This window comes from Myxine glutinosa, chromosome 11 (assembly GCF_964187855.1).
Source record: "Myxine glutinosa chromosome 11, kmMyxGlut1.1, whole genome shotgun sequence".
Lineage (NCBI taxonomy): Eukaryota > Metazoa > Chordata > Myxini > Myxiniformes > Myxinidae > Myxine > Myxine glutinosa.
The window spans coordinates 49,920,198-49,992,286 of record NC_136271.1 but is presented as its reverse complement, the minus strand read 5'-3'; the positions used below and the strand labels follow the sequence as shown (position 1 = coordinate 49,992,286).

The 72,089-nt window shown below is 49.9% G+C and overlaps 1 protein-coding gene across 1 annotated transcript; it reads right to left on the bottom strand.

The window, feature by feature from the left end:
* Nucleotides 1–32,405: 32,405 nt before the first annotated feature.
* LOC144894272 (uncharacterized) lies at nt 32,406–41,380 on the bottom strand. Its single transcript, XM_078786658.1, has 5 exons — nt 39,636–41,380; nt 35,700–35,736; nt 33,441–33,626; nt 32,868–33,056; nt 32,406–32,661 (listed from the first exon to the last, which is right to left on the bottom strand). Exons 1-5 carry the CDS (start codon nt 39,761–39,763, stop codon nt 32,434–32,436), a joined length of 768 nt encoding a protein of 255 aa, XP_078642784.1. The 5' UTR covers nt 39,764–41,380; the 3' UTR covers nt 32,406–32,433.
* Nucleotides 41,381–72,089: the final 30,709 nt, after the last annotated feature.

The following is a 72,089-nucleotide window of genomic DNA, read 5'->3' as shown; positions in this document are numbered from 1 at the left end:
TTCTGGACTTGGTTATGACAAACTTCCCTGCAAATGTCTGCTGCTCTTCTGTTACTGTTACTTCCTCTGTAACACTCACCACAGGCGTGCATTCTCCCTTACTCTTGACAGCGCACTTTCCTCCTGCACCCATCCGTTACACACCTTTCTCGCGCACACTCTTGCGCACACTCTCCCGTTACACCCTCTGTAACACTCACCACAGGCGTGCATTCTCCCTCACTCTTGACAGCGCACCCTTTCCCCATGCACACGTCCGTTACACACCTTTCTCACGCATCCTCTTGCGCACACTCTTTCGTTACTTCCTCCGTAACACTCACCACACCGCGCTTCCATGTGCTCCCTCGCACACGCGCTACGACCGACTCACTCTCGACAGCACACTCACTCCTTGGCGCGCACTTTTTCCTCACACACCCCAGAGTCGGACATTCTCGCACACCTCCTCCTTCGCACACCGTACCTGTCGCACACTTCACCAACGGCCTCTCACGAACACCTGGGTCCACATCAACCCCCAAGCCGACTGAAGCTCCCCTCACATCATGTACATTTCTGAATATATCGCCACTCACATTGGCACCTCGTCTCCGCACCTCCTTCGCCACCTGCAAACTCTTTATTTGGTTAGCGAGCACATCATTATGAGTTGAGCACCGACCTTGTACATATTCCATCACCTCCTCCTGTATTTCTCTCTTAGTTTCTGTCCGTCCCTTCTTAATTTCACTCACCTCTTCTTCCACTTCCTCTAATTTTTGCTTCACCTCTTTTATTTCCCGGTGCGTCTCCTCAAGTTCGTCCTCTAAGGCTATTTTGACCGTTTCTATGTGCGTCCTCACCTGCCGGTCCTTCGTCTCCATTACCTCTGTCACCTCGTCCAACCTCATTGTCAGTCCCTCACGTACCATCTGACATTGCCTCTGTGTCGCTATTAAGTCGTCCTTGATGTCTCTTTGTGTCGCTTTCAACCCTCCTAATACCGCAGTGTTCCTTTGAACCTGCTCCGTTAGTTCTTTTTGTCCCTCCGTCAGCTGTTCCACCTCCTCCGTCAGATCTTCTATTCCCCCTTGTAACCTAGCCGTTCCATTTCTCACCTCTTTCTCTATACGCTTTTCGCCTCGCTTTACCTCCTCGCGTACCCCCGAGACCTCCTCACTTACACCTCGTCGGATCTCCTCTTTCATCTCCTCCATCTCTTTTGTAGATGCCACCCTCATCTGTCCCAATTCATCCCTCTGAGCATCCAATTTACTTTCTAACCCGATTTTCACCTCCTCTATCTGGATCCCCATCTGTTCGATTTCCCGGGCGGATTGCTCCCCTATTTCCCGCAATTTGTCTTCCATCCTATTTTCCACCCCCGTTAACCCATGTTTCACCCCTTCTATCCCATTGTCTAACCCCTCAAATTTCTTGTCTTATCCCTTAAAATTATTGTCTAGCCCCTCAAATTTAGCTTCTAGCCGTTCCCCCATTTCTCCCATTTTGCCCCCCATTTCGCCCCCCAATCGCTCACTATCAGCCCTCGCTCCGTCCTTCATTACCCCCAATTGCTCACTCTGAGCCCTCATTTGCTCACTCTGAGCATCCATCCGGTTCCCCATTTCATTCCTCAGGTCTTCACTTGTCTGGACCATGAGCGCCTTTATTTGTATCATAAAGAGGTCCCAATTCACCGGTGCTGCTACGGTCACGGGCGCCGCCAGATTTGGTGCCGCTGTAACCGCGTGCGCAAAGGCGCCATTTTGCGCGCCCGTAACCTCGTGCGCGAGAGCGCCATTTTGCGCGTCTGAAACCTCCGCAACCACATTACCAATGTTCTCCTCCTGGCTCCCCTCCATTTGGTCCTGGGTTACTCCTAACCCCTCTTCTAGCTCATCCACCGGCATCCGATGGCCTGACCAGCCATGGCGCGATTTCAAAATTCGGGTTTTGCTTTAAAACACAATTTTCCAGCAGCTCGTAATTTTGAGCGCGTTAAGCGCGCTTCGGGCCTCGTATCTCACTCCCAGACACCAATTTGTTGCTGCCAATACACAATTGGTGTTCCAAAATTTGGGCTAAATAAATTTAGTCCCAGGTTCGAATCCCACTCCTGACACTAATTTGTTACGGTCCGCGGATTAGGATGTTATTTTACCGAGCGGAGGTATAACCGCGGCCGAACAGTTGTTCCCCACTAAACCCGATTCACCCAACGTATCACGTCACAGCTACTCAATCTGGAAAACTCTAAAGCGACCGAATGCAAAGAGGAAGAAGACGTACAGAAGAGTAACGGGATTTATTATTATTTACACACATAAGCAAAAAGAGCAGTCACGATTATTTACAGGGGACATAAGACGCAGGTGACACAGTGAAAATACTAGCTTATACAGACTTAGTTACTACCCAGGACAGAACAAACAAAGACACTGACTCACGCGGGGAATTGCAGAGTGGATTGGCTGGAAGGAGGTGTGTGGCTGGAGGGGGAGGACGGCACGGAGCTGGCTGGAGCTTGATCCCGCACGGGACGTCGGGCTGGACCTCGACGGCCGCTGATGCCACCGATCCTGTCGTGTGCGCGGGATCACGGGATCACGGGTCGGATCACGGGTTGGATCACGGGTCGGATCACGGGTTGGATCACGGTCGGAGCCGACGCGCTGGTGGGGGGTCTGGCGTGACAGGTTCTCTCCTCTCTCTTTCTTGGTCCAACCACTCTTTCTCCACCGACAACTCAACGCAACCAACGCAACCACTCAACGCAACCACTGACCACCCCTGATGACCAACTCAGCTCTTGTCATGGACCTTTCTTTTCAGACTTATCTCCCTCTCTCAGTAAAAGCGCATCTCTTTTGGGAACGCCCCCGCTGCGGGTTATATAGGCCCCGCCCCTCAACCTTTGCGAACCTCCCCCAAACATTCTCTCTCTGCCCTCTCAAGCCAAACCCCCTTGTTCATGGTTGGTCGAGTGGGGCTGGCTCACTCCTCCCCTCTCTGACGAGGTGGGGACCCGCCTTTCTTCCCCAACCCTGCCTCGTGGCCAATGGTGGTTGAAGAAAACCGCCCAAAATGCAGTTGGCCATTGAAATGAAATGAAAGGGGGATCTACTCTTATTTCACTTGGTGCAATGGAGTATTTAAATTAATGGGAGACACAGCCTTACCCTAAGACACATAATAAGGAAATAAACTACTGAACAGGGGTATTCTATGATTGGCTGACGTGTATGCTTTTGGACTAATTACCGAGACGCCCTTTTTACCTTTACACTACGGAGGTATTTACAAGGATCATGACATTTACAAAGGGTGATCTTTACAACAATTTACACTACAACAACAACAAAACAAAAAAACATTCTCATATCCACAACAGTATTTTAATTACTAATGAGAGGTTTCATTAGATTATGAATCAAAGAACGACGGGTGAAACAAACTCCTATTGAACTTTTTCGCAATTGTTTTATGCAAACTTCCGCATCCGGTCGATGGCGCCCATCATTGAGCGCTTTCATTTTAGAAATATTTTTGCAAATGCTCGACTCTCATTGGGTCCGGTGTTTGGTGACGCGTTTTGTTGAAGATAACCAGGCCCGTGCGGGCCGATGTTGGTCTTAAATTATTTTATTAATACATCGGAGGTGCATAAGATTGTGAATCAAACGACAACGGGTGAAAGAAACTCCTAATGAACGGTTTAAATTTGTTATGCATACTTCCGCCCACGCAAGATGGCTGCGCCCACTGCGCTTCGGATTATCGAGCCAAGGCATAATCAGGTTTTCAACATAATACGTACTCGTTTATTGACAACACCGGCTTCGCCGGCTATTACTAGTACCGACTGCAAAGCCGCAATGAGCCGGCGAAGCCAAAACCTCTTGCCACTATTTTACCCATCACCATGGCATCAGTAGGTTAGGTAGTTGGTAGTAGGTAGGTAGGTAGTTGGTAGTAGGTAGGTAGGTAGTTGGTAGTAGGTAGGTGTAGTAGGTACCGTACCTGGTAAGACTTGGTAAAAGAGAACAGCAGACAGTCCTCCCCAATACCTGCATACCTCTTGCCACTATTTTACCCATCACCATGGCATCAGTAGGTTAGGTAGTTGGTAGTAGGTAGGTAGGTAGTTGGTAGTAGGTAGGTGTAGTAGGTACCGTACATGGTAAGACTTGGTAAAAGAGAAGAGCAGACAGTCCTCCTCAATGGCAATACCTGCATACAATACAATAAATGTCACAAGAAGCTTAAGGAAGTAACTATACGATGTGCTAGCTTAAGGCCTATTTTTAACTGGGCTTAACATACGTTTTCACAGTAAGTGTGTAGTCTTCTAACTTCAGTCGCTGTCAGGCGCCAGGGCTAGTTCTCTGACTCTCCGGGCACGGCAGGTTCGTCCACCAGAAGACGTTAGCTTGCAGTGATTAATTCGGTGAATTCCATCTCAACTTCGGATATTTCCGAATATTTGACGCCGTTTTCACCGTCCGAAACGCGTAATAATAATTGGTTCTGGTGTTTGATGACGATTTTCGTTGAAGATAACGAGGTTGGTCTTAACGTATTTTAATTACTAATGAGAGGTTTCATGAGATTAGGAATCAAAGAACGACGGGTGAAACAAGCTCCTATTGAACTTTTTCGCAATTGTTTTATGCAAACTGAGAGATCTCGCGAGATCTCGGAGACGGTGGGAGGGATTTTCGAAGCTCCACACGGTCTCCACGTTTTTCGAAGTTAAGTCTGTTCACAATTGTATTTTGTCGAAACTGTATTTATCTTTCGGTGTGTGAAGTTATTGTGTGCAACTTTGGTTGTTTCTCGGTGTTTATCTTTCATAAATTGATCGTCTGTTTGCCGTGTCGTGTCTTGAGGCCTTGTACAGTGTGCACTGTACAACCTTGAGGCTTTGTTTTTCTCTCAGCGGTCCGTCGTTTGTGATCCAATAACTTTCGTTCTCTGTATTCCCAGGCTTTTCACCCATAGCCTACTTCCTTGTGTAAATCTCAACTCAAAAAAAAAAAAAAAAAAAAAAAAAAAAAAACATTTCCTTCTCTGTTCTCATTCGTTTATTCATTCTTATTCGTTCGTTCGTTCTTCGACCACGTGTTTCTCCCCCATTTCCCCAGATAGTTTTCACTCATTAACCTTCAATGTTTACACTTTCCCCTCAAGTTATGTATTCCGTCATATTTTATAACACCTTTTTCTTCTTCTTCTTTAAAAGGCTGCTTTCGACTTGCTCACCAAATCAATTCATCCCAAAAAAAATATCCATCTCCTATAGTGCCTTTTTTCTACATTCCCTAAACTCTCCTGCACTCCATCCTCCATCCAGCGTCCTTAAACGTATTTTTGACTCGAAGGTCACAAGAAACTCATTTTGCAATAAATGTTCGTTTCCCATAAATCGTACACTTTCAAAAATCCAATCTCACCCCTCCCCTCCAAATCTTCCCCATTACCCCTCCCCTCCAAATCTTCCCCATCACCCATCCCTTTCAAATCTCCCCCCATGCCCCCTCCCTCCTAAACTACCCCATCACCCCTCCCCGCCAAGACGCCCCCTCGCCCCTCCCCTCCTAGACTCCTGCCTCACCCCTCCCCTCCAAATCTCCCCCATATCCCATCCCTTTCAAATCCCTCCCCTTGTCCCTTCCCTCCCAAACTCCCCCCTCACCCCTCCCCTTCAAATCTCCCCACCCTCATTGCTTCTCAATTTCCCCCCTCTCACTCCCCCTCCTCAAAGCGTCCTCCCCGCTTCTTCCCCCTTCAAACTCTCACCTCCATCTCCCCCAACCTTCTGCCTCGCTCTTCCCCCTCCTCAAATAACACCTCATTGTGGCTCACCCAATCACCATCAAACCTTTTGTCCGCCCCATCCTTCCCTTTCTCCGAGCTATTCTGAAATCTCTGACACACCTTCAACAGCTCTCCCTATCTCTTCCACCTCTTCCACATCTTACCCTACCCCTCCTCCCCCTTGTTCTGTATCTGATGCTCCCCCTTCCTCTTCATTAACGGTATGGACCTCAAACATCCGGGGCCTTCGTTCAAACTTAACTGATCTCTCCATACAGGTTGCTTCTGTCAAACCACACGTGATCTGCTTAACAGAAACTTTCCTCCTTTATAATGTCTCTGATTCCATAGTATCTCTCCCGGGCTACTCCCTCCTCCGGTATGATAGACCTGAGCCTCGTCCTGGAGGCGGGGTTGCTATCTTTATCAAAAACTCTCTTCCTCACTCGCCCTGCACTGCACTCTCTCCACCTCACCCCCAGGAATACCTCTGGCTACGGCTTCCCCTTCGCTCCCACCTCTTGTTCATATGTGTGTTGTACCGTCCACCAAACAGTGATGACTCCATCTACATCTCGCTGTCTGATGATATGGACCAACTTCTATCTACTCATCCCAACTCTCTCTTCCTCATATGTGGTGATTTCAATTGTCACCATGCCAGTTGGCTGGGTGTGGGTACCTCTCTCACCAGCCATGGCTCTTCAGCAAAGGACTTCTGTGACTCACTGGGACTGACACAATCTGTCAATTTCCCGACCCGGATCTCAGTCAACGGAGCATCTTCTCTTCTGGACGTGGTTATGACTAACTTCCCTGAAAATGTCTGCTGCTCTTCTTCTGCTCCGATCGGATCATCTGATCATGTCCTTGTTAAAGTGGACATCTCTCTGACCATCCTCAGGGAGCCTGCTCAGCGTCGACGAGTCTGGCATTTCACTCAGGCCAACTGGCACGGTCTTCAAGCAGCCATCAATCATCTGGACTGGTCTCCCATCTCTACCACCTCTGACATCAACTCATCCTGGGAATTCTTCCAAAGTAAATTGCTCTCTCTCATGCACAGATTTATCCCATCTCGTCTTCAGTTGTCATACCCTTCCTCCCGTCCATGGTACACGGAATCTTGTGGTGAGGCTGTTGCCCAGAAACAACTTGCCTTCGTCTCCTGGAAAGCAAATCCAACGGAAGGAAATCTCATTTCCTTTCACAAAGCCCGAAACAAGTGTGTGTCCACCCTCAGGAGAGCCAGGAAACAATATCTCTCCGTTCTCAAGACCGAACTCTCTTATCTGTCTCCCTCTTCCAAATCCTGGTGGCATCTGGTCAAATCCGTTTCTGGTGTTTGTTCCCCCTCCATCCCCTCCCTTACCTCAAACGGCTACACAGCTGACTCCGCACGTGAAAAAGCTGAATGCCTCAACTCTGTGTTTGCCTCTAAATCTTGTGTCCCAAACCCATCCCTCTCTGTACCCACCATACCCAGTCGTACCCTGCTGCTCCTGGAGTCCGTGTCCTTTCCTCCTGACAAGGTGGAAAAGTTTCTGTCAACCCTCGACTCTGATTCTGCAACTGGACCCGACGGCATCAGCCCACGGGTCCTAAAATCCTGCTCTGCCGCTCTATCTCACCCTCTCTCTGTTCTCTTCACCCTCTCTTTTGCTCAAGGTCAACTGCCATCTGCTTGGAAATCAGCCAACATCACCGCTTTGCACAAAAAAGGTGCAAAAACAGATCCTAGCAACTACAGACCAATCAGCCTTCTCCCAATTATCAGCAAAGTCATGGAATCCATCATTGCTTCGGATATGAAATCTTTCCTCTTCTCCAATGGCTTGATCTCTGATCATCAATTTGGTTTCAGACCAGGTCACTCTACTCTGGACATGCTGCTTCTGCTGTCTCAACAATGGATGGAGGTCCTCAATGCCAAACAGGAAATTAGAGCTGTCTCCCTCGACATATCACGTGCCTTCGACACGGTCTGGCACCCCGCTCTGCTCACCAAACTCTCCTCCTTTGGTATCCATGGAAATCTCCACACATGGCTGGCGGACTTCCTCTCTAGTCGTCGTCAACGTGTGGCCCTGAATGGGTTTCTCTCATCTCCTCTTCCTGTTCAGGCTGGAGTTCCCCAAGGCAGTGTTCTGGGCCCCGTGCTTTTTCTGGTCTTCATCAATGATCTCTCTGACTCTCTCGAAAATCCTCTCTATCTCTTTGCTGATGACTCCACTCTCTGCCGCTCCATTCCTCTTCCCTCAGATCGGCAGTCTGCTGCCTCCTCACTCTCTGAAGACCTGGACAAAATCACAGACTGGTCAAACAAGTGGAACATGTCTTTCAATCCTGACAAATCTCACACTCTTACTATGTCTCTCCGAAAAGATCGACTGGACAACCCTCCCATCTACTTTCTCAACAATCCTCTCCAAGAAGTTCTGTCGCTCAAGATTTTGGGTCTCACTATCTGCCATGATCTTTCTTGGGAAAACCACATTTCCAAGCTGGCCTCCAAAGCCAGTCGCCGACTGGGCATCCTCCGTCGTGCGAAGTCCTTCCTCGGCACACCTGAGCTCCTCACCACATACAAGGCTTTCATCCGCAGCTCAATGGAATACTGTTCTCCCCTATGGGCCGGTGCTCCTGCCTCACACCTAGCTCAGCTTCACGCTGTTGAAACCAAAGCTTTCAGAATTATTGGAATCTCCCGTGATGAAGCTATCTCTGAGGGCCTTTCACTCACTCACCGCAGGCAGGTAGGTGGTCTTTCTGTCTTCTACCGACTCCTCTCCGGCCTTGCACCCCCAGCTCTCTCTGTGCTCTGTCCCCCAAATATTCCTACAGGTCGCACAAGATCTGCCAGCAACCCTCTGATGGTTAAACTGCCGAAATCTCGGCTCTCTGCTCACCTTCACTCTTTCAATCCTCTTTTCTCCCGCCTCTGGAACAAACTCCCTCACTCCCTTCAATCCCACTCCTCCCTCCAGGTCTTTAAAACAGCTGTTCACCACCATCTCTTATCTTCCCCCATCCAAAACCTTGATCTTTTCTACCCCCGCTAATTCACCCCAGATCCACCTTGTTTGAAATTCCAACTTCTTTCCTGGAAGTCCTGGCAGTGTCCATATGTTTTATACCTCTCCCACCGCCCCCTTCCCATGCCCCCCCCCCCCAAAGCCCTCGCCCTCTCTCAGATCTCTCGATGTCTCCATGTCTCTCGGTCCCTGCTCTCAAATGTTGTGTTTGTGTCCTTCCCCCTCTCTCCCCATCTTGTCTACCGCTCCCGATGTTATATGTTTTATGTGTCGGTTTGTCTTTCTGTGTGATTCATGTTCGCTCTTTCACGAGCCTCGATCTTGCATACAAAAAAAACCAAAAAAAAAAAAACTTCCGCATCCGGTCGATGGCTGTCTCCAGCACTCCATCCAGTAGGCGTTTATACGCAGTTGAAGTACGAGAATCTGGTACAAGAATCTGGTGGTCTGACACATATATTGTCCTCACACAACTGTCCTCACACACATATATTAATTATACAAACACATGTATTAATATATGACTGCCCTCACATACATACATTAATTATACGAACACATGTATTAATATATGACTGTGTGGCAGGCACAAGGGGCAATAATTCCGCGCACCAGTGGGTGGCGCGAGCGTCCAGGCGGGGAACGAGAGCACATGCCCCGCCTTTCGACCGATCGGCCACGCCCGGGGACTAGGTGTGGCCTCGACACATATATGCGGGCTCTAAGATCGAGCCCGCCCAGTGCTGAAGTACGAGCTTTGAATAAAGACTCTTTGTACCTACGCGTTGTGGCCTTCCTCTCTGGCAATCGAGTTGTGTGTGTGCAGCACCACACTACACTGGTGACCCCGTTTGGGTTCAGCCGTTGCTGACCCCCGAACGCACCATGGCTACCAACGCCGTAGCAATCAAACTCCCGGAGTCTTGGCAGGCGCGAGCCGACGTTTGGTTTGTGCAGGCCGAAGCTCAATTTCAGCTCCGAGGCATAACGGCGGACGAGACCCGGTACGACCACGTGGTCGCCGCCCTCGGGCCCGGCACTGCCACCCGAGTCGTGTCCATCCTTCGGCGCCCGCCGGGCGACAACAAGTACGAGGCGCTCAAACGTCTCCTCATCGCCACGTTTGGGCTCACGGAGATCGAACGGGCCGACCGCCTCCTGGACCTTCCCGAACTCGGCGACACACGACCATCCGTGCGGATGGATTGTATGCTGCCGCTGCTTGGAGACCAGCCCCCGGATTTCTTATTCCGGGCACTTTTCCTACGCCAGCTACCTCTACAGGTACGCCTCGCGCTGGCCGGTTCCAAAATAAAGGAACCCCGTGCCCTGGCCGTAGAGGCCGATAAGTTTTTCGCGGCCTGCGACACGCGGTCGGGTTACGGTGCTGCCGTCGTGGATCCCGGGGCAGAGGCTTCAGCACCCCCGGCTTCCCTCGTGGCCGCTGCTGCGCCCCGCCCACCACCGCCGCCGCCACCACCACCACGGCCGCCGCCGCCGCAAACCTGGTGCTACTACCACGCCAGGTTCAGCCGCAAGGCTAAAACGTGTCGCCCGCCGTGCTCTTTTGACAGGTCGGGAAACGACCGGGCCGGCGCTCATTAGCGGCCCTGAGCGTCGGCCATTTCGGCAGCCTCCTGTTCATCACGGACACCTTGTCCGGGCGCCGTTTTCTTTGCGACACAGGAGCACAGGTAAGCGTCCTCCCCGCCTCCACGTCCGACAAGCAAACCGCGGGCCGGGGCCCCGCTTTGCTTGCCGCCAACGGTACACCCATCCGCACATTCGGGAAGCGTTACCTCTCACTGCGGTTCGGAGGGCAGCGTTTTCAATGGCCGTTCGTGACCGCCAGCGTGCCAATGGCACTGCTCGGTGCGGACTTCCTATGTGCGAATGGGCTGTTGGTCAACGTGAAGCGCAGACGGCTCGTCCAGGCCGAAACCTTCAGCTAGCTCGCTTGTTCGCTGAGCGGCTTATTGAGCGGCTTGCCAAGCGGCTTGCTGGAAGGTTCCGTCCGGCAAGTTTAGTTTGCACGCTTCCGGCAGCGGACGACTTCACCCGCCTCCTCGCCAGTTTCCTGGCTCTCACGCGGCCCACCTTCTCAGCGGTGGCCGTTAAACACAGGGTGGAGCACCATATACCCACGGTCGGGCCGCCGGTCTATGCCCGGGCACGCCAACTCGAGCCCACGAAGCTTGCCGTGGCGAAAGCGGAGTTCGCCATGCTGGAGCGGCTGGGGATTGTACGGCGCTCCAACAGCGCTTGGGCTTCTCCTCTGCACATTGTGCCGAAGCCCGGCGGAGGATGGCGGCCGTATGGGGACTACCGCCGGCTCAATGATGCCACCACCCCCGACCGCTACCCGGTCCCGCATATCCAGGACTTTGCTGTCCGGTTGGCAAACACGACCGTGTTTTCCAAGGTGGACCTCATCCGGGGCTACCACCAGGTCCCCGTCCAACCGGACGATGTCCCGAAGATGGCCGTCATCACCCCTTTCGGCCTCCTCGAGTTCCTGAGAATGCCCTTCGGGTTGAAGAATGCGGCCCAGGCGTTCCAACGGCTTATGGACAGCGTCTTGCGCGACTTACCTTTCCTTTTTGTCTACCTGGACGACATCCTAGAAGCGAGCGCGTCCCAGGAGGAGCACCTGCTCCACCTCCGCACGCTTTTCGAACGCCTGGGCCAGCATGGCCTAATCATCAACCCCGCCAAGTGCCGTTTTGGCGTCGCCACCATCGACTCCTTGGGGCACCGCATCACCAGGCACGGGGCCGTCCCTTTACCGGCCAAGGTGGAGGCGGTCAGGGATTTCCCGCGGCCCCGCACGATCAAGGGGCTCCAGGAGTTCCTGGGCATGGTAAATTTTTACCACCGCTTCATGCCCCACGTCGCCCAGCTCCTCCGCCCCTTGCACGAGGCCCTCCGGGGCAAGCCGGGCAAAGGTGACATCGCCTGGTCGGAGCCGATGGCCGCGGCGTTTGTGGGCGCAAAGCTGGCCCTGGCCGACGCCACCATGCTGGCGCACCCGGCGCCCGATGCACCGATCGCCGTCACCACCGACGCGTCGGACTACGCGGTGGGCGCGGTGCACGAGCATTGGGTGCGTGGTGCTTGGCAACTGCTGGCGTTTTTTAGCCGGCAGCTTCGCCCGCACGAACGCCGCTATAGCACCTTCGACCGCGAGCTGCTCGGGCTCCACCTGGCGGTCCGACACTTCCGCCATCTACTGGAGGGCCGCCCGTTCACGGCTTTCGTCGACCACAAGCCCCTTGTGTTCGCGATGGCCAAGGTCGCCGAGCCATGGTCGGCACGGCAGCAGCGTCACCTCTCTGCCGTGTCCGAGTACACGACGGACATCCGTCACGTGGCGGGTAAAGACAACCCGGTGGTGGATTGCCTTTCCCGGTCCGTCGTGCACACGGTCCACCTCGGGGTCGACTATGCCCGGATGGCGGAGGACCAGACCGCCGACCCCGGCGTCCAGGCCTTGCGGACCGCCGTCACGGGCCTCCGCGTCACCGAGGTGCCGTTCGACGCCACGGGCGCGGCCCTCCTATGCGACGTCTCCCTCGGCCGGCCTCGCCCCATCGTGCCCGCTGGCTGGCGGCGCCCAGTTTTCGACGCCATCCACGGCCTGTCCCACCCGGGCACGAAGGCATCCCAGAAGCTCGTCGTGGCGAAGTTCGTCTGGCATGGCCTCCGGAAGGACGTCCGCGACTGGGCCTGGACATGCCTCGCGTGCCAGCACGCAAAGGCCCACCGCCACACCCAGGCCCCGTTGGCCCCGTTTGCGGTGCCCGAGCGCCGGTTCGACCACGTGCACGTCGACTTGGTGGGACCTCTGCCCCCCTCGCGGGGGTTCACCCACCTCCTCACCATGGTGGACCGCACCACACGGTGGCCGGAGGCCGTCCCATTGGCGGCAACGTCTGCGGCTGATGTGGCGCAAGCCTTCACCGCCACTTGGGTTGCCCGGTTCGGTGCCCCCTCGGACATCTCGTCCGACCGCGGCCCCCAGTTCACCTCAGAGCTCTGGGCCGCGGTGGCGCGAGGGCTCGGGGTGAAACTACACCGCACCACGGCCCACCACCCCCAGGCCAATGGCCTGTGCGAGCGCTTTCATCGCTCAATGAAGGCCGCGCTCCGGGCCAACCTCCGCGACGGCGGCTAGGTCGACAGACTCCCCTGGGTCCTGCTGGGCCTCAGGACGGCGCCCAAGGACGTCCTGCGCTCGTCCTCGGCGGAGCTGGTTTTCGGGCAACCACTGCGGGTACCAGGTGAATTTATCCCTGACTCCACGGCTCCTTGGTCCGCGGCGCAACAGCGCTCCACCCTTCAGGAGACCGCCCGGAGGTTCGCCCCGGTGCCGACGGCACACCACGGTTGCCCGCCTTCCCATGTCGCCCCGGAGCTTCGCACGGCAAAGTACGTCTTCATCCGGCACAACGCCCACCTGGCACCGCTACGGCCCCCGTACGACGGGCCCTTCCGCGTGCTGGAGACCGGGGACAAATTTTTCACCATCGACATCGGCGGTGCCCCGGATCGCATCTCCGTAGACCGCCTCAAGCCGGCCCACCTCGATCCGGACCACCCCCCGCAAGCAGCTCTGCCTCCGCGTCGAGGCCGCCCCCCGGCGGTCGGACCCCCGGCACACCCCAGCCCCGCCGTCCCGCTACCCCCCAGCCCTGCACCCATCGCCAGGGGGCGTTTCGGCCGGGTCATCCGGCTTCCCCGCAAACTCACCCTTCAGGTGCGCGGGAATTCTGGGGGGGCGCGTGTGGCGGGCACAAGGGGCAATAATTCCACGCACCAGTGGGTGGCGCGAGCGTCCAGGCGGGGAGCGAGAGCACATGCCCCGCCTTTCGACCGATCGGCCACGCCCGGGGATTAGGCATGGCCTCGGCACATATATGCGGGCTCTACGCTCGAGCCCGCCCAGTGCTGAAGTACGAGCTTTGAATAAAGACTCTTTGTACCTACGCGTTGTGGCCTTCCTCTCTGGCAATCGAGTTGAGTGTGTGCAGCACCACACTACAACTGTCCTCACATACATATATTAATTATACGAACACATGTATTAATATATGACTGTCCTCATATACATATATTAATTATACAAACATATATTAATATATGACTGTCCTCATATACATATATTAATTATACAAACACATGTATTAATATATGACTGTCCTCATGGCTATTATTGTCGATATTTCTTCTGATCTGAGGTTTAAAAAAACCCTTTTAAAGCATTATACGTATCAAGGGATACATATTATGAAACAGGGAAACCTCATACACACTTTGGCGGTTTTAAAATTTAATAAAATGACTTTATTAAAAAAATAAAATAAAATAAAAATAAGGAACATTGAAGCAAACGCTGCAAAAGATACACCGCCCGAACGAACAACCACGACTTTTAACTACATTTACAACAAAAGTTGAAAAGATTTTCACATCACAATGTTAACAAGAACATTGGCAACGGAGAACTTATAACCATATGTCTCGATATGCGATATTTACGATGTCGATGTGTACGTAATATTGGCTCAAAAAATGCATTGAATCACGCAGTGGAGTTCACTGCTCTGTTTGTAAAATTCAAAATACGCAAAAATGGTTTCCCGAAGCCATAGAAAATTAAAATTCCGTTTCTTGGTTAATTTGGGGTTGTTTTTTTCGCTTTTGTCCTACGTCCTTTCGTTTAGCCGCATATGGCGTTTGAAAATGCACAAACCGCATGCTTTGTTTAACTCTCATTGCGTCAATTTACATGTAATGGCAATAAAAAAATACATTTCCGTACTTACACCAATGTCCTTTACAAAATGATGTGTTTCATTTGAAAAAGTTTTTAAAAAGTTTTTTCGTGTAAAACAAGTTCATCCATTCCATGCACATGTGGACATCACAGGTCAATTCTGAATACATTTTCGGATTCAGCGTTGAATTTCATACGAGGAAATGTATTTGCAAGTATGTGCGACTCAAAATAACAATTTGACACACGAAAACCATGTCACATCCACACACCTGAAAATAGTCATTTTTGACAATGTTGCAACGCCTATATCTCAGGACATTGTGGTGGAAAAAAGATGTAATTTGACAGGTACACTACACTAATAGTGTAGTATAACATATATGAAAGGTTTGTCGATATGTCTTTCGCATGTGAAATTACACAGCCTCACTAATGGTCAATTTCACATGATTCAGGAAGGTGAAAATCGGGTTGTTGCCGCCATTTTCTAGGCCGGTGTAGATCACAGGTCAATTTCCCTTACATTTTCGGATTCATTGTTCAATTCTCTACAAGTGAGTGATTTTTTATGTATGTGTGTCTTCAAATAACATTTTTACACATGAAAAACGTTCGTTTAATAACTTCTGATACAACATGTAAAAGTGGTCCAAAACGTCCAAGTGAAACTCGCTCAATTCAACTCGCACAAGCTAATGTGACCACTCATTCTTCTGGGAAATACCCCGTGCACATGCTGGTCACACTTAGAAATCATGTAAGTCTTTCTAAGTTCATCAAATACTGACATCGCGATCGACAGAATCTGAGGTAAATATCGATGTTTCTTCTGAGGTAAAAAAAAAATCCGTTTTAAAGCATTATACGTATCAAACCATACATTTTAAGAAACGGGGAAACCTCATACACACTTTGGTAGTTTTAAAATTACATATGTCGTCATCAGAAAAAAAGAACATTGAAGCAGACGCTGCAAAATATACACCGCCCGAACGTATAACTACGAGTTTAAACGACAGTTAGAACAAAAGTTAAAACTATTTTCACATCACAATGTTACCAAGAACATTGTCAACATAGCACTTCAAATGGATTTTTAATCGACAAAACCGAGTTGTTCGTGTGCAAGTGCCGTAAATTGGCAAAAAGTGACGTAAAGTGGAACAAACAACAACAGGCATTTTCAGGTCATTTTCCCTGCAAGAGCAGGGGTTAGCCTTGCGGTCCCCATGACTAAAGCCGTAAAGTGCCAAAACAATAAATACTCACAAGTGCCACAATGTGCCGTATATGGTCATAAAGTGCCGTAAATGCGCATAAAGTGCCTTAAATGGACATAAATGCCATAAAGTGTCGTAAAATGCAACAAGCGTTACGCCTCGGTCCCCCGTCGGTGAAGTGATGCGAGTTGACAAAGTGGAAGACGCAAGACGAGGAGAAATGGCGACACGCAGACACACATCTCTCTTTAATATAGAGTTGATCCCTGTGAGTCTTATACAGTGCATCTCTCTTATATGAGGCTTCGCTGCGCCCTCCCAGACTGAAACCAAGCCCTGCATTATAATTTAAGAAGGGCGATGTTTACAGAAAATGATAGTTTCAAAAATGTATTGGTGTACACATAAAATGTATTGGTGTACACATAAAATGTATTGGTGTACACATAAAATGTATTGGTGTACACATAAAATGTATTAGTGTAAAGCGCGGCGTTACGCGCGCTGCTTGTGAGCAAGGAGGAAGCGGACAAGCGGTAACATATAAACGTCTTTATTGTAAGACTACACTGTAACACTGTACTCCTCCGGGCTGGTCGCCCGGGGTATATCATGAGGCCACGCCTACCCCTCGGGCGTGGCCACCGCCCACTTGGTGCGTGGAATGATGTCACCACGCCAGTGGGCTTTTGTGTCCGCCACACGCGCCCCCCCAGAATTCCCGCGCACCTGGAGGGCCAGTTTGCGGGGCAGACGAATGACCCGGCCGAAGCGCCCCCTGGCGATCGGCGGCGTCCGGGGTGCAGGGATGCCAGGTGGGATGCCCCTGGCTGCTCCTGGGATGGGTGCAGGACCGGGGGGCGGCGTGGCGGCGGGGCTGGGCGGTGCCGGGGGTCCGCCCGCAGGAGGGCGGCCCCGACGTGGGGGTCGGGCCACTGGCGGTGGATGGTCCACATCGAGGTGGGCCGGCTTGAGGCGGTCTACCGAAACGCGGTCAGGAGTACCGCCGATGTCCAGGGTGAAGTGCTTTGCCCCGGTCTCCAGCACGCGGAAAGGCCCGTCGTACGGGGGCCGCAGTGGTGTCCGATGGGCATCGTGGCGGACGAAGACGTACTCCGCCGTGCGAAGCTCCGGGGCGACGTGCGTCGGTGGGTGCCCGTGGCATGCCTTTGGCACCGGGGCGAACCTCTGGGCGGTCTCTTGCAGAGCGGAGCGCTGCTGTGCCGCGGACCATGGTGCCGTGGAGTCGGGGAGGAACTCGCCCGGCACCCGCAGCGGTTGCCCGAAGACCAACTCCGCCGCGGATGCGCGCAGGTCCTCCTTGGGCGCCGTCCGGAGGCCCAGCAGGACCCAGGGGAGCCTGTCGACCCAGCCGCCGTCGCGGAGGGTGGCCCGGAGCGCGGCCTTCAATGAGCGGTGAAATCGCTCACACAGGCCGTTAGCCTGGGGGTGGTAGGCCGTGGTTCGGTGCAGCCGGACCCCGAGCCCCTGCGCAACCGCCCCCCAGAGCTCCGAGGTGAACTGGGGGCCGCGGTCGGATGAGATGTCTGAGGGGGCGCCGAACCGGGCGACCCAGGTGGCGATGAAAGCCTGCGCGACATCGGCCGCCGTTGTCGACGCCAAGGGCACGGCCTCCGGCCACCGGGTGGTGCGGTCCACCATGGTGAGGACGTGGGTGAAACCCCGCGAGGGGGGCAGAGGTCCCACCAGGTCCACGTGGACGTGGTCAAACCGGCGTTCCGGCACCGTGAACGGGGCCAACGGGGCCTGGGTGTGCCGGTGCACCTTGGCGCGCTGGCACGCGAGGCATGTCCTGGCCCAGCCGCGGACGGCCTTCCGGAGGCCATGCCAGACGAACTTGTCGGCGATCAGCCTTTGGGAGGCCCTCGCGCCCGGGTGGGACAGGCCGTGGATGGCGTCAAACACCTGGCGCTGCCAGCCCGCGGGCACAATGGGGCGAGGACGCCCGAGGGAGACGTCGCACAAGAGGGCCGCGCCCGCGCCGTCGAACGGCACCTCGGTGACGCGGAGGCCCGTGACGGCGGTCCGCAAGGCCTGGACGTCGGGGTCAGCGGCCTGGTCCGCTGCCATCCGGGCATAGTCGATGCCGAGGTGGACTGCGTGGGCGACGGCCCGGGAAAGGCAATCCGCCACCGGGTTGTCCTTCCCCGCGACGTGCTGGATGTTCGTCGTGTACTCGGACACGGCCGAGAGGTGACGCTGCTGCCGGGCCGACCACGGCTCGGTGACCTTGCCCATCGCGAAGATCAGCGGCTTGTGGTCGACGAAGGCAGTGAACGCCCGGCCCTCGAGCAGATGGCGGAAGTGCCTGACCGCCAAGTGAAGTCCGAGCAACTCGCGGTCGAAGGTACTGTAACGGCGTTCGGGCGGGCGAAGCTGCCGGCTAAAGAACGCCAGCGGTTGCCAAGCTCCACGCACCCATTGCTCGTGCACCGCGCCCACCGCGTAGTCCGAGGCATCGGTGGTGAGGGCGATCGGTGCATCAGGCGCCGGGTGCGCGAGCATGGTGGCGTTAGCCAGGGCGAGCTTCGCGCCCGTGAACGCCGTGTCCATCTGCTCGGTCCAGGTAACGTCGCCTTTGCCCGGCTTACCTCGGAGAGCTTCGTGCAGGGGGCGCAGGAGCTGGGCGATACGGGGCAGGAACCGATGGTAAAAGTTCACCATGCCCAGGAACTCCTGCAGCCCTCTGATCGTGCGGGGGCGCGGAAACCCCTTCACCGCCTCCACCTTGGCCGGCAGGGGGACGGCTCCGTGCCTGGTGACACGGTGCCCCAGAAAATCGATTGTGGCGGCGCCGAACCGGCACTTTGCGGGGTTCACAATCAGGCCATGCTGGCCCAGGCGTTCGAAGAGCGTGCGGAGGTGGCGTAGGTGCTCTTCGCGGGACGCGCTGGCGACGAGGATATCGTCCAGGTAGACGTAGACAAAATCCAAGTCGCGCAGGACGCTGTCCATCAGTCGCTGGAACGCCTGAGCCGCATTCTTCAGACCGAAGGGCATGCGCAGGAACTCGAAGAATCCGAATGGCGTGATGACCGCCGTCTTCGGGACGTCCTCCGGCCTGACGGGGACCTGATGGTAGCCGCGTATGAGGTCCACCTTCGAGAAGAAGGACCTGCCCGCCAAACGGGCGGAAAAGTCCTGAATGTGGGGGACGGGGTAGCGGTCGGGAGTCGTGGCGTCATTGAGACGGCGATAGTCCCCGCACGGTCGCCATCCCCCGCCGGGCTTCGGCACGATGTGCAGCGGCGACGCCCAAGCGCTCTCTGAGCGCCGAACGATGCCGAGTCGCTCCAGGGTAGCGAACTCCGCTTTTGCCACCGCCAGCTTCGTCGGCTCGAGGCGGCGTGCCCGGGCGTAGACCGGTGGCCCGACGGTGGGGATGTGATGGGCCACCCCGTGCTTGACGGCCCCCGCCGAGAAGGTGGGCCGCGTGAGGGCCGGGAAGCCGGCGAGGAGGCGGGTGAATGCGTCCGCTGCCGGAAGCGTACAGACCAACGTGGCCGGAACCGAATCGTTCGGCAAGCCGCTTGGCAAGCCGCTCGTTGAGCTGGGCAACGCACATGCGAGCGAGCTGAACGTCTCGGCCTGGACAAGCCGTCTGCGCTTGACGTCGACCAGGAGCCCATTAGCGCACAGGAAGTCCGCGCCAAGCAGTGCCATGGGCACGTCGGCGGTGACGAACGTCCATCGGAAAACCTGCCCTCCAAACCGCAGAGAGAGGCAGCGTTTTCCGCACGTACGGATGGGCGTCCCGTTCGCGGCAAGCAGCGCGGGGCCCCCACCCGCGGCGTGCTTGTCTGACGTGCCGGCGGGAATGACACTCACCTGTGCTCCCGTGTCGCACAGGTAACGGCGCCCGGAGAAGGTGTCCGTTATGAACAGCAGGCTGCTCGAACGGCCGGCGCTCATCGCCACAATTGAGCGCCGGCCCGGGCGTTTCCCGACCCGTTGAAGGAGCACGGCGGATGACACCGCCGAGCTTCGTGGCCGAACTTGGCGTGGAACCAGCACCAGGTGGTGGAGCTGGAGGAGCGCGGCTGGCTCCGCCAGGCCGCTGGAGTCGACGGGTTTCCCCGCGGTGGCGGTTTTCGCCGCGGCGGTGGGCGGGGCGTGGCGGCGTTCACGAGGTGCGTATCAGCATGCTGCTGAAACTCAGCGTGCTGTAGAAGATGATGCTGTGGAACAGCAGTGTCGAAGGCCGTGACGGCCACGCCAACGCTCGCCCGCGTGTCCGAAGCGGCGAAGTACTTGTCCGCCTCGGCCGCCAATGCTCGGGGTTCCGTTAGCCCGGTCCCGGCCAACGCGAGGCGAACCTGCGCTGGAAGTTGGCGACGGAAAAGCGCCCGGAATAGCGAACCGGGGGCTTCGTCGCCCAACAGTGACAGCATATGGTCCATTCGGACCGACGGGCGCGTCTCACCGAGCTCGGGGAGATCCAGGAGGCGGTCGGCCCGTGCGTCGTCCGTGAGGCTGAACGTGGCTAGGAGTAGCCGCTTGAGTGCCTCGTACTTGTGGCCGTCCGGTGGGTGGCGAAGGACGGACACAACTCGAGCGGCCGTGCCGGGCCCGAGGGAGGCGACGACGTGGCAGTAGCGCGTGTCATCGCCGGTGAGGTGCCGAAGCTGAAATTGGGCTTCGGCCTGGACGAACCAGACTTCGGCCTGAGCCTCCCAAAATTCCGGAAGTTTGACGAAGGCGGCCATGGCGATGGCGTCGCGTGTGGAAGGATCGCTCCGGCAGATCCAACGTCGAGGGTCACCAGTAAAGCGCGGCGTTACGCGCGCTGCTTGTGAGCAAGGAGGAAGCGGACAAGCGGTAACATATAAACGTCTTTATTGTAAGACTACACTGTAACACTGTACTCCTCCGGGCTGGTCGCCCGGGGTATATCATGAGGCCACGCCTACCCCTCGGGCGTGGCCACCGCCCACTTGGTGCGTGGAATGATGTCACCACGCCAGTGGGCTTTTGTGTCCGCCACAAGTGTACACATAAAATGAATTGGTGTACACATAAAATGTATTGGTGTACACATAAAATGTATTGGTGTACACATAAAATGTATTGGTGTACACACAAAATGTATTGGTGTACACACAAAATCAATCCATATTCTCACAATCATCACAACACACCAGACACGCAGTCTTCCATGTGTGAACTCGTAGACAAATACAATTTTTTTCCACTTTTATGTTTACGTTTACACGTGGTAACCAAACTCGCTCGCCTGCCAGATGAAGATCCTGAACGACTCTGCAATCAAACAAACGACGTCTTGCTGATCCCACGTCGTGGGCGTGGCCTCATCCTCCCAGGTGATTGGCTAACTCGCTCGCGAGCCTGACGAAGATCTTGAGCGAGCCATAAAAGGTAACCGATAACATGCAAATTAATGGCGCAGGCAGTGATGTATATATGGGGCTGGGGTCCAGTGCCTTCTTCCTTGCAAACTTGAAAATTGTCACGTGATCGCTCTGAGCTGTGGCAGAGGCAGAGGCTGTAATGTTCAGAACCCAATCGGAAATGCGCCAAGTTATGGCTAACAATATGGATCTAAACAACAACAACAACAGGCGTTTTAAGGCCATTTCCCTGCTAGAGTTGGGATTAGCCTTGCGGTCCCCATGACAATATTCTCCATTTTGCCACATTTTAAGCATCTCCCCTTGTTAACCACCTTGCCCGCATTTCTTCTTCCACCATCTTTAGCCAAGTCTTTCTCGGTCTTCCCCGTCCTCTACTTCCTTCTACATTCATTTCCATCACTCTTCTAAACCAGTCACTTTCATCCTTCTTCAACACATGACCAAACCATCTCAACCTGTTCCTCTTCACAGCATCAATCACAGGCTCTATTCCCATCATCTTTCGCAATTCATCATTTGTCTTCCTCTCTCTCAACGATACTCCGCACATCCACCGAACCATTCGCATTTCCACCCTTTCCAACCTTCGTTGCTGCTCTACGTTCATTACTCATGTCTCGCTCCCATAAATCATAACACTTCTCACACATGCAGCATACACCTTTCCCTTCAGTTTCAACGACACTCCCCTCCTCATCAGCACGCCACTCAGTTCCCGAAACTTCTTCCATGCACATCTCACTCTAGCAATCGTTGCCGAGTCTGATCCACCTTCTCCATTCAGCATGTCTCCGAGGTAGCAAAATGTTTCCACACCTTCCAGCTTCATGCCGTCTCCAAGATCCAACTCAACATTTCTTCCGTCTGCAGCTCCCTCTGTGCACACCTTACATTTGAATGTAGCTGCCACGTTGGTTAATGACCCTCTCAGACCACTACATTTTTGATGAACCCACTCAGCGCACATTGCACATTGAATGGGGTTCACTCCGACACCCTTCCTGCACACAGCACACGGCCACTTCCCAGTTCTTTCCACCTCACCACATGCTTTACCACTTGCCATCACCTTCGTTTTTCCTATATTCACCTTCAGGAATTCAACAATATGGATCTAAAGATGAAAGAAAAAAAACTTGGCCTCAGACAAACCTCCCTCTCCCCCCCCCCCCCCACACCCCCCACACCCCCCACACACACACAGGAGCCTCGACCCCCGCACATTCGCAGGGTGCAAACGGGCAGGGTATCAGGCAACTTGAACTTGGCAGCCCGGCCTGGCTCGTACGTCCAAACTTCATTCTTCACACGCTGGTGACCAGGCTGCCGCTGATAATGCCCACATAATCCCAATGCAGCCTGCGTGGGAGTATAGCCACTGATCTACAGTAGAGCAGGCAGCGTGGAGTCTGGCGGCGAGGATGGAACATCACGTGATCGCTCTGAGCGAATCAGCGAGCTGCTCTGGCACAGGCTGAGATCAGTGTATAATGTTCCTCGCTGAAATGCGCGAAGTTAAATATGAATAAAAAAATATGGATCTCGTCATCGGAGGTCATTTTTTGGTAGGCCATGTCCTTCCCAGGCCCAATGGCCTTGTCTATGCCAAAAATCAAGGACGTGAGCCTCTCCGTTTAGGAGTCTATAGGTAACATACTCACACACACACACACACACACACACACAGATACACACACACAAACTGTTTTATTTATATAGATAGATTACACACATAAATGACAACTATTATTGTTAATCTTGTTGGTAAATCTGCTTCAGGAAAAAAACTTTCATCAATCTAAGCTCTTGAATAGTAAAAATGAAATGATTTTTTTTAATTTTTTTAACTATGTTTCATCTTGTATCTACAACAACCAGAGCAATGTGACCAGAAGTAGAAGGTGAAGATTATTACTACATTTCAATGGAGGAACATTTGTGATTGAGGAACAAAGGTCAAATATTTGAGGAGGTCTCTCTTGGCACAACAAAATATTCACATTGTAAGAGTGAGTTCAAGAAACTACAAGCGTTACACCTCGGTCCCCCGTCGTTGAAGTCATGCGAGTTGAGAAAGTGGAAGACGCAAGGCGGCCATCTTGGATTTTGACGTGGCGACCCAATTTTCAATAGCGTTCTTCCTTATGTGTAGATACACACACACACCAGATTAGAAGTTAGTAGTTCCTTTATTTTTCAAGATATTTCTCTCACAAGGTTCAGACATGGATATGGTGGCGGCCATCTTGGATTTTGACGTGGCAACCCAATTTTCAATAGCGTTCTTCCTCATGCCTTGATACACCCACACACCAGATTAGAAGTTGGTACTTCGCTTATTTTTAAAGATATTCCACTCACAAGGTTTAGACATACATGACGGCGGCCATCTTGGATTTTGACGCAGCATCTTGGACATTTAAATAATGATAAGGGATATAAGTATGGTTTAACCGTTATTGATTTGAGGAGTAGATTTGCATGGGTTGTTCCTTGGAAAACCACAGGGGGTAATACTCTTTTGTTAGCTTTCAGTGGAATATTTCGTAAAAGCAAAAGGAAACCAAAGAAGGTATGGACTGATGAGTGAACAGAGTTCTACAACAAAATGTTCATGAAATTTCTTAAGGGGGAGGGTATTAAGTTATACAGCACCTTTAATGAAGGGAAGGCAGTTGTTATTGAGCGTTTTAATCGCACTTTGAAAGAGAGACGATATAAAAAATTCACACAACTCTGTTCTCAACAATGGGTATATTCAATTCAGGACATTGTAGATAATTACAATAGTACAGTACATTCATCAATAAAATCAAAACCATCGGAAACATTTACAAAATTAGAATACGAAAAGAGGATTCATTTGAGAAAACCCAAGTTCAAAGTTGGTGATATTGTAAGAATCTAAAGATGGAAAAGTCATTTTGAGAAAGGTTATACAAAGAGATGGACTAATGAACTTTTCAAAATCGTTGATGTCATGGATACAGTTCCTTGGACATATAAATTATATGATTTAAATGGACAAGAAATCTTGGGTTCATTTTATTCACAATAATTACAAAAAACAAAGTTGATAAACCAACAAACCACAACCACCTCCATACCACAACACATCCATCCATACTTTCATCCACCCCACCCAGATTAGTTAATTACCGTAATTCCCCACACACAACACATTCATTTAATTAGTAGTACTAAAAAAATTCATAAGCCACGCCCACACAGACCACACCTACTCAAACCACGCCCACACAGACCGCACCCACACAGACCACACCCGCACAGACCACATCCGCACAGACCACACCTACTCAAACCATGCCCACACAAACCACATCCATAATCCCCATCATCCCCCGCCCCTTTGTGCGCCCCCACCCTTGACCCATCACCCCCCATCATCCCACCTCCACCCCCACCTTCCCCACACACACACGGGAGGGGAGGGGTATGGGTGGAATAAGAGGGGTGATGAGTCATTGACAGGAGCGCATTTCCACCTTCTTTTTTCCTTTATTCTCTTTTTGTAATTAATAATTAAATAATTGGAGACAAAACAAATATAATTAAAACTATGCGACATTAAAATCTTATTATTTCGCCATTTTTCTTGGGGTAAGAGTAGATATTCAGTTTCCCCCCAGCATGGATTGAAGTCAGCTGCACCAGATCTTTTGAGGTCTTCAATCTCCTTCTGTTTAGCATAGGGGAGAGCATATAATGATTGTAGGGAAGAGATAACGTGGAATGGGTGAGGGAAAAGATTACAGATTAAAGCATTTACCTCCATAAAATTGAGTTTTGCATCGAGATGAAGGCTGAACCCAACACAGGTTGGGAATGTGCTGACACTCCTCAGAACTTCAAGGTTGTGAAATTCGCTGATTTCATCATCAAACATCATGTTGTATTTTAATGCTGGAAATAAAAGAAACAGTTAGTTAAAGTTAATAACACACACACACACACACACACACACACACACACACACACACATATACATGCACACACATATACACATATACATGCAGAAACATATACACACACACACACAGTAACAAAGTTTGTGAATAATTAATTATATCTCTTACCTCTCGCATAACGTCTCATACAAGGTGTTTAATTCGTTGTCAGTCCTTTGTTCTGTTGTCTCCCCAACTTTGGGGAATATTAAACGGTGAGAGAGGTCTTTCAAACACCGTGTCATCTCATTATGTAGCCCCCTCCGAACCTCAGTCAGTTCTGTCAGGGTTTCATTCATATTCTCCCATTGTTGGTGATGATCATTGGCTTCATTTTCAACATCAACCATCAACTTTGACATTGAGGAGAGGCTGTTAAAAAAGAAAAAAAACAATAATTGTTAATCGTGTAGTTATTTGGTTCTATATAAAACAATGAATAATTAATCGTTGAAACAAAAAAACCCCAAAAAACAAACAAACTTACCTCTTTTGTGATGAAGCTTGAAACTCAACATCTTCAAAGTTGAAAAACATTCTTCGAATGGAGTAATCTCAAGGGAGATTCAGTAAATATGTATGTGTGTGTATATATGTGTGTGTGTGTGTGTGTGTGTGTGTGTGTGTGTGTGTGTGTGTGTGTGTGTGTGTTTGTGCATGTATATGTGTATGCATATGTGTATATGTGTATGCATGTGTGTGTGTGTGTGTGTGTGTGTGTATGTGTGTGTATGTATGCATGTGTATGTGTGTGTGTGGATGTATGTGGGGATGTGTGTGTGTGTGTGTATGTGTGTGTGTGTGTGTGTGTGTGTTTGTACATATACACAAAGAATTAAGTTAAGCACCCCTACACAACGAATTAAGGTAAGCACCCCCTAATATATATTCTTTGTGTATATGTATACATTGGCATATATTCTAAGGTATGTGAGATCAAATAATGATTGGTATGACATTAGCAATTATCCATTGATGAAATTGAGTGATCAAAGTGAAAAAAAGTGATTGGTTGAGTCAGTGATCCGATCACGTGGGTCCTACACACGTTATTGACGCAAAGATCGCTAGAGGTCTTCTCAGAACAATGACTGTACGTTAGAAAACATAAACGTCATCCACACTGTCCGTGATGGACCTATAGCTCCATACTTAAATTGAGGTGAAAAATATGCCTAAAATTCCCAAAAAATTTCACCTTAAATTATTCAGAATAAAATATTGAAAACGGCATGATTGTTATGTTTTTATGTGACCATAATATCACTTCTCCAGAAAATATAGCAATATCATGGGTATATTACACTGTTTTGACGACAACAAACTTGTAATGTGCGAGGTTGTAAAAAAACGGGGGGGGTGCTTAACTTAATTCTTTGTGTATATATATATATATATGAAGCTCAGTTGACCTTTTGCTCCACCAAATAACAGTGAAACGGAGTTGAGTAAAAGGGTGAAAATTCTACAGATGCTGTGACAAATAACTACCTCTGTCGGTTTGAATGTTTGAAAGAGAACAGACGTTTGGATCAATTTTTGAATCTATAAATATGAACGCGAGTTGTCTGTGTGTGTGTGTGTGTGTCCAGTTTTTATGTGTCCGCGTTTTATTCAGAGATGGCTGAACGGATCTTCATCAAACTTAGAGGTTCATCAGTGAGTGCCTGGGTGTGTTTTAGGCAAAAAAAAAAAAAAATTCTGGAAGTGTATGAAGTTGGTAGAACGGCTTCTTCTTCTTCCTGATCTGCATCACACAACTCAAACGTGAGCCACTTCCCCCCTTCCTCTCCTGCCTCCCTCCTCTCCTCCCCTTCCCTCCTCTCCTCTCCTCCCCTTCCCTCCTCTCCTCCCCTTCCCTCCTCTCCCCCCTCCCCTCCTCTCCTCTTCCACCCCTTGCCCTCCTCCCCACCTCTTCCCCACCCCTCCTCTCCTCTTTCTCCCCTCCTCTTTCCCCCCCTCCCATCCCCTCCTCTTTCCCCCCTCCTCTCTTTTTGCCCACTCCCCTCCTTCATCTTCCCCCTCCTCTCCCCTCCCCTCCTTCATCTTCCTCCTCCCCTCCCTCCTCTCTGCATCCTCTTCTCCTCTCTCCTCCCCTTCCACCCCTCTCCTCCCCCCTGTCCTCCCCTCCTCTCCTCTCCCCCGCCCGGCAATGCTGGGAACGTTTGCTCATATATATATATGTGTGTGTGTGTGTGTGTGTGTGTGTGTGTGTGTGTGTGTGTGTGTGTGTGTGTGTGTGTGTGTGTGTGTGTGTGTGTGTGTGTGTGTGTGTGTGTGTGTGTGTGTGTGTGTATATAACTGAGAAATAGTAGAAACTCCACAGTACGAGCAGGCGTCTCATTTGCATTAAATAAATAATCGGGAGATTAAATCAGACGTGGACGTAGCTTCAGGACAGTCGATCTTTAATTTTCGACAAGCTTTCGACCAACAAAGGTCTTCTTCTTAAGGAGGGGGGGCGAGAGGGGGAAGAGGGGGGAGGGGTGGAGAGATGGAAGAGAGGAGGGGAGGATGCAGAGAGGAGGGAGTGGTGGGGGGAGGGGAGGAGGGAGTGGCGGGGGAGGGGAAGGAGGGAGTGGTGGGGGAGGAGGGAGGGGAGGAGGAGGGAGGAGGGAGGGGAGGAGGAGGGAGGGGGGAGGAGGAGGAGGGTAGGGGGGGAGGGGAGAGGGAGGGGGGAGAGGGAGGGGGGAGAGGGAGGGGAGGGGGAGGGGAGGGGGAGAAGGGAGGGGGAGGGGAGGGGAGGGGGAGAAGGGGAGGGGGAGGAGGGAGGGGAGGGGGAGAAGGGAGGGGAGGGGGGAAAGGAGGGGAGGGGGAAAAAGGAGGGAGGGGGGAAGAGGTGGGATGGGAGGGGGCAAAAAGAGGAGAGGGGAGGGGGAAAGAGGAGGGGATGGGAGGGGGGAAAGAGGAGAGGAGGGGAAGGACAAGGGGAGGGGAGGGTGGAAGAGCAGAGGAGGGGAGGGGGGAAGGGAAGGGGAGGAGAGGAGGGAGGCAGGAGAGGAAGGGGGGAAGTGGCTCACGTTTCAGAGTTGTGTGATGCAGATCAGGAGGAAGAAGAAGCCGTTCTACCAACTTCGTACACTTCCGGAATTATTTGATTTATTTGTATTCAAGACTTGAGGACTTCCGCTGAACTTGGGGACGACGAAGAAGACCTTTGTTGGTCGAAAGCTTGTCGAGAATTAAAGATCGACCGTCCTGAAGCTACATCCACGTCTGATTTAATCTCCCGAATATATATATACATATATATGTGTGTGTGTGTGTGTATATATATGTGTGTGGGTGTACGTGTGTGTGTGTGTGTAAGTACGTATGTGTTTTTGTCTGTATATCTATCTATATATATAAAACACAGTTTGTGTGTGCGTGTGTAATGTTGCCGATAGACTCCGAAACGGAGAGGCTCACGTGCTTGATATTTGCAATAGACATGGCCATTGAGCCTGGGACGAACATGGCTGAGACCATATTTGACGAGATCCATATTTTTTATTCATATTTACGTCAGCGCATTTCAACGAAGTACCCGCTAATCTCAGCCGGTGCCAGAGCTCGCTGATTCGCTCAGGGCGATCACGTGATGTTCCATCCCGTCACACGTCACACGTTTGCACGTAATTCAGGGCGAAAAGCGATTACGGTTTTTCACCTTTATGCGATCGTATTTTGTGCGATATGAATTAAATTTTAATTCATATTTCGTGTTTACGAATTCGAATACGAAGGATTTCCCCTTTCCCCTTTCGATTTCGAATACGAATCAAATACGAGCTTGAGTCGAGAGGGCGAATGTACGGGTTGGGAATGTACGGGTCTCCCCTCACCCACCTGGCAATGCCGGGTACTCTGCTAGGATCACGTGATGTTCCAACTTTGCCGCCATAATCTCACAGTTATGCGTTTGCACGTAATTCAGTTTTTCCACATTTCAGCGAGGAACATTGCTATTCACACCACATAGGTTTTTGGTCACTTTCATCTGATATTTGTGATTTATTTCAAACAAACTGAATTCCCATCTACACGGCCATGTATTCCTATTAACGTTATATGTAAAGTACATAAATTGTGTGGATTACATCATTTCTGGATGTGATCAATTGCCAGTAACCATCTATATCCCTCCCCTCCCCTTCCCTCCCCCTCCCTTTCCCCCCTCCCCCCCCCCCCCCTCCCCTTAAAAACTCCACACTCACTCCCTCCCGGAGATGGCATGCCCGGGAGAGGCGCGTCTGGCCGTGTTCTGGCCGGTGCAAGGCGATTATGTACATCCAGCGGTAACCGCTACAGGGTGATATAAAGGTGAGTTTAGAGATTGGAGAAGGGAAGAAATGTAAGAGATTTATTTTTTGAAATGGAATGATTGAAAGGGGGATTTGAAAACAGCCTTTGAAAAAGGAAGAAGAGTGAATTGCAATAAAAGGGATTAAACAACACGGAAGAAGGAAGGAGGAGGTATATATAAGCACTTGCTTTGTACGGGAGGAGTGATTCCTTTTTTCTTTGAAGGTTAAGTGAAAACAGATTTGAGTAAAAAAGAGAAAGGTTGAAAGCGATCGTGAAAGAGTTTGGTGATGCACTTCACAAAAAGAATGGGGATAGAAAGGTGACATCGTCCGGAGAAGGAGGAAAAGATGGAGGATGGGAGGATGGGAGGGGCGAGACAACACGTGCTGTAAAAGGTTGGGAGAAGGAAAAGGTGAAAATAAAAGGGAGTGCAGAGAAAGGACGATCTGGGACACACAACGACTAATGAGGGAACCGGGTAGGCCTCAAAAAACACGGTACGAAAAATCCGACTAGTCCTCCAAGCTCACAGTAAACACATAAACAGCAAAATAAACAGCAGAAAAATCGACAAAGCGATCGCGAGAACTCTGAGGATACCGGAGGAGTCCAAAGATCAGCACGACCGAGCTCAAGGAACCGGAACGTTGGTTGGTGGTTTGAACTTTGAGACAGGTATTAATTGTGAATTGGCACACCTGAGTAAGATGAAAATTACTTACTGTGCGAAGATCTATCAGATCCTGGAGCATTAAATGGATGCGTGTCGATATTTTCCACTCCTTCAATAATTTCTCCAGAAATGTGAAATAACCATTCATCTGTCGAAACACAAAAATATGTTTCTCAGTCAGTAAAACTAGAACGGCATTCAGTAGAGAGCATACCTGGGCCTGGTTGGCCACATCACTCAATGGTGAAGAATCACTAAAGAAATTAAATAATTCTCATATCGGAATCCATATTCAGATCTTCACCAAAATTAAATCGATTCTTCCTTGTCGGACACCCAACCGGTCCACCAAGTTTCGTCCAAATCCGTCCACAACTTTTTGAGATATCCCGCAATGTATCGTTTTTGGCCCAAAATACCAATGGTGAAGAATCACTTTAAAATTCTAGTAGCCGGATCCGAATCCGGATCTTCACCAAAATCTAATAATTTCGTCCTTGTGACATATGCTACATCCCTGTCAAATTTTGTCCGAATCCATCCACAACTTTTTTGAGATATTTTGTTCACAAACAAACAAACAAATGAAAAATCACTCATTGAGCGACACTTGACAAAACAGAACAAAGTAGAATGGCACTCGGTAGAGCATCCTTTTGACCTCAAAAATAATTCGTGGTTGAATTCAGTGACCTGATATTCAAATCGTCTTCAAAGTTTAAGTTAATCGGATGAAAATTGACAATTTTAGAAATTCAGGCCTTTGTTGACCTTTTGGCCTATGTTGACATTTGGTCGATGTTGATCTCAAAAAGAGTTGGTGGTTGAATTCAGTGATCCGATATGAAAATCACATTCATATTCCAAGTCAATCGGATGAAAAGTGAGGATTTTAGAAATTTGAAAAAAGTGGTTGACCTTTGGCCTATGTTGACCTTTTGGCCTACGCTGATCTCAAAATAGTTGGTGGTTCAATTCAGTTAGATGACATGTAAATCCTCTTCAAATTTCAACTTCATCCCAGCAGTTGTGTTTACTTTGAAAATCCGTCTTGAGCTGCTCACCTGCAGGTGATTAAAACACATCAGCAATCATCGCACATCGAGGGAAACATTATCTTTTGCTCTTTAGTATCTGTTCTTTTGTGGTCAAAGGTCAGACAGTGTGGAGCAAGTCCCACATTGTTCGATAACGGTTGCTTAGTTGTTGACGGTACTCAACATCCTGCTGCTCCTGCTTGTTTCGCTGTTCCTGGAGCTGCTGTTCCAATTCAGAATATTTCCTCTCCAGGCCCCGGATGTTTGAGGTCCATATCGTTAATGAGGAGAGAGGGGTGCAGGAGTATCGGGTGCAGGAGAGGGGAGGGGAGGAGGAGGTAGGAAAGAGCAGTTGATCGTGTGTCAGAGATTACAGAAGAGTTCCAAGAAAGGGAAGGATGAGGATGAAAGGTTTGATGGTGATGGGATGAGGCACAGTGAGGGGTTCTTTGAGGGGACAGAAGGTTGGGGGAGGTGGAGGTATTAATGTGTTGTGGAGGAGGTGGAGGAGGAGGGGAGGTGGAGGAGTTTAGAAGGGGAGGGTCAAGGGGTGAGTTTTGCAGGGGAGGGGCGAGGGGGGATTTTAGAAGGGGAGGGAGTTTTGCAGGGGAGGGGCGAGGGGGGAGTTTAGAAGGGGAGGGTCAAGGGGGGAGATTTGCAGGGGAGGGGCGAGGGGGGAGTTTAGAAGGGGAGGGTCAAGGGGGGAGATTTGCAGGGGAGGGGCGAGGGGGGAGCTTAGAACGGGAGGGTCAAGGGGTGAGATTTGCAGGGGAGGGTCAAGGGGTGAGATTTGCAGGGGAGGGGCGAGGGGGGAGATTTGCAGGGGAGGGGCGAGGGGGGAGTTTAGAACGTGGATGATTCATGAAAGACGAACATTGATAACAAATTGGGTTATTTGTGATTTCCGCGTCAGCGATCCGTTTAAGAACGACAGAGGAGGGGTGGAACGAATGTGAATTTAGATCATGGAGTGATTTGGAATCATAAGAGATGGAATTTTTTTTTGAAGTGGACTGAGATCGTTGCTCCCATTCCTCGAACTTCCTCTTCATTTCTTCCACTGCCTTTACAGTTTCGTTGTTTTTCAAGACCACTTCACCCCAGTCGTTGTCTTTAGTTTGAAAATCCGTCTTGAGCTGCGTCACCTGCAAGTGATTAAAACACATCAGCAATCATCACACATCGAGGGAAACATTATCTTATGCTCTTTAGTATCTGTTATTCTGTGGTCAAAGGTCAGACAGTGTGGAGCAAGTCCCACATTGTTCGATAACGGTTGCTTACTTGTTGACGGTACTCAACATCCTGCTGCTCCTGCTTCTTTCGCTGTTCCTGGAGCTGCTGTTCCAATTCAGAACATTTGCTCTCCAGGTGTGAGCGATCCATCAAAAGTGCTTCAATCCGTGAAGTCATCTCATCCAATTGATTATCCGTTGATTTCACCTGCTGAGATAGCAGCTCGACCTGTGCAGCAGAAACATGACAGTGTCACTGACAGGAATGTTTCTGTTTTCTGTTCCACATTCCAATGAATAGTCTTCCATTTGTAAATGTCTCACAAGGAGCACGACCCCTGCAAGGTGTTAAAACTCATTAAATCATGTGGAGGTGAACATGATGTTCACCCCATTGACATCTGTAGTCCCACATGCTTGATAACGGTTCCTTACTTGTTGGAAGCTCTCAACGTTCTTCTGTTGTTCTTCCTCATTCCATTGCTGTTGCTTCTGGAGCTGAAGTTGTACTTTTGGCAACTTGATGGAAACATTTTCGAGTTCGTCTGAAAGGATCTTGTTTTTCACTGTGAACTCATTACCTTGTTCATCCTTCACGTCCAATCGTTGTGAAAGTGCATCAACCTGTGAGGTAGAAACATGACAGTGTCATCGACGAAGTTTCTTGTTTTCTATTCTACATAACCAGAAAGAAACCCAGTGACGGGTTTGAAAGAAAATTCAAGACCACACAGCTCACCATTACGCACTCCTTCTCATCATCAATCAAAAAACATCAATACATTATGGAGGTGTCCCTCTCAAGGCTAAACTAGAATCAACTCTGGTTAAAGGTGGAAGGTTCACATGGAATTTCACAAATTCCAAACAACGGTCTTGCATTTGTAAATGTCTCATTAGCAGCACGACCCCTGCGAGGTGTTCAATCTCATCAGAACACGTGGAGGTGAACATGATGTTCATCATCTTGGCATCTGTAGTCCCACATGCTTGATAACGGTTCCTTACTTGTTGGAAGCTCTCAACGTTCTTCTGTTGTTCTTCCTCATTCCATTGCCGTTGTTTCTGGAGCTGAAGTTGTACTTTTGACAACTTGATGGAAACTTTTTCGAGATCGTCTGAAAGGATCTCGTTTTTCACTGTGAACTGATTGACTTGTTCATCCTTCACGTCCAATCGTGAAAGCAACTCGACCTGTGCAATAGAACACATTGCGTCATGAAGAGATGGAAATAACATAATGAAGAAACATCTCTAAAGACTTGAACGGCACTCGGTAGAGCGCAAACCTCCACCAGGCTGAACAGTTTATGTTTTGTATCCCACTGATAGGCCTGATCTGGATTCGGACCTGCACCAAAATCGAATTGGCTTGCTCTTGTCACTTAACCAACTCGTCCACCAAGTTTCGTCATAACTCGTCCATAACGTTTTTAAATATCAGATTTTTATCGTTTTTCACGCAATCTCTCAATGGTGAAGAATCACTTGGAAATTAAATAATTCTCGTATCCGAATCCACATTCAGACCTTCACCAAAATCGAATCGATTAGTCCATGTCACACACCCAACCGGTCCCCCAAGTTTCGTCCAAATCCGTCCATAACTTTTTGAGATATCGTGCTGTTTGTCAGTTTTAGCATTATCACTCAATGGTGAAGAAGCACTTAAAATTTAAATAATTCTCATATCCAAATCCATATTCAGATCTTCACCAAAATCAAATCGATTAATCCATGTCACACACCCAACCGGTTCCCCAAGTTTCGTCCAAATCAGTCTTTAACTTTCTGAGACATCCTGCTATATGTCGGTTTTGGCCCTATCTCTCAATGGTGAAGAATCACTTTAAAATTTCCACGAGCCAGATCTGAATCTGGATCTTCACCAAAATCTAATCATTTCGTCCTTGTCATATACACTACCTCTCTACCAAATTTCGTTTGAATCCGTACACAACCTTTTGAGATGTCTTCTTCACAAACAAACAAGAAATATGTCGTGTACAGCACGATACTTGCGAAATTCCTAAAATAAGTTGTTGGCCTATGATGACCTCAAAAATAATTTGTGGTTGAATTAATGACCAGATATGCAAACCCACTTCAAGTTTCAAGTTAATCGGTTGAAAAGTGAGGATTTTAGAAATTTGGCCTATGTTGACCTTTTGGCCTATGTTGACCTCAAAAATAGTTGATGATTGGTTTCAATGACCAGATATGCAAATCCTATTTAGATTTCAAGTCAATCGGATTAAAATTGAGGATTTTAGAAATTTGATAAAGTTGGTCGACCTTCGGACTATGTTGACCTTTTGGTCGATTTTGATCTCAAAAATAGTTGATAGAATTCAGTTCACTCACATAAAAATCCTATTCAAATTTAGAGTCAATCTGATGAAAATTGAGGATTAAAAAAAATTGGAAATGGTTGTTGACCTTTGACCTTTTGGCCTATGTTGACCTCAAAAATAGTTGGTGGTTCAATTCAGTTGGCTGATATGAAAATCATGTTCAAATTTCAAGTCAATCAGATGTAAATTGAAGATTTTAGAAACTTTAAAAATAAGTGTTTGACATTTGGCCTATGTTGACCTTGTGATCTATGTTGATCTCAAATATAGTTGGTGGTTGAATTCAGTTCGATGATATGAAAATCCTATTCAAATTTCAAGACAATTGGATGGAAATTGGGGATTTTAGAAATTTGGCCTATGTTGACCTTTTGGCTAATGTTAACCATTTGGCCGATGTTGACCTCAAAAATACTTGGTAGTTGAATTCAGTGACCATATGTGCAAATCCTCTTCAAATTTCAAGTCAATTGGATGAAAATTGAGAATTTTAGAAATTTGACAAAGTTGGTGACCTTTGGCCTTTGTTGACCTATTGACCCCAAAAACAATAGGCTTCTTGCTTATGACAAACTCTACCATTTGGTGAAGTTTCGTGAATATCGGTTGAAAATTGTGATCTGTAGGTGATTGACAGACATTCAAACAGACAGACAGACAGACAAACAGACAGACTAACGCACAAGACCAACCAATATATTAATGAGAAATCTTCGATTTTCGCAAGTAACAAACAAACAGACAGGGGTGAAAACAACCTCCATGCACCTTCGTGGTGGAGGTAATAATAATTTTTCAAATGGAAGCAAAGATAATGATAATTAGTGGAATTTAGTGGATTCAACTCTCCTTGTTGCATCTCTGAAACTTCCTTTTGTTGAAAGTTCTCCAGCAATGGCCGCTCTTTGCTTACCTTTTTTTTTTGTTCGTACTTCCGGCCACATTCAAAACTGCAGAAACAAAGACAAAGCTTGTGAGTTCGAGAAAAAAAGTATGATTTTCAAAAGATGAAGAGCATGTTCCATTGTTATCGGATATAAAACATTGAGCTTGCAGGTAAGCCCAGTGTTGGCTTTACAGTTAAGATAACTGGCTGAAGATCTTAGGGTAATGAGTTCCAGACCCCTGTTGAACCGTTAAATAGCACCAGGTGTGAGACTCAGCCTGTCATCCTTCCAAGGTCGGTAAAATAAGTACCGTACCCGATTACTGGAAACAGGGGGCACTGCATCAGTGGCATAGGTGCACTCCCAGCAATGATGCAACCAACACCCACAGGCTGCATACAAAAGAATAACAAGAAGAAAAAGACATAAAATGTCATAGCTCCCGTGCTTTTACTAATGTTGCTGTACAGAGTTGAAGGTCGCCAGTCAGCCACCTTTGATCGAATTACAAACCAAGATGTTCTACATATGTATTCTCTCATATATTGTCTTTGTACCGAGTTTGAAGAAAATCGGTCCACGCATGTCAAGAAATGGTTGGGGACACGTTTAAGAAGCAAAATGGCTGCAAGTCGGCCATTTTGGATCTGATCTTGAAAAATAAATGACAGGCACATGGAAGCCATCATTCATGATATGTGTGCCAAGTTTGAACTACATCGGTAAATTCAAGTCCGAGAAATGGTTGGGGACGTGTTCAGCATCGGGTTTTTTACAACTAAAATGGCCGCCAGTTGGCCATCTTTGTTCACATCGCCAAACAAAATGATGTGCACATGGATACCATGATGTATTGTTTTTGTGTCAAGTATGAACAAAATCGGTCCACACCCTTCCGAGATATGGTTGCAGACGGACGGACAGATGGATTGATGGACGAGACCGAATCCATAACCCCCATTTTGGACGAAGTCCAGCAGGGGCTAATGAAGCTCTTATCTCCCTCTGAAGGCTCAAACTTCATTATGAGCAGTTGAAGGTTTCACCAAAATAATTGTTCCTGCTCTTCCTCATCCGTTTTCCTCATTTACTCTTCCTTGCTTTTCCTCTTCCAAAATAATAAACCGAGGCCATTATTGTTAATTAAGCCAAAAATTATCTGAAACAGAGAGGATCTGTTCAGGTGGCTGGTAGGATGGCTTCGAGGTAAGCACACTCACCTCCTAGCTCTCTCTCTTTCAATCTGTGTGCCGTCCCTTGGATGGATGTTAAACTGGGCGTCCCGTCTACCGGCATTCGTTGGTGGACGGTAAAGATCCCATGGTATCCTTAATGAAGAGCGGACATCCCCCGGCTAACCCCATCATAATGTTGGAATAATAGTGCCCATTATAAGAAGAAATGGAGAAGACAGGATTTATTCAGGAGAGTGATCTGAGGGAGTATTCTGATGAAAGACAGAATGATAGTGTTGTGGAAGTGGTTCATAGGGGTTAATATTAAAAGCTGAGTAATAGTTATTTACATATTGTATGTGTTAGCATAAGAGTGAGGCAATTATGCATCGATATTTGTGTAGAAAGCTGTAGCCTTCCCTCCTCATGTTTTTTTTTTTGTTTGTTTGTTTTGTTGTAAACAAGATCGAGGCTTGTGTGAGAGCGAACACCAATCACAAAAAAAAAAGGATCACACAAAACATACAATAATGGGAGCGGGAGACAATATGGGGAGAGAGAGGGAACCACACAAGCACAACAGCAGAGAACAGGGACATCAGGAGATGTGGGGAGGGGGAGGGGAGGGGGTGGGAGACGTATAAAACACATGCACACTGCGAGGACTTCCAGGAAAGAAGTTGGCATTTCAAAAAAGTGGATCTGGGGTGAATTAACGGGGGTAGAAAAGATCAAGGTTTTGGATGGGTGAAGATAAGAAATGGTGGTGAACAGCTGTTTTAAAGACCTGGAGGGAAGAGTGGGGTTGAAGGGAGTGAGGGAGTTTGTTCCAGAGGCGGGAGAAAAGAGGAATGAAAGATGAAGGTGAGCAGAGAGTCTTGATTTTGGCAATTTCACCAGAAGAGGGTTGCTATCAGATCTTGTGCGACCTGCAGGAATATTTGGGGGACAGAGCACAGAGAGAGCTGGGGGAGCTAACCTGGATAGGAATCGGTAGAAGACAGAAAGACCACCAACCTGCCTGCGGTGAGTGAGTGAAAGGCCCTCACAATCGGCTTCATCGCGGGAGATTCCAATGATTCTGAAAGCTTTGGTTTCAACAGCGTGAAGCCGAGCTAGGTGTGAGGCAGGAGCACCAGCCCAGAGGGGAGAGCAGTATTCCATTGAGCTGCAGATGAAAGCCTTGTATGTGCTGAGGAGCTCAGGTGTGCCAAGGAAGGACTTCACACGACGGAGGATGCCCAGTCGGCGACTGGCTTTGGAGGCCAGCTAGGAAATGTGGTTTTCCCAGGAAAGATCATGGCAGATAGTGAGACCCAAAAGATTGAGCGACAGAACTTCTTGGAGAGGATTGTTGAGATGGGAGGGTTGTCCAGTTGGTCTTTTCGGAGAGACAAAGCAAGAGTGTGAGATTTGTCAGGATTGAAAGACATGTTCCACTTGTTTGACCAGTCTGTGATTTTGTCCAGGTCTGCAGAGAGTGAGGAAGCTGCAGACTGCCGATCTGAGGGATTAAAATTGCTTTTCCCTTAAATTCCTGATTAATGTACTTTCCTTTGTAATCTGTCCGACATGTGTTTTAAGAGAGAATTCTGCCTCACACAGGCACAGGTTTTGGTGGGAGGGTGAGTCCCGGATATTTTCCCTGAACACTTGAGGATGGGTCAAGAGGCTCAGGGAAGGGGCTCCCCCCCTGATTAATGGCTAAACGACCAATATGTGCCACAGGGTGTAGCCAAGTGACGGAATATAGTGGGGCGTGCACCAAAGGGATAAAGATGGGTGCAATGCAAAAGGTGGCCGGAAGGATATGCACCTTGGTCTACGTTGTGGAAGCTTTTCTCTTTGTGCACGGTCTCACTTCAGACACATCCTGCCACATCAGCACTTCCCCACCCGAAGCCTGCAGTCCTGCCTGTAATCTCCTGAGGTCTCACCTGCAGCTCTCCTCCATCGTGCCTGCATGAATACGATCTGACCTCGGCACAAGACCTAACTTTCTCCCCGCCATCTCACATCTTTCCCTCTGGGACTTGCTGTACTCGAACAAGCACATCGATGGTATTTTCAGTCTAGTCTTGGTGTGTCTTGAGGTCTTATCGTTAGCTAATCATGGACCTATCGTACGACCCCCCATGCATGTGGTGTATAATAGTTGTATTGTAATTGTACAGCCATTGATTATTTTGTTATCCCTCCCCTGTTGTTTAAGAGACTTTGCAAAGTAACTGGGTCTCTGTCAAGTGATTTGAGCTGCCCTGATCATAAGCCACAGCATGGCTCTTGGTCATCCGTGAAAAGACCGATTGTGTTCAGGAGCGACTGGCGTCCCATACAAAATGTACCCCCGCATCCGGCGCAGCAAAACTGCTCATGCCGCCAATCAGTGCTGGGCACGAGGAACGTACCAGCACGTTGCTCTACCGGCTCAACCATTTCACCAAAGTGCGGTGGAGAGGCATCTAAGCCCTCCACTCTCGTCGGGGCGTCTGAACCGGCATGACCACTTTAATCGTGGTTCGTCGGGATTCGGACAAGGAACTGGCCCGGTCCAGCCGATTGTAACATTATTTCATGTTTCCACGACAGGTTTGACTGGTGACTGAATGGCACCTTTCAAGGAGGTCCATGATCTGGTACTTCCTGTTGTCACTGGACCAGACCTTCGTTTGTCAGACTTGATTATTCGTAAGAATTTTATGTAACTCGTTTCAAATTTCCAAGCTATCTTGTCCCCTTGGATGAAGGCATTGTAAATATTGATGAAAAGTCACTCGTGTTCTTTACCAGTGCTTGCAGGGCTTCTTTTTCCGGTGTCTATTCTTCCTGAACCAACACCATGGTCCAAATGAAATTACCCATATTAATAATAATAGGGCAGATGCGATGAACGCGACATCGCAAATCTTGGGCATCACTCCTTCCTCGACAGCATGATTCTGGAAAATCCATGGAAAATAGACAAGGGCAGGTACAAGACAAAAGTTTATTTCATTTGAAATTAAACTAAACAATTTTTTTACAACTAGTACACCCGCTCATTCCGGCAGCAGAAAAAAGGGTTATTCCTCTTTGGGGTATGTAGATTGCAGTAGATCTATGGTCGGATCTCAAGAACATTGGGTGTGTGTTCATTTACCAAGCTTCTTGTGAAGAGATCGCCAAATGGTTTAAGCATTTGAGCAAGCACTCCATTCAAAACCGTTAAGGAATGGCTGGCTTGGCAAGCGCTAGCTAGCTGCTTGATAAAGGAGCACACACAACCCGAGCTTGTCCCTTTCAGTTTCGTATCAAACAGCAGGAGCAAGTTTCAAAAGTTCGCCACGAAAAATGCCACGGCAGAGGCAGAAAGGGCCATGTTATTAACCCCACATATGTGGGTTATATAGAGCACAGTAGATCTTTGCTCAGTTCTGCAAGTAAACCTAACTTCACGGATGTCGGGATTCCTCCAAATTCCTTCATTTAGTGTTACAAAGAGCATTAGCGACTGTTTAAAAAGCTAAGCATATATGTTTGAGGTTTATAATATTTTTACTCCCTGTAGAAGCTGTTGCTCCCACGGAAATGCCATTATAACTACTAGTACCGACTGCAAAGCCGCAATGAGCCGGCGAAGCCAAAGCCTCTTGCCACTATTTTACCCATCACTATGGTATCAGTAGGTTAGGTAGTTGGTAGTAGGTAGGTGTAGTAGGTACCGTACCTGGTAAGACTTGGTAAAAGAGAAGAGCAGACAGTCCTCCCCAATACCTGCATACCTCTTGCCACTATTTTACCCATCACCATGGCATCAGTAGGTTAGGTAGTTGGTAGTAGGTAGGCAGGTAGTTGGTCGTAGGTAGGTGTAGTAGGTACCGTACCTGGTAAGACTTGGTAAAAGAGAAGAGTTATCACGAATTAGCTTGGGTACCCAAGACTTGGGTACATTTATGTCGTGGTTAAGCATAAACGTCGTCCTTCATGCCACATCTGATAGGTCGGTGTGGCGATGAAGAATGGAGGCGAAACATTGTTCCTCGTTTTGGCTTTGACCGAGTGACATGGCGGGCGTTTTGCAGAATCGAGTCGAAAAACACGTTGTTCAAGTGCTCGTACTTTTTCGCTGTGCAGTAAGCGAGTGCCTTGATACGTTTCACAGTGCCCAAAGCAATGACGATTTAGCTTAGGAAATTTGAGCATATGATGAGAACTATTTCGAGCAGCATATGCTTACGCGTGATTCGGTTGTTTTGCACCAACCTCGTTCCAGGCGTCGCAGTGATTAATTCGGTGAAGAATTCCGTCTCAACTTCGGATATTTCCGTCCGTGAAAAACTATCCGTATTTCTAAACTAAATATGTAAACTGCTTTTACCGTATTTCTGGCCTTGAAAAACTATCCCATACGGCCGCGAGATTTCTAAAAAATAATTTTTCGTCAATGTGAGAATATTTGACGCCGTTTTCACCGTCCGAAACGCGTAATAAGCTTGTAAAAAAATATTTTTTCAAATGCTCGAATCTCATTGGTTCTGGTCTTTGATGACGATTTTCGTTGAAGATAACGAGGTTGGTCTTAACGTATTTTAATTACTAATGAGAGGTTTCATTAGATTATGAATCAAAGAACGACGGGTGAAACAAAGTCCTATTGAACTTTTTCGCAATTGTTTTATGCAAACTTCCGCATCCGGTCGATGGCGCCCATCATTGAGCGCTTTCATTTTAGAAATATTCTTGCAAATGCTCGACTCTCATTGGGTCCGGTCTTTGGTGACGTGTTTTGTTGAAGATAACCAGGCCCGTGCGGGCCGATGTTGGTCTTAAATTATTTTATTAATACATCGGAGGTGCATAAGATTGTGAATCAAACGACGACGGGTGAAAGAAACTCCTAATGAACGTTTTAAATTTGTTATGCATACTTCCGCCTCCGCAAGATGGCTGCGCCCACTGCCCTTCGGATTCTCGAGCCAAGGCATAATCAGGTTTTCAACATAATACGTACTCGTTTATTGACAACACCGGCTTCGCCGGCTATTAGTATAAATACCTTGGGGGAAGTGGGACATTATTAGTAATAATATTGTTTTGTAATAACATGAACAATATGCAATTATCATTAATTTTGTTATTAAAAGCGTCTTTGGAAAAACTCTGCATTGAATCTTCTTCTTTGCACGAACGCCATGATAAAGCTAATTTAACATTGATATACACCTCAACACTTACCCCATTGACGGCAATGGCGGGGAAAACCCGCTCGGGGAAGAAACTCCCCTTGGGGAAGGGGGCAAATGAATGAGCTACAACCTTCATTATGTAACCCTTCGTCATCCTGTCAAGTTTGGTTGTGATTGGATAAGTAACGACGGAATGTATTGGCGTCAAACATTCATCAGACAGACAGACAGACATGAAATGGCGTATTTTAGAATGCTTATTTTACGAAATCCCTTTTTAAAGACAACTCTTGGAATCTTCGATTTCTCCAAAAAGTGCTTTCAGATAACATAGCCAATGTGAGAGGATTGGCCAATCAGTGGGACCTCATGAGATACCAGTGGAAGTATGGACCTGCCTCGGTGAATATGAGGTTCAGGTGTCCAATAAACGGTTTAACTGTTATTATATGAGAGGAAATTCCAAAGGAATGGAGGGAAAGCATTCCAGTTTCTATATTTAATCGTCCAGTTGAGGATAATAGAATATATTTTGAGAAAACGTACCAAACTGATCATGAAAAATGTAGCAAACAAATATTTGAATCACACCTGATGGTTCACTCACACCTTCCACGGCTATTTCGACCAATCGAATTCCCTCTCGAATCAAAAAACAAGACAAGTCAACGTGGAATTCAGCACCTCGCACCTCATGTTAGCTCTTCCAATCCATCAAACAAAACGGTATTTACACCTTATTATCTCTTACAATCCTACTTACCTGCTGCCATGGTCGGAATGTCACTGAAGAAACAAAAATGAAAATGGCGGCTTGAAGTAACATCGTCACTCGGGAACACCAACTCACGAAATGAGAATTTCCATTGTGGCCTCGAACAAGCAATCACCCTGACGTCACAATACACCAACGGACCGTGGCCCCACCCCCTAATTTGCATCTCTTACGTTGATCGTCCCGATCTTCACGTGTATAATTATTTATTTATTTTTGCTCCGATTAATCTCTTTCGGTGAGAACCACGTGACCCAGTATTTATGAACAACGCGGTCTTTGTTCCTCCAAATCTTTTAGACGAACTAGGACACTAGGACAGGAACGAGGACAAGGTGCTTGCAGAGTGAGTAATGGTGCACGGTATTATTCGTTTATGTATCTTTGTGACAAGTTTGAAACATCCAGGCAATACCCTTGGCGCTCACCTGGTAAAATAAACAGTATACTGTGGCGGACACGAAAGCCCACTGGCGTGGTGACATCATTCCACGCACCAAGTGGGCGGCGGCCACGCCCGAGAGAGAGGCGTGGCCTCAAGATATACACGGGGTGCGCAGCCCGGAGCAGCTCGGTGCTGCAGTTTGAGTACTTTCAATAAAGACTCTTTTATGAACCGCGTTGTCCGCTTGCTCCTTGCGTAAGCATTAGCGCGCGCAGCATCGCGCTTCATATGGTGACCTCGACGTTGGATCTGCCGTAGCGATCCTTCCGAACACGACGCCATTACAATGGCAAACAACAACGCAATGTCGATTAAACTTCCCGAATTTTGGGAGGCCCAGGCCGAAGTCTGGTTCGTCCAAGCCGAAGCCCAATTTCAGCTTCGGCGCCTCACCGGCGACGACACGCACTACTGCCACGTCGTCGCCTCCCTCGGGCCCGGCACGGTCGCTCGAGTTGTGTCCGTCCTTCGCCACCCACCGGACGGCCTCAAGTATGAGGCACTCAAGCGGCTACTCCTAGCCACGTTCGGCCTCACGGACGACGCACGGGCCGACCGCCTCCTGGATCTCCCCGAGCTCGGCGACACGCGCCCGTCGGTCCGAATGGACCATATGCTGTCACTGTTGGGCGACGAAGCCCCCGGTTCTCTATTCCGGGCGCTTTTCCGCCAACTTCCAGCGCAGGTTCGCCTCGCGTTGGCCGGGACCGTGCTAACGGAACCCCGAGCATTGGCAGCCGAGGCGGACAGGTACTTCGCGGCTTCGGATACGCGGGCGAGAGTCGGTGCGGCCGTCACGGACCTCGAGGCTGATGCTGCTGATGATGCTGATCCACAGCATCAGCTTACACAGCATACGCAGCATGCTAATACGCACCTCGTGACCACCGCCACGCCCCGCCCACCGCCGCGGCGAAAACCGCCACCGCGGGGAAAACCGCCAACTCCACCGGCCTGGCGGAGCCAGCCGCACTCCTCCAGCTCCACCACCTGGTGCTGGTTCCACGCCAAGTTCGGCCACGAGGCTCGGCAGTGTCATCCGCCATGTTCCTTCAACAGGTTGGGAAACGCCCGGGCCGGCGCTCAATAGTGGCGATGAGCGCCGGCCGTTCGAGCAGCCTGCTGTTCATAACGGACACCTTATCCGGGCGCCGTTACCTGTGCGACACAGGAGCGCAGGTGAGTGTCGTTCCCGCCGGTACATCAGACAAGCATGCCGCGGGCGGGGACCCCGCGCTGCTTGCCGCGAACGGGACGCCCATCCGTACATACGGAAAACGCTGCCTCTCTCTGCTGTTCGGAGGGCAGGTTTTCCGATGGACGTTCGTCACCGCCGACGTGCCCACGGCACTGCTTGGCGCGGACTTCCTGTGCGCTAATGGGCTCCTGGTCAACGTAAAGCGCAGACGTCTTGTCCAGGCTGAGACGTTCAGCTCACTCGCTTGCGTGCTGCCCAGCTCGTCGAGCAGCTCAACGAGCGGCTCGCCGAGCGGCTTGCCAAGCGGCTTGCCGAACGGTTCGGTTCCGGCCACGTTGATCTGTACGCTTCCGGCAGCGGACGAATTCACCCGCCTCCTCGCCGGCTTCCCGGCCCTCATGCGGCCCACCTTCTCGGCGGGGGCCGTCAAGCACGGGGTGGCCCATCACATCTGCACCGTCGGGCCACCGGTCTACGCCGGGCACGCCGCCTCGAGCCGACGAAGCTGGCGGTGGCAAAAGCGGGGTTCGCTACCCTGGAGCGACTCGGCATCGTTCGGTGCTCGGAGAGTGCTTGGGCGTCGCCGCTGCACATCGTGCCGAAGCCCGGCGGGGGATGGCGACCGTGCGGGGACTATCGCCGTCTCAATGACGCCACCACTCCCGACCGCTACCCCGTCCCCCACATTCAGGACTATTCCGCCCGTTTGGTGGGCATGTCCTTCTTCTCGAAGGTGGACCTCATACGCGGCTACCATCAGGTCCCCGTCAGGCCGGAGGACGTCCCGAAGACGGCGGTCATCACGCCATTCGGACTCTTCGAGTTCCTGCGGATGCCCTATGGTCTGAAGAATGCAGCTCAGGCGTTCCAGCGACTGATGGACAGCGTCCTGCGTGACTTGGATTTTGTCTACGTCTACCTGGACGATATCCTCGTCGCCAGCGCGTCCCGCGAAGAGCACCTACGCCACCTCCGCACGCTCTTCGAACGCCTGGGCCAGCATGGCCTGATTGTGAACCCCGCAAAGTGCCGGTTCGGCGTCGCCGTAATCGATTTTCTGGGGCACCGTGTCACCAGGCACGGAGCCGTCCCCCTGACGGCCAAGGTGGAGGCGGTGAAGGGGTTTTCGCGCCCCCGCACGATCAGAGGGCTGCAGGAGTTCCTGGGCATGGTGAACTTTTACCATCGGTTCCTGCCCCGTATCGCCCAGCTCCTGCGCCCCCTGCACGAAGCTCTGCGAGGTAAGCCGGGCAAAGGCGACGTTACCTGGACCGAGCAGATGGACACGGTGTTCACGGGCGCGAAGCTCGCCTTGGCTAATGCCACCATGCTCGCGCACCCGGCGCCCGATGCACCGATCGCCCTCACCACCGACGCCTCGGACTACGCGGTGGGCGCGGTGCACGAGCAATGGGTGCGTGGAGCTTGGCAACCACTGGCGTTCTTTAGCCGGCAGCTTCGCCCGCCCGAACGCCGTTACAGTACCTTCGACCGCGAGTTGCTCGGGCTTCACTTGGCGGTCAGGTACTTCCGCCATCTGCTCGAGGGCCGTGCGTTCACGGCCTTCCTCGACCACAAGCCGCTGATCTTCGCGATGGGCAAGGTCACCGAGCCGTGGTCGGCCCGGCAGCAGCGTCGCCTCTCGGCCGTGTCCGAGTACACGACGGACATCCGGCACGTCGCGGGGAAGGACAACCCGGTGGCGGATTGCCTTTCCCGGGCCGTCGCCCACGCAGTCCACCTCGGCATCGACTATGCCCGGATGGCAGCGGACCAGGCCGCTGACCCCGACGTCCAGGCCTTGCGGACCGCCGTCACGGGCCTCCGCGTCACCGAGGTGCCGTTCGACAGCGCGGGCGCGGCCCTCTTGTGCGACGTCTCCCTCGGGCGGCCTCGCCCCATCGTGCCCGCGGACTGGCAGCGCCAGGTGTTTGACGCCATCCATGGCCTGTCCCACCCGGGCGCGAGGGCCTCCCAAAGGTTGATCGCTGACAAGTTCGTCTGGCATAGCCTCCGGAAGGCCGTCCGCGGCTGGGCCAGGACGTGCCTCGCGTGCCAGCGCGCCAAGGTGCACCGGCACACCCAGGCCCCGTTGGCCCCGTTCACGGTGCCGGAACGCCGGTTTGACCACGTCCACGTGGACCTGGTGGGACCTCTGCCTCCCTCGCAGGGTTTCACCCACGTCCTCACCATGGTGGACCGCACCACCCGGTGGCCGGAGGCCATGCCCTTGGCGTCGTCGACGGCGGCGGACGTCGCGCAGGCTTTCATCGCCACCTGGGTCACCCGGTTCGGCGCCCCCTCAGACATCTCGTCCGACCGCGACCCCCAGTTCACCTCGGAGCTCTGGGTGGCGGTCGCGCAGGGGCTCGGGGTCCGGCTGCACCGAACCACGGCCTACCACCCCCAGGCTAACGGCCTGTGTGAGCGATTTCACCGCTCATTGAAGGCCGCGCTCCGGGCCACCCTCCGCGACGGCGGCTGGGTCGACAGGCTCCCCTGGGTCCTGCTGGGCCTCCGGACGGCGCCCAAGGAGGACCTGCGCGCATCCGCGGCGGAGGTGGTCTTCGGGCAACCGCTGCGGGTGCCGGGCGAGTTCCTCCCCGACTCCACGGCACCATGGTCTGCGGCACAGCAGCGCTCCGCTCTGCAAGAGACCGCCCAGAGGTTTGCCCCGGTGCCAACGGCATGCCACGGGCACCCACCGACGCACGTCGCCCCAGAGCTTCGCACGGCGGAGTACGTCTTCGTCTGCCACGATGCCCACCGGACACCACTGCGGCCCCCGTACGACGGGCCTTTCCGCGTGCTGGAGTTCGGGGCAAAGCACTTCACCCTGGACATCGGCGGTACTCCTGACCGCGTTTCTGTAGACCGCCTCAAGCCGGCCCACCTCGACGTGGACCATCCACCGCCAGTGGCCCGATCCCCGCGTCGGGGCCGCCCCCCTGCGGGCGGACCCCCGGCACCGCCCAGCCACGCCGCCACGCCACCCCCCGGTCCTGCACCCATCCCAGGGGCAACCAGAGGCATCCCACCTGGCATCCCTGCACCCCGGACGCCGCCGATCGCCAGGGGGCGCTTCCGCCGGGTCATCCGTTTGCCCCGCAAACTGGCCCTCCATGTGCGCGGGAATTCTGGGGGGGGCGCGTGTGGCGGACACGAAAGCCCACTGGCGTGGTGACATCATTCCGCGCACCAAGTGGGCGGCGGCCACGTCCTAGAGAGAGGCGTGGCCTCAAGATATACACGGGGTGCGCAGCCCGGAGCAGCTCGGTGCTGCAGTTTGAGTACTTTCAATAAAGACTCTTTTATGAACCGCGTTGTCCGCTTGCTCCTTGCGTAAGCATTAGCACGCAGCATCGCGCTTCATAGGAAGGTATTTTAAACCAATTTCAATGGTTGCGAGAAGACAGGGCAGCATGTCGAATCATACTAACATAATCATAAGACTTCAAAGAAACAAACAAAAAAAATACCTATTTTGGGGGGGGCAACTCTCCCTCCCCCCACCCTCTCCCACCCCATGTCCCTCTTCAGACGGATGGACTAATGGACGGACTGATTGACGGGCGGACTGACGGTCTGACGGACTGATGGGCTGACAGGCGGACGGACAGACGGACAGACTGACCGAGAAATTCCAAAGGAATGGAGGGAAAGCATTCCAGTTCCTATATTTAATCGTCCAGTTGAGGATAATAGAATATATTTTGAGAAAATGTACCAAACTGATCATGAAAAATGTACCAAACAAATATTTGAATCACACCTGATGGTTCACTCACACCTTCCACGGCTATTTCGACCAATCGAATTCCCTCTCGAATCAAAAAACAAGACAAGTCAACGTGGAATTCAGCACCTCGCACCTCATGTTAGCTCTTCCAATCCATCAAACAAAACGGTATTTACACCTTATTATCTCTTACAATCCTACTTACCTGCTGCCATGGTCGGAATGTCACCGAAGAAACAAAAATGAAAATGGCGGCTTGAAGTAACATCGTCACTCGGGAACACCAACTCACGAAATGAGAATTCCCATTGTGACCTCGAACAAGCAATCACCCTGACGTCACAATACACCAACGGACCGTGGCCCCACCCCCTAATTTGCATCTCTTACGTTGATCGTCCCGATCTTCACGTGTATAATTATTTATTTATTTTTGCTCCGATTAATCTCTTTCGGTGAGAACCACGTGACCCAGTATTTATGAACAACGCGGTCTTTGTTCCTCCAAATCTTTTAGACGAACTAGGACACTAGGACAGGAACGAGGACAAGGTGCTTGCAGAGTGAGTAATGGTGCACGGTATTATTCGTTTATGTATCTTTGTGACAAGTTTGAAACATCCGGGCAATACCCTTGGCGCTCACCTGGTGGAATAAACAGTATACTGCACTGACTAAAGGTATTTTAAACCAATTTCAATGGTTGCTAGAAGACAGGACAGCATGTCGAATCATACTAACATAATCATAAGACTTCAAAGAAACAAACAAAAAAAATACCTATTTTGGGGGGGGCAACCCTCCCTCCCCCCACCCTCTCCCACCCCATGTCCCTCTTCAGACGGATGGACTAATGGACGGACTGATTGACGGGCGGACTGACGGTCTGACGGACTGATGGGCTGACACGCGGACGGACGGACGGACAGACTGACCGACTGACAGACTGATGGGCGAACAGACTGACGGACTATTGGACTGACGGGCAAACGGACTGACGGATCCATCCACCCGACCGATACATCCATCCACCCCAATCCATTAATCCGCCCATCCATCCACCCCATGCACCCACGCATCCATCAACCCCATCCATCCACCCATCCATCCACCCATACACCCCATCCATCCATCCATCCACCCCATCCATCCATCCACCCCATCCATCCACCCATCCATCCATCTACCCCATCCATCCACCCCATCCATCCACCCCATCCATCCACCCATACACCCCATCCATCCATCCATCCACCCCATCCATCCATCCACCCCATCCATCCACCCCATCCATCCATCCACCCATCCATCCATCTACCCCATCCATCCATTCATCCACCCCATCCATCCATCCATCCCATCCATCCACCCCATCCACCCCATCCCCATCCATCCATCCACCCCATCCATCCACCGCATCCATCCATCCACCCATCCATCCCATTCATCCATCCCATCCATCCACCGCATCCATCCATCCATCCATCCAATCCATCCACCCCATCCATCCATCTACCCCATCCATCCATCTACCCCATCCATCCATCCATCCATCCCATCCCCATCCATCCATCCACACCATCCATCCATCCATCCACCCATCCATCCAGCATCCATACATCTAGCATCCACCCCATCGTAATTTTTTTGCATATCATTATTCATTACATATCGACATAAGAACCAACTCTCCCACCAAAACCATCACCATCGCCATTGTTTAAGGCTACATTGATTTTACACTGGATGTACTTCCAGAGTTCCGGGACCCCCCGCCTTCCCCATCTCCAAGTTTTCTGTACAGTTTTTGGGATCCCTGCACAAGTCCTAAAGTGGGGGGAGGGGTTTTTGTAAAATGTATTTTTTGAGATCTCCACCCTCCACCTGTGCGTCGCATTACCATGGATACTTCGATCGCGATTCCCCAGTATAATTTATAATCTCCGTTTGTATGTTTGGTGCAATCCCAAAATGTCCTCCAGTGTGTGCTGATTCGCAGCAGGCGCTCACGGGGATGGATTGTTGTGTTCCGGGTATGATCATCGATCATGTTGATCTGTTCCGTACGGAGATTTGTGTCGGTGCACCTCGTTGACCTCGCTATTCGCTACCATATTGTGTTTTACAGGACACATGATGTTATTAACCAACATTGCCCTGTGCGTCCTTGGCCTGGCAGCCACCGGTGTGGGTGCGATGTATTACCTGCTTCGCAGCTTCGAGCAGCGATCGCACAAAACCGCCTTCACTGGGATCACCTTGGCCGCAGGTTCGAGTGTCGATGCACTTTTATTAGTTGTGTTTGTTATTTGAGCTTTGCCGTTATTGATGATCTTTTGTCGTTCTTTCTTTTGCTTGACCGACTACTACTCCAACTACTACTCCGACTACTATAACTACTACTCCGACTACTACAACTACTACTCCGACTACTACCCTGACTACTACAACTACTCCGACTACTACAACTACTACTCCGACTACTACTCCGACTACTACAACTACTACTCCGACTACTACTCCGACTACTACAACTACTACTCCGACTACTACAACTACTACTCCGACTACTACAACTACTACTCCGACTACTACCACAACTACTACTTTGACTGCTCCTACTACCACCTACTATGCCTCATCCTCATCATCTCCATGAACCTCCACCCAGAGGCTGCAGCATTGGCAAACAGCAGTCCAGGAACGTTGTCCCCAAAGCACTTGGGTCCACTCATACACATCCTGCGAGACATTGATGGCCAGCAGTCGCCAGATGATGACCTCGCCGAACGGATCCTCGTAACGCTCGCAAACAGTGCTGCGTTCACCGGCTCTCAGGCAAGATGTCACGAGTACAATTCACATTATGATCGACAAATGCTTTTTCTCATCAATGTTATCGGTTACAATGCTCAGGTGGTTAAACCATACAAAGCAAGAGGTGTCATGATGCATTTCACCAACTGAAGGTTGATCGGTTTTTCCTACTTTTGCTGCGATGGAAACAATTTATTTGAAACCAATCTTGAAATGATTCCAGTTCACCTGCTTCCTGCTTCCTTCAGTTGTGGCATGACAGCATCCTGCTTCCCTTCGCCTTGGCATGATATGCATCCTGAGTCCCACCGCAGTGCCGAGAAGTGCAAACTTCATCCATCCATTGTGGCGCAACATGTATCCTGAGTCCCTCTGTCATGGCGAGATGTGCATCCTGCGTCCCTCCATCGTGGCGAGCGTGTATCCTGTGTCCCTCTGTCGTGGCGAGATGTGCATCCTGCGTCCCTCCATCGTGGCGAGCGTGTATCCTGTGTCCCTATGTCGTGGCGAGATGTGCATCCTGCGTCCTTCCGTCGTGGCGAGATGTGCATCCTGCGTCCCTCCATCGTGGCGAGCGTGTATCCTGTGTCCCTCTGTCATGGCGAGATGTGCATCCTGCGTCCCTCCATCTTGGCGAGATGTATATCTTGCGTCCTTCCGTCGTGGCGAGATGTGCATCCTGCGTCCCTCCATCGTGGCGAGCATGTATCCTGTGTCCCTCTGTCGCGGCGAGATGTGCATCCTGCGTCCCTCCATCGTGGCGAGCGTGTATCCTGTGTCCCTCTGTCATGGCGAGATGTGCATCCTGCGTCCCTCCATCTTGGCGAGATGTGCATCCTGCGTCCCTCCATCGTGGCGAGATGTGCATCCTGCATCCCTCCATCGTGGCGAGATGTGTATCTTGCGTCCCTCCATCGTGGCGAGATGTGAATCCTGTGTCCTTCCGTTGTGGCGCAACATGCATCCTGTGTCCCTCTGTCGTGGCAAGACGTGCATCCTGTGTCCCTCTGTCGTGGCAAGACGTGCATCCTGTGTCCCTCTGTCGTGGCAAGATGTGTATCCTGCGTCTCTCCATCGTGGCGAGACGTACATCCTGCGTCCTTCAGTCGTGGCGCAACATCCATCCTGTGTCCCTCTGTCGTGGCGAGACGTGCATCCTGCGTCCTTCAGTCGTGGCACAACATGCATCCTGTGTCCCTCTGTCGTGGCGAGATGTGCAGCCTGCGTCCTTCAGTCGTGGCGCAACATGTATCCTGTGTCCCTCTGTCGTGGCGAGACGTGCATCCTGCGTCCTTCAGTCGTGGCGCAACATGCATCCTGTGTCCCTCCGTCGTGGCGAGACGTGTATCCTGCGTCCTTCCATCGTGGCGAGACGTGTATCCTGCATCCTTCCATCGTGGCGAGACGTGCATCCTGTGTCCTTCCGTCGTGGCGAGACGTGCATCCTGTGTCCCTCTGTCGTGACAAGATGTGCATCCTGTGTCCTTCCATCGTGGCAAGACGTGTATTCCAAGTCCCGTTGTGGCAAGACATGCATCCTGTGTCCCTCCGTCGTGGCGAGACGTGTATCCTGCGTCCTTCCGTTGTGGCGAGACGTGCATCCTGTGTCCCTCTGTCGTGACGAGATGTGCATCCTGTGTCTTTCCGTCGTGGCAAGACGTGTATCCCAAGTCCCGTTGTGGCAAGACGTGTATCCTGCGCCCCTCCGTCATGGCTTAATGCGCCGGATACACATCTCGATAATGTTGTTGATTAGCCCTGGTCAGTTCTGCTCGAACAGACTGACACAGATGTAGCCGATCAACCTTCCGTGAGCGACCCAGAGATCTCTCACATCTAAATGGTTGTGCTCTTACCTTTGTGGAGCCAGGACCACACCGTCTTCCGTGACATGTTTTATTATGTGTGGGGCGGTCTGCCAGAGGTTTTACATGTCGTCAGTGGTGTCGTTGAGTCTATGTTTGCACTCTAAAAGCTGTGGGTCGTGGCCATCCTGTTTTCATGGGTGAGGGGTCTACTTTTAGTCTGTTTTATGATGAACCAGGATTGTAGGGTGCTGAGGAAGGGTCGGAGCTGGACTGTGACTGTGCTGCTTTTACTACAGGTTGAGGTAATGGTTATGTCTCGAAATGAGGCTATTTGTATGTTCTCGGGTGGTTGTGGAATGTTGTGCATGAAAAGATTAAATAGTCTGGGGGAGAAGACAAGGCCTTCAACTGCAGCTTGATGGAGTACAGCTCTCCCCTCTGGGATGGTTCCCCTGCCTCACATCTTGCTCAGCTTGATGCCGTGGCAACCAAGGCCATTAGGATTATTGGAATCTCCTGTGATGAATCTGAGTCTATGGGCCTATCACTTCATCATCACAGACAGTTTGGGGGGTCTCTTTCTTCTACCACCTCCTTTCTGGTCTTGCACCCTCTTCTCTTTCCGTGCTTTGCCCCTTACCCACTTGTTTCTGAAATGCGCACGTGGTCCGACATCAATTCCCTTCTGGTGAAACTACCTAAATCCAGAATCACTGGTCACCTCCGCTCATTTTTTCCTCTTTTTTTCCCCACCTGTGGAATAAACTTCCACATTCTCTTCAATCTCATTCTTCCCTCCAGGTCTTAATGAGCTGTTCACAACCATCTCAGATCGTCCCCAATCCAAAACCATGATCTTTTCTACCCTTGTTAACCACCCCTCTCCCCAACCCTCAAATCCCTCCTTCTTCCAATTTTCCAGTTTCCCTCTGTGGAGTTTTCTTCTGTATCCATCTTGTCCACCCTATGCATCCTCCGTGTCCAAAAATTGAAAACCACGACACAAGTACTCCTCATAGGGATGGGTACAAAAATCTTCTTCCAATAAACCCCTTCTCCTTCCAAAAAAACTTCAATAACTCACCTACCCTGCGAAAAACAGTGCTCCGGCTTAACGTGGTTCCTATGGACGGTGCACACATTGCAGCCTCACCCTGCCCATTAAACACCAGGGTCTGCCACGACATGCACCATTTATAGCTGGATCGAGACTGGAGGCAAGTGTGCACACCTCTAAAATCTAAACCCTCCACCACCTCTTCTGCACAAATATTTATTCGAACTTTCGGTTGTCTTGTAGTTTAAAATCAAGTTTTTACAGATTTCTGAAACCGAATCAAAGAAACCTCCAATTCCATTAAGCTCATTTGTTCTACTGTATTGTGAGGACGCACTTTCTTCTGCCATAAAAGAATAAGATTGTTTTACTAGATTTTTACCATTAAGCTTATTTGTTCTACTGTATTGTGAGGACGCACTTTCTTCTGCCATAAAATAATAAGATTGTTTTACTAGATTTTTACCATTAAGCTTATTTGTTCTACTGTGTTGTGAGGACGCACTTTCTTCTGCCACAAAAGAATAAGATTGTTTTACTAGATTTTTACCATTAAGCTCATTTGTTCTACTGTGTTGTGAGGATGCACTTTCTTCTGCCACAAAAGAATAAGATTGTTTTACTAGATTTTTACCATCAAGCTCATTTGTTCTACTGTATTGTGAGGACGCACTTTCTTCTGCCATAAAATAATAAGATTGTTTTACTAGATTTTTACCATTAAGCTCATTTGTTCTACTGTATTGTGAGGACGCACTTTCTTCTGCCGCAAAAGAATAAGATTGTTTTACTAGATTTTTACCATTAAGCTCATTTGTTCTTCTGTATTGTGAGGACGCACTTTCTTCTGCCATAAAATAATAAGATTGTTTTGCTAGATTTTTACCATTAAGCTCATTTGTTCTACTGTATTGTGAGGATGCACTTTCTTCTGCCATAAAATAATAAGATTGTTTTGCTAGATTTTTACCATTAAGCTCATTTGTTCTGCTGTATTGTGAGGACGCACTTTCTTCTGCCATAAAATAATAAGATTGTTTTGCTAGATTTTTACCATTAAGCTCATTTGTTCTACTGTATTGTGAGGATGCACTTTCTTCTGCCATAAAATAATAAGATTGTTTTACTAGATTTTTACCATTGAGCTCATTTGTTCTACTGTGTTGTGAGGACGCACTTTCTTCTGCCATAAAATAATAAGATTGTTTTACTAGAGTTTTACCATGAAGCTCATTTGTTCTACTGTATTGTGAGGATGCACTTTCTTCTGCCATAAAATAATAAGATTGTTTTACTAGATTTTTACCATTAAGCTCATTTGTTGTACTGTATTGTGAGGACGCACTTTCTTCTGCCATAAAATAATAAGATTGTTTTACTAGATTTTTACCATGAAGCTCATTTGTTCTACTGTATTGTGAGGATGCACTTTCTTCTGCCATAAAAAAAACAAGATTGTTTTACTAGATTTTTACCATTAAGCTCATTTGTTCTCCTGTGTTGTGAGGACGCACTTTCTTCTGCCATAAAAGAATAAGATTGTTTTACTAGATTTTTACCATTAAGCTCATTTGTTCTACTGTATTGTGAGGACGCACTTTCTTCTGCCATAAAAGAATAAGATTGTTTTACTAGATTTTTACCATAAAGCTCATTTGTTCTACTGTATTGTGAGGACGCACTTTCTTCTGCCATAAAAAAAACAAGATTGTTTTACTAGATTTTTACCATTAAGCTCATTTGTTCTCCTGTGTTGTGAGGACGCACTTTCTTCTGCCATAAAAGAATAAGATTGTTTTACTAGATTTTTACCATTAAGCTCATTTGTTCTACTGTATTGTGAGGACGCACTTTCTTCTGCCATAAAAGAATAAGATTGTTTTACTAGATTTTTACCATTAAGCTCATTTGTTCTACTGTATTGTGAGGACGTACTTTCTTCTGCCATAAAAGAATAAAATTGTTCTACTAGATTTTCACCATTAAGCTCATTTGTTGTGCTGTATTGTGAGGACGCACTTTCTTCTGCCATAAAAGAATAAGATTGTTTTACTATATTTTTACCATTAAGCTCATTTGTTCTAATGTGTTGTGAGGATGCACTTTCTTCTGCCATAAAATAATATGATTGTTTTACTAGATTTTTACCATGAAGCTCATTTGTTCTACTGTATTGTGAGGACGCACTATATATATATATATATATATATATATATATATATATATATATATATATATATATATATATATATATATATATATATATATATATATACATATATATATATATATATATATATTCTTCTTGACATACAAAGCCCTCCATAACCTGGCCCCATCCTACCTGGCTGACCTCCTCTCCAGACACACTCCCACCCGCAACCTCCGCTCTGCTGGTACCAACCTCCTGACCCCCTCCATCCGGACCAAATTCAGATCCTGGGGGGACAGGGCCTTCTCCATCGCTGCTCCCACCCTCTGGAACTCACTACCTCACACCATCAGAGTCTCCCTCCTCACTCACCACATTCAAAACATCACTAAAGACCCACCTGTTCAACACTGCATTCAACATTCAACCCACAGCATTTAACCCCTGACTATCTCTTCTCCTTCTCCCTCCTTTTGCTTTAAATATTTCCCTATTGATTCTTGTCTTTTTGCAATTGTGGTTTTCATGTATTGTTATGCATTATGTTTTCCACTCTGTCAAAGCGCCTTTGGGCTACTTGAAAAGCGCTATACAAAATAAATGAATTATTATTATTATTATTATATATATGTATATATATATATATGTATATATATATATTGTTGCGGATCTCTCCGTCGGCCCTTTTCCCCTTAGTGGGGTGGCTAAAGTCCAAATTTAAGTGATATTGTGACACACTGGCCCAAAGGACCAAATTTGGCACAGTTCTACTTTAGGACCATACAAAACTTTTGAGAGGGGGCTGCCCGATTTTAGAGGCCCAGGTCAAGGTCAGGTCAAGGTCAAAGGTCAAATTATGTGTCTGTCATGTTTTTGCAATATCCAGCTTATATATAACCTAAAAAACTTGGTCTTAGTCACATAACCAACATATTTAGTCAATGAATCCATTACTATTATGGGAAGTTCCACCAGGTGACGGCCATATAGGCAGTGGCGGCGCCAAGCTGTCCCCGACGGGGGGGGCTAACATCCCTCACGAGAGGGCTAAAATCGCTAAAATCAGTGGAATTAATCCATATTCATTCACAAAAATTTGATATAGGATTAGAAGATGGCCGACCTACAAAAATCAATGTTTCTTTGGCTTTCAGTAGGGGTGACCGGAGGTTCTGTGCATAGAACTGCTGATACGTTTGATTTATTTTGTTGGTGGTGGCTCGATATTAATGTTCGTTTTTTTATTTCAGGAGGAAGATAACAGCGTGACTGAGCTACAATAACAGTGAGGCAGCGATCGACAAACAAGGGAGATATTTGAAGACTAATAGACAACATGGACTGGGCAAACTGTATCATATGTGGAAAGGATGACGGCACATTAAAATGTCCTGCGACCAGACAAGATGGTAAAGGTCTACAATCATGAGGCCTTTATCCGAAATGTCGACTCTTTCAGAGAACTACATTCAATGCCTGTTGACATGTTTTCCAGATCATGTTAATGCAAATTACTTGCTCAACAACCATGCAAAGTGGCACCTTAAGTGTCAGCTTAAATTTGCCAATACAAAGCTGCAAAGAACACAAGAGAGACACCAGAGAAAGAGGAACACTGGACAGTGCGGTGATGATACGGGACAGAGAAAATCAAAACGCTCAAGCCTTTCCGAGGAGTCAAAATGTATAAATATGTGCATTTTCTGTAAGAAAGCAGAGGGTGTACTTCATATGTGTACTACATTAGAACTAGACACATCGCTCAGAGAACAGGCCACAGAAATGCAGGACACAGATTTGCTTGCCACAATAGCAGGTGGGGACTTGGTTGCCATTGAGGCGAAATACCACAAGCATTGCATGGATGTGTTTAGAACTCGGTACAGAAGTATGCAAAGAGCTCGGGCATCACACACAGGGTATACTGATGAGAAAATGACTGAATCAAGAGTATTTGCTGAAATGGTATCCTTCATTGAAAGCAGTGTGGAAGAGGGTGTTTATATATTGTTACGCAACTGTGATTAACACCACAGTTACGGATGGCCGATTTGCGAGACTTTAACTCCCGAGGCGAAAACTCAATGGCGGATTCCAAACTCAACACAAAGTTAAACGCGCGGAATGGCGGACACGGCGAAGCTCCCCCTCCGCCGCCTTATCTATTAAAATCAAACACCCAGGAAACTGCGTTCAGATATATACAGAAAATAATATAAGGATTTATTATGGAAAAGTAAAGCCAGTGAAAAAGCCCGCCGGTAAATCTAATATCCTAGATCGGGACGTCCCCACACGACTGACAGCAAACACAAAATGAGGGAGATGAATTACGAAAAGAATACGTCACGTTGTTCAAAAAGTACGCGGATGCGGCTTATCTGTCTTTCGTCGTCTTTGTGGCGGCCGTCCAACACCGCTCCTTTCGGCCCGATCGCACACCACGAGGTCCCTCGCTCCAAGTCCCACAAGGCCGAGCACCACGCACCAAAAAGCACCATGCGTCGACGACCTCCAACGCGGGCACAAACTCCACTTGACCAGGGACAGGAAGGACTCCTTTGAACTCCACTTGACCAGACTCTCTGCGGGAGTGCTGGCAGCCAAGTGCCAACTGTTCAGTGCCAACTGTTCAGTGCCAACTGTTCAGTGCCAACTGTTCAGTGCCAACTGTTCAGTGCCAACTGTTCAACGAACTGCGACGAACGAACCTCGACTGCAACGAACTGCTGCGAACTGCCGTGTGCTCCGTGTGCTCGGTGTGCCACTGTTCAACGAACTGCCTCAACTCTCCAAATGGCGTCCGACCGTCGCTAATATTGGTGGCCGATGACGTCACATTGGCGCACTCCTCAGCCAATCAAAAGCCTCCCAACTCACCGGTCACGCCCTCTGCGGCATCGCTCTCCTGACATCTCCCGTCCCCGACCCCCACGGTCCTTGTGTAACACGTGCCAGGCGAGGTTTGTAGGCCTTGGAGGTGTAAACGGTGGCGGTGTATTGTGGCGGTGTTTTTGGCCTGGTTTCCTGCCCATTTGTTCCGAAGTCATTGTCAGGGAAAGGAATTATTTAATGTTGCGCTAAGGACCTAACTAATGTTTATGTGGTTTGCAGTGCCATAATGGACAAAGGTTTGACTACTAGGTGAGACTCACAGGGGCGTTACCTTTAATCCCTCACTATTTAACACTCGAACCTCCAGGTAGGTCCACAATCATACATCTTCCCCCGACAAACGCCTAAACATCAAGAACTTATTACATGTAGAGTCCCTGTCACGACAGCCGAATACCTACCTATTCAGATCTACCTAGCTCTAGATGTTGCTCTACCAAATTCATAACAATATTCTGATTAGCAGACTTGCACAACATGTATGAACATCGTCTTGCAGAATTAGGGCATGAGAAAGCAATAAACAAGACACGGCTCAAAAACAAACTTCTCGTGCACTACCCAGATGAGTGTCAGGAACAATCAGATGGTAAAAGTACTCTTCTAGTCTTTAGTGAAGGTCTACAAAAATTACTGAAAGAAGCACTAGAGTCACGCAATTTCGAGAAAGATGCTCTCTCAATGGCGCATGTAGCTAAAGTTATACGGAAAGAAATGTTCGATGCAGAATTTTCCCAATTCTCCGGTAGTTTTAATCACGATTGCCAGGACAGTGCAGTACCTAATTCTCTCAAAGTCTTGGTATCGATGCTGTTATATGGATCAAATATCAAGAATCAAAATTCTGCAAACACACAGGCATGTCTCACTGTATGTCAACTAATCAGGTTCAACTCTAAGGAGAAGGCAAAGGTAGCAGAGCAGCCACGTCACCGAAAGGATAAAGAGCCCCCACTGCCATTATATATAGGTCTGAATGTGCATACCCAAACACGGAGCAAAAAAATGGTGACTCAACTTCAAGAACTTGGTATCAGTGTCAGCTACGAACGTGTTTTGGAAGTGGAAGACTGGCTCACCAATGCAGTATGTCAGCGGTTTATTGAAGAGGATTCAGTATGTCCTGCACAAATTCGCGATGGACTGTACACAGCAGGAGCGCTGGATAACCTAGACCACAACCCTACATCACAAACAGCTGAAGGGTCTTTCCATGGGACCAGCATGAGTTTGTTCCAGTTCCCTACGAAGACAAATCCAGTTCTGGACGAAAAGTTCTGGACATTACATCTGGTCCACGAGTCCAATCGAATCAGGCTAACATCACAATGGGAGAGTGATCATGAAGAAGCAGACAGTAGAATATGTCTTCATGTAAACGATGCCCTAAGGGAAGGGGCGACTACTGTTCTCATCAGAACCGTAGACACAGACGTGATTGTGATTCTGGTGGGAGTGTTTCATGATCTTGTGTAGCACCATCCAGGTATGCAACTATGGGTTGGCTTTGGTACTGGAGCCTGTATCATGTACGACAACACAACCCCACATGTCAATGTGAATGACCTTCGACAGGAGCTATTCCCAAGGAGAGTGAAGATGATGGAGAAGCTTCCTCCAACTCAGAACGCACTGCTCCAGCATGTAAATCGATGCCTGTACCAAGCCAGCATTTGGAGAGAGAGTCTGAAGCCCATCCTAGCTGCACCAAATCCAGATGGCTTTGGGTGGACCAAAGCAGATACCGGGTGGCGTCCAACCTGGACAACCCTGTCAGCTGCTGCTCTTAGTTGTAGAGAACTACTCAAGTGCGGATGTAAGGCGACACCCACTTGTTCAAAGAATTGCACGTGCAGGAACGCAGGACTGTGTCTCTGTCGCGGAAATTGTGAAGCATAAGTCATGCAGGCCGCGACCTCCTCTGTACTGGCCAATCCAGTACCCTCCCTCAGCGTATCGATGTACGTCAAAAACACCGATGCAAAAATGACCAACACATAATTTGACCTTTGACCTTCACCTGACCTTGAAATACAATATGGCAGCACCTGAGGATATTTTCCATAATACAAATGGATTCCTTGTCCTTAAAAATGATTATTTAGACACTGAGATAATGTTTCTATGACAGCTATGGGCTGGATATGGCAAAAACGTGGCAAACACATAATTTGACCTTTGACCTTGACCTGACCTTGACCTGGGCCTCGAAAATCGGGCAGCCCCCTCTCAAAAGTTTTGTATGGTCCTAAAGTATAAGTGTGCCAAATTTAGTGCTTTGGGCCAGCGTGTCACGATCATTTCCATAAGCCACTCCACTATTAAGAAGGGGGGATTAATCCCCTTGTCTATGACTGACCGACGTGAGTCCTGAAGTCCCAACGCTCCTTCCGGTCGGGAGCAGCCAGGGTATTTGGTCTATGAAAAGTCCCAAGGACCTGAGTGCCACTCCTGACCGCGAAGCAGGGGAGTTCGAAGTTAGCAACCCGAAGTTCGAGTCATTAGCATTCACTAACCCGATTCTGAAACGTTGGCCAAAATCGCGCCACAGGTGTTCAATGTGGAAACCTCAAAGACGAACGGATGTGAAGAAGAAGAAGACAAAAGTAGGAAGAACAAATCTAATTTATTATTATTATTTACAAAACCAAAAGAACCAAGGAGAATGGAAAGATAAGAAAATAATGACAGAAAGAGGGACGGACCAGAAGGACACAGTGCAACACTAGCTTAACTAAACGGTCTTACTTAACCCCAGGACAAGACAAAAGACAGACTAGGAGCACACTTACACGGGGGATGAAAGCAGGAACGGAGGACTGGAAGGACAGGAAGGTTCAGCTGGAGCAGAGGAATGGCTGGACGGACAAGGCGGGAAGGATGCGGGTGGTTGGTATGATCGCGGCCCGAGTTGCAGCAGCCGCCGACTCTCCTCAACCGTCTCTCGTACGGCGACGTTGCTTCGTGGCTGCAACTGCCGTCACCGCTCCAAGCTGCCGTGGTCAAAACTGCGATGGTCTCCAAGCTCGTTGGTTTGTGGGGGCTCCCTTGGTCATCCACTTCCTCAATCGTCTCAGGTGGGGCTGCGTCGCTTGCTTCCCAAGGACTCATCTGCCGGGTGGGGGCGTCCCACCGCGGGCTATATAGGCCACACCCTCCAACCTTTGCGAACCTCCCCGATCGTTCTCTCTACGTCCCTCTCAAAGCCAAACCCCTCGTTCTTGGTTGGTCGGCAAGGGCTGGCTCACTCATCCTTCCTATGACGAGGGCGGAGACACGCCTTTCTTCCCCAAAACAGAGCACATGTTCAATGGCGGCAATGCAGTTGGCAATGGCTGACAAATGGGGAATTGGAAGGGAATCTACCTTATTTCAATTCGGTGCAATGCAGTGTCAATTAATGGAAGACAAAGCCTTCAACTAATACACATAATAAGGAGATAACTACTGAACAGGGAGATCTATGATTTGCTACATGATGCGATGGAGTAACTACGAGGACGACCTTTTGACCTTTACCCTACGGAGGGTGATATTTACACACAAAAAAACACAATTCTCAAATCCACAACACTGCACCCTCCTCCTCTTAGGCACGTCCCGGGCCTATTATACTTTTACCTTTAGTGTGGCATGTAGGTGTAGTTCCCTCTACATTTAACCTGACCCTGAGTGCGACAGTTTTTAAAACACAAATAAGTATGTCCCGCTGCTGCATTGCACCCTACCTAACAGATTTACGCCCACAGCTAACCGAATTGCGGAATGGTCTTCAAACTATACATGAACGGTGGGGAGCATTATTTACAGTTTGACCTTTGACCTTGACGCCAGCCAGGACCTGCGATTGTTCTTTTGGGGGGGGGGGGGGGAGCCAGCCTGCGCTGCATCGACGCACCATAAAGCACCAAAAACGCGCCAAAGCACCATAAAGCACCAATCAGTGCACAGTCACCACAGTTCATAAAAAGAAAAATAAAACCCCTGCTGGTGTCTTGTTCTTCGGCTCCCTCTGCTGGCCAATGTCGTTCTTCCAAATGTTGTCTTTCTTCTTTGCGGGCGGCCTATTTGCAATAATAAAAACAAGCACAGAACGTGTCCATTGTGTTTTATTTATGGCCCACAGGGCCGACTATGAGTGGTTCACCTGCATGGCATAGGTGCCATGTTACCAAGGTCCGCCAGCAAGATCTCGGGCCATCATGGCCGGTTCCAGCAGAGGGGCCATGCCCCAACCCGTGGGGTCCATGAGTGGTGCTCAGCCACAGACATGTGGTCCATTAGTGGTGCATCGATGCAAGCAGCTGGTTGCGGGGGTTCTGGCACACAATGGTGAACTCCCGCACGCTCCCCTCGGTGCCCAGAGAGCACAGTCCTCGGGTGGGAGACAGGGGAACAGAAGACAGGTGAGCGAGGGGTAAGGTCACAAGGGTACACATCAATTAAGGCAATGCAAGGTGAGGTGCGTCTGGAGACTGAGCGGAGAAAAGCTCGTCCCTACCATACGTCACCCCCCCCTGTTACCTACTCTACCCTTGCCCTTACCCCATATTTACAAAAACCTACACATTTACAAATTCGTCACTACTGTCACGTCTTCCCCATATCTCCCCTATACCAAATTAGTCACCACAATCCCTATTTCTAACCAAATTTGCCATCACCAATTCATCATCAATCCTCATAAGGAGGGAGAGATGGAACACAACACAATGTCACACCCACGTCATGATGCATTTCACATTCCAAACATTTGCACAGAAAAATAACAAAACATGGCATGGTGTGGAGCACCGTCGTTACCTCAGGTGAGTGGATGTAGATGGTGCAAGGAGATCTCAATCCTAACTATCCTCTAAATGACTTTAATACACTTTACACTACCCGGGGTCTTTCCCTGCCAAACCATAGGCAATCTTACTCTATGCGGTTTTAAGAACCAAATTCCCATTGACCAAACTGTGGTGCTTCATCAATTTGTGGTCTCACTCCCCCGATTCAACTCCCTGTGCCTTGGCACAATTTCAGGACTGGGTCGTGTGGCTCTCCCAGCAGGTCTATCCACCTGCACACCTCCACCACTGTAGTTGCCTCCGAGCTTACCTGCTCCTTGCCCTAACCTATCTAACTGGGGAAGGCCCTCCTTGGCGCTTACCCCACTCGGTGCCCTCTCTGGCACTGGGCTACCCGGGTCCGTCCTCCGGATCCTCGGGCCCCATCCACAACAACTCTACCAGCTCCCAGAGCCCACCTATGGCCTCACCTGGCCGACATCCTCACAGTGGTGGCGTGCCCAACCAACTACACACACTAACAGGCCACACGTCCATCCATTTCCACGTCACTAATGCACCCATCCAACACCATTCTTCCACCACGCACCACAGATGCCAATATCCAACCACAATTTACCTACTCCCTCTACCTAACTCTTAAACTACCCTCCCCGGGTATTCGTGATAGGGGTCCACTTTTCCCCCATTCACACCTTCGCACCATCCACTCCACTCCACAGTTTTCACCATTCTCCCTCCACACCATCCATTCTCCATATAATTTGCACACCTGTAGTTGCACCTGGTGCCTCCTGCACCCTCCTTCCTCCAGGACCATTTGCTCAACACAACACTCAATCACCATTACTCACTCATACACTGCTCCATACACTTTCGATTCTCAAAACCATTGCCTCAGGCACCCAAATTCTCCCACGCTCACACACAAATCCTTCCCGAGCATTGCCTAGCAATTCCTCATGTCACCAAGCCCGAGAGGCACCCATCGGCTGCACCACGGACGCACCCATCGGCTGCACCATGGACACACCCACCGGCGGCACCACGGACACACCCACCGGCTGCACCACGGACACACGCACCGGCGGCACCACGGACACACCCACCGGCTGCACCACGGACACACGCACCGGCAGCACCACGGACACACCACCCGGCTGCACCTCGGACATACCCAACGGCTGCACCACGGACACACCCCCCGGCTGCACCTCGGACATACCCACCGAGCGTTCCACACACCTGTTCGTCACTTGCACCCCATGCAAGCTCATTCACTCAACACAATGTCACTCATCTCACACTTCTCACAATACGCTGCTGAGTACACTTTCAACACACATGGCACCATTCACGAGCATTGCCTCATTTGCTCAATACTAAGCCTCTCTCACACACGGCATCATCTGATCTAACTACTCCCCTCTAACTTGGTGCTCCCCGTCTTCCCTTTAAACTAAGCACATACCACGTCATTAACAACTATTCTAACCTCTCTATGTCCCCGACTACCTGTCCAATGTTGCTACTTAACCTTACCGTTACCTATGGTCATCTCTAGATCCCTATCATTTTATCCTAACCCTCCCTGGCTAATTTACACTGCCATACCCCATAAAACTATAGCTCCTTTGCCCCCGTTGGTGAGGGATGGTGGATTTGCCATCCCACCACATCGGGCATCTTCTACTATTAATTTTGCTCATCAAATTTTAAGCAATCAAAAATTTTCCAATCACTGCGAATCACAAATTTCGCTTTTCCAATTTGCTACTGCTACCACCCTCACACGTCTACTCACTTGAGCCTCTCGGTGCACCAATTCGTTTCCAAAGCTCGGCTTCGCAAAGCTGAGCAATGAATGCGGGTCGTTTGTTGCCGGCGGTTGGATTCGTCTGGCATTCGGTGCAGGGAAGGGGGCTTACCCGGGCCGAGATTCCACGCACCATCTCGGCAAGGAGCCATCCGATGGCCCGATCTCGCCCTGCCGGAACGCCTCAACCACACGGGGTCGCCGTGATGACCCTTCCGACCGGGCCGCCCGCTCCGCCTAGCGGAGCACGGACGCGGCCGTTCGGAGCGAGGCCCGACGTGGATCCCGTACGGCGGTTCCTTTGAAACCGCCGTGGTTACGATCCCCGTTGGTTCCCGCTGCACACAAAGCCCGGCACGAACCGAGGGCTCGCTTCGGCTACAAGTCGATCTAACCCCTATCCCGTTTAGCGTCGATGCTCCACTTGCATGCTCACACCCCACGTTCCGTTCCTTGCTCACACATCCAGCTCTCTCCATGCTCTTCGTCATTGCACCTTCTCTTACACAACACCCAGGTACACTCATTCCGCTCACAGACCTTGTCACACACCTGACCACCACACACCTTAGCACACACTCGTCATTCGCACACCTCACCAACACACCTCTTCGCGCCCACTCCTCGGTCACATCCTCTGTGACAACCACGGGTGTGCTCTCCTCCGCACACCCAATCACGTGCTCCACTACCAACTCAAGCGTGCATTGCCGCATGCACTCGACCATTCCAGGTGTGCATCCTCTCATTCCAGGTGTACATCCTTCCATTCCAGGTGTGCATCCTCTCTCACCTGCTACAACCAACTCGTGCTCCGTGTCACTCTCACTACTTTCACCACCACACTCGGTCACGCATTCACCCTTACTCTTGACAGCGCACTCTGACAGCGCATCCTCTTGCGCACACTCTCCCGTTACACCCTCTGTAACACTCCCCACAGGTGTGCACTCTTTCGTTACATCCCCTGTAACACTCCCCATCATGCGTTTCCATGTGCCCCCCCACACACGTGCTACGACCAACTCACTCTCGACAGCACACTCACTCCTCGGCGCGCACTTTTTACTCACACACCCCATAGTCGGACATCCTCGCACACCTCCTCCTTCACACTCTGTACCTGTCGCACACCTTACCCGCGGCCTCTCACGAACACCCGGGTCTACACCAACCCCCAAGCCGACTGAATCTCCCCTCACACCATATACATTTCCGCGTATATCGCCACTCACCTCGGCACCTCCTCTCCACACCTCCTCCGCCACCTGCAAACTCTTTATTTGGTTAGCAAGCACACCATCACGATTTGAGCACCGACCTTGTACATATTCCATCAGCTCCTCCCTTATCTCCTTCTGAGTTTCCCTCCGTGTCTTCTTAATTTCACTCACCCCCTCTTCCACTTCCTCTAATTTCTCCTTTACCTCCTTCATTTCCCCGTGCGCCCCTCGATCTCTTCCTCTAATGCCACCTTGACCGTTTCTATATGCGTCCTCACCTCCCGGTCCTTCGTCTCCACTGCCTCTGTCACCTCGTCCAACCTCGTGGTCAGTCCCTCATGTACCGTCTGACACTCCTTCTTTATGACTGCTACGTCCCTCTTTATTTCCTTCTGGGTCGCCTTCAACCCCTCGATCACAGCCGTATTCTTTTTTACCTGTTCCTTCAACTCCCTTTGTCCCACTGTCAGCTGCCCCACCCCCTGCGTCAACTCCTCTATGCCCCCTTGTAACTTTGCTGTCCCCTTTCTCACCTCTTTCTCCATACGCTCCTCACCTCACGTACCCTCGAGACATCCTCGCCCACACCTCGTCTGATCTCCTCCCCCATTTCTCCCATCTCTTTGGTAGATGCCGCCCTCATCTGTTCCAATTCATTACTTTGAGCATCCAATTTAGTTTCTAACCCGATTTTCACCTGCTCTATCTGATCTCCCATCTGCTTAATTTCCCGGGCGGATTGCTCCCCTATTTCCCTCAATTTGCTTTCCATGGTGTTTTCTAACCCCCTAACCCATTCTTCACCCCTTCCATCTGGTTCTCCTGGGCAGCCATTCTATTTTCCAACCCCGTTAAACCCTCCTTCATTTCTTTCATCCCGTTGTCTAACCCCTCAAATTTGTTGTCTAAACCCTCAAATTTATTGTCTAAACCCTCAAATTTGGCCTCTAGCCCCCCGATTCGATTTCCCATATTACTTAACCCGTCTCTCAATTGCTCACTGGTACCCCTTGCTTCGTCCCTCATTGCTCCCATTTGGCCTCCCATTTCTCCCATTTGGCCTCCCATTCTATCCATTTTTGCATTCAGTTGGGTCAGGAACAATCTGAGGTCAAACCCGGTTTGCCCAGCGTCCCCAGCCGCCACCGCGGGCTTGCCCTCCACGGCGCTGCCATTTTGTGCCTCTGCAACCACGTGCGCGAGGGCGCCATCTTGTGTACCTGATACCCCCTCAACCACATCCTCATTTCTCTCCTCCTCCATTTCCTCTCTGTGGTCCTGGGTTACCCCTAACCCCTCTTCTAATTCCCCCACCGGCATCCGGTCGCCTTGATCATCCATGGCGAGATTTTCAAATTTGGGATTTTTTTAAAATTAAATTTTGGCCGCTCGAAATTTTGAGCGCGCTATTCGCGCTTCAGGTCCGAATCTCGCTCCCGACACCAATTGTTATGGATCTCTACGTCGGCCTTCTTCCCCGTAAGAAGGGGGGATTCGTCCCCTTGTTCGTGACTGACCGACATGAGTCCTGACGCTGCACCGCTCCCTCCGGAGAGGGAGGAGCACAACCCCGTTCGCGACCGCGGACAGATGGTAATTGCCGAGCGGTTTAGCAACCGCGGCACGAACTATTAACAAGCACCGACCCGATCCTTAACGTTGGCCAAATCGTGCCACAGGTATTCAATGAAGGAAATCACTAAGACGACGGATGTAAGGGAAAGAAAGGCAAGGTAGGAAGAACAAATCTAATTTATTATTATTATTTACAAGACCAAAAGAACCAAGGAGATTGGAAAGATAAGAAAATAACGACAGAAAGAGGGATGGACCAGAAGGACACAGTGCAACACTAGCTTAACTAAACGGTCTTACTTAACCCCAGGACAAGACAAAAGACAGACTACAAGCACACTTACACGGGGGATGAAAGCAGGAACGGAGGACTGGAAGGAGAGGAAGGTTCAGCTGGAGCAGAGGAATGGCTGGACGGACGAGGCGGGATCACAAGGCGGGAAGGATGCGGGTGGTTGGTATGATCGCGGCCCGAGTTGCAGCAGCCGCCGACTCTCCTCAACCGTCTCTCGTACGGCGACGTTGCTTCGTGGCTGCAACTGCCGTCACCGCTCCAAGCTGCCGTGGTCAAAACTACGATGGTCTCCAAGCTCGTTGGTTCGTGGGGGCTCCATTGGTCATCCACTTCCTCAATCGTCTCAGGTGGGGCTGCGTCGTGTGCTTCCCAAGGACTCATCTGCCAGGTGGGGGCGTCCCACCGCGGGCTATATAGGCCACACCCTCCAACCTTTGCGAACCTCCCCGATCGTTCTCTCTACGCCCCTCTCAAAGCCAAACCCCTCGTTCTTGGTTGGTCGGCAAGGGCTGGCTCACTCATCCTTCCTATGACGAGGGTGGAGACATGCCTTTCTTCCCCAAAACAGAGCACATGTTCAATGGCGGCAATGCAGTTGGCAATTGCTGACAAATGGGGAATTGGAAGGGAATCTACCTTATTTCAATTCGGTCCAATGCAGTGTCAATTAATGGAAGACAAAGCCTTAAACTAACACACATAATAAGGAGATAACTACTGAACAGGGAGATCTAGGATTTGCTACGTGATGCGATGGAGTAACTACGAGGACGACCTTTTGACCTTTACCCTACGGAGGGTGATATTTACACACAAAAAAAACACATTCTCAAATCCACATCAATATATATATATATATATATATGTATATATATATATATATATATATATATATATATATATATATATTGTTACGGAGATGAGGACTGTATATTTTTTGATTGTGTGCTGTATTATTATTATTATTGGTTATTCTGCGCCCCCCTACCTCCGGAGCTGTGTAAAGGTGAAAGGGCATCCCATAATTAGTCCACAAGCATACACGTCAGCCAAGTAATAGAATACCCCTGTCGATAGTTATCTCTTATTCTGTGTTCTAGGGTAAGGCTGTGTCTCCCATTAATTGAAGTACTCCATTGCACCAGTGAAAGAGAATAGATCCCCTTTCATTCCCATCCCCAAAAACCTCCATTTCCTATCACACCCCCTTTCGTCATTGCCGAGCCTCGATTGCCCATATTACATCCCCTCTCGTCATTGCTGAGCCCTCGATTCTCAATCACCTCCCCTCCAATAACCGCCATTGACCACGAGGCTCGAGTCGGGGAAGAAAGGCGTGTCTCCACCTCGTCATAGAGGGGAAGAGGGGCGTGCCTGCCCGTCGTCATCCAGGGCGGAGCCCGAGGGTTGCGCGACCAACCAGGGCCGAGGTGAGCACCCCGATGGGCGTGTCCAAAACGCCGGTGGCTTAATCGCTGGAGGCGCTATAAAAGGCGCAAACGGAAGTGAGTTGGTCTGAGTTGGTTGAGAGTCGGTCGTCAAGTGGAGAGGGGTGAAGAGTCAGTCAGTAGAGGTGGTGGTCAAGTGGTTGCGTTGGTTGCGGTGAGGAGTCGGTGGTAAAGAGTGAGGGACCAAGAAAGAGTTGAGGGTGTGGACCAACGAGTCAGACAAGTCCTGGAAACGCAGCGGAGGCTGCAGCAGCAAGAACACCCAACAGCCAAAGGGGGCCTGAACGGCGGTTTGGAGCAGGGCCGAAAAGGAACGGCGGCTGCTAAACGCGCCGGTTGAGCTGCAGGACCCCCTTGGACCTTTCCTCTCCCTCCAGCCATCCACCTCCTGCCTTTCCACCCTTCTTGTGTACGTGAGTTTGTTTTGTTTGTTCTGTCCCTGGGTAGTTAATTAAGACTGTAGGTAAGCTAGTATTTTCCCTGTGTCACCTGCGTCTTATGTGTTGTAAATAAACCTTGATTGCTCCTTTTTGCTTGTGTAAATAATAAATCCAATTACTCTTCTGTCCGTCTATTCGTTTTATTCCTTTTCCTCTTTGCATTCGTCGCTTTTGTCTTTTCCCCTCATTGAGCAGCTGCGGTGCGATCCGGCCAAAGTCCTGGGTGAATCGGGTGAGTCAGGGATCCTGTTAGGTCGCGGTTAAATACACCACCGCTCGGTCATCATAACATCTAAACCGCGATCAGTAACAATATATAACTGTAAGAAATAGTAGAAACTCCACAGTACGAGCAGGGCGTCTCATTTGCATTGAATAAATAATCGTTAGATTAAATAAGACGAAGTGGGGCCGATTCCGTTGAACTTGGGGCCGACTCAGAAGAAGACCTTTGTTGGTCGAAAGCTTGTCGAAAATTAAAGATCGACGTCCTAAAGCTACGTCCGCGTCTTATTTAATCTAACGATTTATATATATATTGTTGTGGATTTGAGAATTCTGTTTTTTTGTGTGTAAATATCACCCTCCGTGTTGTGTGTAAAGGTCAAAAGGTCGTCCCTTAGTTAGTCCATATACAATCACGTAGCAAATCATAGATTTCCCTTTTCAGTAGTTATCTCCTTATTATGTGTATTAGTTTAAGGCTCTGTCTTCCATTAATTGACACTGCATTGCACCGAATTCAAATAAGGTAGATCCCCTTGCAATTCCCCTGTCAAGTGCAAAGCCTCCGTTGCCAACTGCATTGGGCAGTTTTCAGCATTTGCCGCCATTGGCCATGTGCTCCGTCTCGGGGAAGAAGGGCGTTGCCCTCCACTCGTCATGAGAAGGTGGAGCCCAGCGAGCCCCCACCAGCCAATCAGGGCTGGTGAGACACCATCACGGGCGTGGCGCGGCTTGATCGCGATGGGCCTTATAAAAGGGTGTGGGGAAGGATTGCGAGGAGAGATGCGTCAGAGAGAGAACCCGTCACGCAATGCCCCCACATCAGATGAGACGAGACGAGTTGCAAGAGACGATTTTGAGAGGAGTCCTTGGAGAGCACGCGACGCACCAGCACGCAGGAGCTTTGGAACGATCGCAGCTTGAACCACCACAGCATCGGGGCTTTGACGGCAGTTTCGACCGTAGCCGCGAAGGAACGGCGGCTGCTGAACGCGCCGATCGAGAAAGGGCGGCGGCTGCTCACTCCCGGCCCGACCGTGCTCCGGTTCCAGCTGAACCTGCCTCTCCCTCCAGCCATCCACCTCCTGCCATTCCTGTCATCATCCCCCGTGTAAGTGTGCTTGTAGTCTGTCTTTTGTGTGTCTTGTCCTGGGTTAAGTAAGACTGTTTATAGGTAAGCTAATATTTGCACTGTGTCTCCTTGCTTCTTTCTGTCTTTATTTTATTATTCTTCCTCCTTCTTTGGTTTCTTTTTATTGTGTAAATAATAGTTGGTAATAAATAATATTTGTATTTCCTACCTTTGCCTTTCTTTCCTTTACATCCGTTTCGTCTTTGTGATTTCCCAATTGAATACCTGTGGCACGATTTGGCC

Coding starts and splice junctions, on each gene's coding strand:
- LOC144894272 (XM_078786658.1), bottom strand. CDS start 39,763: ATGCCCAAGATTTGCGATGTCGCGTTCATCGCATCTGCCCTATTATTA. Junction 33,627..35,699: donor AGTACGAACAAAAAAAAAAG/GTAAGCAAAGAG, acceptor TCTATTGCACAG/GTCGAGTTGCTTTCACGATT. Junction 32,662..32,867: donor ACGTTGAGAGCTTCCAACAA/GTAAGGAACCGT, acceptor TCTGCTGCACAG/GTCGAGCTGCTATCTCAGCA.